Consider the following 72,089-nt stretch of genomic DNA (forward strand, 5'->3'; position numbering starts at 1 on the left):
AAATGACTTTTTATTCAATAATTATTATTAAATCTTGTGTTAAAGATTATTCTTTGAAGGATTTATTGATTTTTTTTTCTTTTGAGAACAATGAAATCATTGACTTTAGATGACCTCGCCTTTGAAAATTATGTTCAACAATGATCACTATACTTTGAAAAAGAATTCCAAACTTCTGGACTTACTTAGGGAGTGTGCCATCTTTGAAAAAAACTTTCGCATTCTTGAGTCTTACATCAAGGTTGTTAAGGCTAAGTAATCAAAATTGAGATGACAAGTGGTCATGTTTGTTTAATTCTTGTTAAACACATTATCCTTTGTTAACCACTTTTAACCTTGTAATGATTCTTTCAAATGACCCTTATTAAAGATCACTCCTTTGTTATGCATTTTAATATTTAAGGAAACATTTCACAAGCCAATGATTCCAATGATAGAAAGCCTTCTTTGGCACCTTATGTCATGTTACCCTCCACCTACACACAAAATTTGTTTTACACACCTTTTGAATCTATACACTTAAGCATTCATTTCTTCAATCTATCATCCACCAAAGTTTTGAGGCTTAGTCATATTTGCATATCATTGCATCTTGGTTTTATCATTGATCAGATCCTTAAGTTCATTTTTTTGAAAAAAAAAAAAAAGAAAAAAATTTTTGACTTAAAAGATCAACTATTCTTTTTAAAGACAAGATGCAACATATCATCTCCTAATATGCACATCGAATTAATTTAAACCTTGATATGCCTTTTCTTTTGATCATTTTATCTTAGATGGCCTAACAACTCTTATAAAGTCCTTTATGATGAATTACTTGAGTTTGTAAATTTCATTCCCACCATAAGAATGCACGTAAGACCAAGATATTTGTTAATAAATTGAGCATATAAGCATATGATCCTTGACATCAAGCCTTGTATATCCTTTTTTCTAAGCCTTAAAAACCTTTAGCACCATTACAACCACAAGAAAAGTTCTTTTAGATCAAGTAAGATTGCTTGGTCTTATCATCATTTTTAGGTCACGACATATTACAAAAAAAAAAAAAAAAAAAAAATTGCAAAAAGAAATAAAAAAAAAAAAAAACAAGCATGCTAGGTTGAAAACCCGAAAAAATGGTCTAGGAAAAAGTTAAGGCATGCTTGCTAGGTGAAAAAAAAAACAAATTAAAACTTGGAGCAATACTTTTTAATTCTTTTGAAAACATTAATTGGGGAGAAATCCATAATCAAGAAAAATAGGATCTTGAGGCCACAACTATGGAGGTAAACTTATATTTTATCTTGGGCAAAAAAATCAATTTGATTTTAGAAGAACAATTTTTAACATGAACTTAATGTTGATCATTTAAGGAAAAAGTTTCAAATCAAAAGGCTTTTCAATGCTTCAATTAGTGCCAGAATCAACCAACATTCTATCAAATGTTTGTTTACACAAGCATCACTTTTGATAGCTCTATGAAATAGAGTTATTTTAGTGCTTAAATGAGTTAATTTTGCTTTGTTATTGGTGAAATAAGGTTATTTTTAGTCCTGATGGTTTAATTTGCCGTAGACCAAGGAATCTTGAAGAAAAGATGGAATCTTGGTGAATATTGACAAATCTTGATTATTTTTGATAAATTCTTGATACATTTGGAGGAATCTTGATAGCTTCTTAGAAAGATCTTGATAAATCTTGAAGTTCTTGGTAATCTTGGAGTAAAGGTGCAAAAATATGTTTAAGACAATGATGCCACACCTTAAGTTTAAAAAGTGTATTGAATCTTGAAGTTAAATGAGTGAAATTCAAGCACAAATCAAGATTAGGGTTGTTTGGCTATGTAAAAGGCAAGATTAAAATTCCTAAGTTTGAATGCAAGTCTATGGTATTCTATATAGTGTGTAATGCATTGGATCAATATAGGATAACATAGCAACAAGTCCTATCTCATTGGCCAAGATAGATGATTTGAATGCTTATATGGCATGATGATATGTCAAGGGAGTTGAAAACCTATCTATTTGAAAAAGTCCAAAATACCCATGCAATCCTAGTCAAAAGAAGAATTCATACTTTGACTTAGTATTCTTTTATTCTTATTAGGAGTTTGCATGAAAAAAGAAGAGAGTTTAGTAAGGGAAGGCTCAAAAATGGTTTAAAGTCAAACTTTAAAAGAAGAGTTTAAGTTGAACGAGAAGTCTCCAAGAAACTTTCAAGGATAACTTCAAATAAAAAGCTTTAACTCTTGATTTTTAAGAACCCTAGCTACACCTAGCTATATGCTTTTCAGATAGTAAAATCTTCAAGAACTACTTAAGAACAACTTTCTAAAAGACATGTAGAGGAAGAATTGAATCAACCACTTATATTCACTAAAGAAGCTAGCAGCACTATCTTTCTTCCACTTAAAAGGTTCAAGTTAGCAAAAACATCTAAGAGAAGCCAAGTCAACAACTCAACACATTATCGAATCAATATTTTATTGTAATTCATTCATTTGAAAGAGTAAGCCTTATCCTAATAAAAATTCACTTCAAGAAGGCTAAGTTCACTAAACTCCAACTAAGAAGTCTTTAATTGAAGATGTTCAAGGTTGTTGCATCTATTTAGGGTATAATCTTTTCTATAAATAGCTAGGTTTTAGGTTAGGGAAAGTTCATGGTTGGGGTGACAGAAGAGCCTATAGCTTTCTAGGGTTTTCTTTATTGTTTTCTTGTTTTTTAAGTTTGTTTTATTGCTTTTTTAAGTTTGTTTTAGTTTAGGGTTTGGAGTAATAGACCAACCATTGTTCTTTTATGCTTTTTGCCCAATTTTCTTAAGTTTTCAAGTTAATAAAGTTTCTTTCAAGCTTTTAAAATTTTTCCAATTTAATTTAAGTTTTTCAAGCAATTTAAATCCTATTACATTTTAATTTAAGTTCAAAAGCTTTTCAATTTGTTTCCTTGCTATTTAATTTACTTTAATTTGCTATTTTGATTTAGTTTCTTAAGTTTTCGCTTCAATTCATATAATTTTCAATTACCACATTCTATTTTAGTCTAAATTAATGTTCTTATAATTTTATTCTCTTTTAAAGTTTAGTTTTGAGTTATGCAATTTAGTTTTTGTTTTAATTTAATTTGCAGTTTTTTATTTAGATTTAGTTGGATAAGTTTAAGATTTCTAGCTGATAGATTAGGTTTTAAAGTTTTATGTGTTTTAAGTTTAATTTAACTTAAGTTTAATTCGGTTAAAGTGCGATTTAGTTTTCATGCATTGGTTTATGTTTCAAGCATATTAGTTTAGAATTTTATTTGTTGTTTTGATTTACTAAATCATGGTTCACGTTTTAATTTCTATTATTACATATTTAATTTTAGTTTTAGGTTGTGAGTTTGTTTAATTTGGTTATTGCATAAGTTAATTTATTGTCTTGTTTAGTTAAATAATTTAATTTAGTTATTGCATAATTTGATTTTCTAAAAATTATTTAAGTTGATAAAATTTTGGGATAGAGTTACAAATTAGTTCTTTTATTTGGTTGTACCTTCTCTGTTTGGATTAAAATCAAAGAGTGATCAGATATCGATATAGTTAAGTGACTAACCTTATAATTTGGAAATAGCTCCCACCATTCTTTATTTGCCATTGTTCTATCCATTGCATTACTGTTAATCCATTTTTTTATGTTTCCATGTGTTCTTGTAAAACCTAAATCATCTAACTTGAATGCTTCTATAACTTCATGAAAAGCTTTCATCTAGTTTTTTTGTCTCAAAAAATCTTTTGACTTCTTATGTGACCCCAAGATTTCATTGAAATCTACAAAACATAGCCATGGTTTTAAAGATTATCCTACCAATTGTTTTAACAAATCTCATGAAACACTTCTTCAGTTAGTATCGATTCTCCATAAAATCTTGTAATCCTTCATGAACTAACCCCTACATTATCATCTACTTCATATCTATATGATACTTGAGTAATTATCATGATTAAGACTTCCCTCCTCATTCTATATTATTGCTAACATTCCTCTACTTTCTTCTGCACTAATTTTGAAACAAAAGCATGCATCCCATACCATTTTCTTAAATCTATCTATCTTCCTTTCATTTGGTTTGTTTAACTAAGAAAAATTACTTGGCGATCTTCTTTTCTTAGCAATTGAAAAAGTGCTTTGCTTGCTCATGGGTTCCCAATTGTTGGTGTCAAGCTTCAAGTTAAAGGTCAAATTTCTGAAATCATTACAAAAAAATAGAATAGTTAAAGGCAAAGGTAGGTAGTGTTCCTTATGTTTACGTTTTGATGCTCAAGTCAGAGGTTAGCTATAGAGATCGAAAAGATATAGTGAAAAATGGGGAAAGTAGAAAAAAATTAGATGGATAAATAGTACTTAGATGGCCTATTTATAGGCGAAAAGTGAGAGGTTTGTGTGGTAGAATAACGATGTAACGAGTTGATGTGGCACCATATATGTTAGGTTAGCTTGGCATGTCAAGTCGACCTAAAAGTCAAAAATACCCCTGACTATCTATTGATAGCCTTTACTGAGAAAAAGGACCAATTTGTGGTTTGGACCTAAAAGTACCCCTAACATGTTGTCTTCCTACCAAGTAGTCTGAGTATCAGATTGATAGGTGCTTGGTTGAATCTTTTTGGCACGTATGCTTGCTAGTCTAACCATTGCTCTTTTATGCTTTTTTTACCTAGTTTTCTTGAGTTTTCAAGTTAATAAAGTTTCTTTCAAGCTCTTTTCAATTTTTTCATTTTAAATTAAGCTTTTTCAAGCAATTTAAATCCTATTACAGTTTAATTTAAGTTCAAAAGCTTTTCAATTGGTTTCCTTGCAAATTAATTTACTTTAATTTGCTGTTTTGATTTAGTTTCTTAAGTTTTCACTTTAATTCATGCAATTTACAATTACCATATTCTATTTTAGTCTAAATTAATGTTCTTAAAATTTTGTTCTCTTTTAAAGTTTAGTTTTGAGTTAAGTTTAGTAATTATTGATTCCGTTCATGTGATTTAGCTTTTGTTTTAATTTAATTAGTGGTTCTTGATTTACATTCAGTAGGATAAGTTTAAGATTTCAAGCTGATACATTAGGGTTTAAAGTTTTACATGTTTTAAGTTTAATTTAACTTAAGTTTAATTCAGTTAAAATGCGATTTAGTTTTCATGCATTGGTTTATGTTTCAAGCATATTAGAATAAAATTTTATTTGCTATTTTGATTTGCTAAATTGTGGTTCAAGTTTCAATTTCCGTTATTGTACATTTAATTTTAATTTTAGATCCTTAGTTTGTTTAATTTGGTTATTGCACAAGTTAGTTTATTATTTTGTTTAGTTACATAATTTAATTTAGTTATTGCATAATTTGATTTTCTAAATATAATTTAAGGTGATACAATTTAGGGATAGAATTACAAATTAGTTCTTTTATTTGGTTGTAACTTCTCTATTTGGATTAAAAGTAATGAGTGATTGAATGTGGATATAGTTAAATGACTAAATTTATAATTTGAAAATAGCTCCCACCATTTTTTATTCACCATCGCTCTATCTAATACATTATTGTTAATCTGTTTTTCACATTTCCATATGTACTTGTAAAACTTAAATCATCCAACTTGAATGCTTCTAGAGCTTCATGAAATGCTTTTTCTAGTTTCCTCATCTTAAGTAATCTATTAACTTCTTATGTGACCATAAGATTTCATTGAAATCTATAAAAACATAGCCATGATTTTGAAGATTTTACTACTAATTGTTTTGGCAAATTCCATGAAGCTCTTTTTTGGTTGGTACTGGTTCTCCAAAAAATCTCATAATCCTCTATAAACTAACCACTATATTGTCATCTAACTCTATATATATATGATACTTTGAGTAACAATCATGATTAAGACTTACCTTCTAATTCCACATTATTGGTAACATTCCACTACTTTTTTTTGCACTAACTTTGAAACAAGCATGCATCCCACACCATTTTCTTTAGTTTATCTAACTCCCTTTCATTTGGTTTATTTCACTAAGAAAAATTAAACGGGGATCTTTTTCCCTTAGCAATTGCAAAAGTGCATTGCTTGCTCATGGGTTCTCAAGTGCTAGTGTCGAGGTTCGAGCTGTAGGTCAAATTCCTAAAATCACTACAGAGAAAGAGAATGGTTGAGGGTGAAGACAGGTAGTATTTTTTACATTTGCACTCCAACATTCGAGCAAGATTGGAGAAAAAATGGAAAATTAGGAAAGTAAAAAAAAATCAAATGGATAAATAGTACCTAAATGGCTCAATTTATAGACAGAAAGTGAGGGGTTTATAAGGCAAAATAATGACAAAATTAGGTTGCTGTGGCATTATACATTTAGGTTGACCTGACATATCAAGTGACCCAAAGAAAAAAATACCCTTGGTTATCTGTTAATAGCCTTTAATGAGGAAAATGACCAATTTACCTTTTAGACCTAACATAACCCTAACATTATATGCCTTTATCGAGCAATCTAATTATCAGACTAATAGGTGCTTGATTGAGCCTTTTTGGCATGTGTGCCTGCTAATCTAACCTTGAGTTTTTTTAGCGTGGGTTTTGAAAATTTATGCTGTGGACCCAACCTCATGTTGCCAAGGTAAATGTTTTAGAGGCTGATGTAAGGGTTGGAAAGGAAAGATTTATGATTGATTGTAGGTTGTTAAGTATGGCTTTGGTTGATCTGGTTTACGTTAATTTGGTATGCTTAATGGTACCGAGCTTAGCCTTGAATGTGGGTTTTGAATTTTATATGCATTATTGAAGTGGGTGGAAACATGTCATGACATATGAAAAAGATGGTTTGAACATGTTCGTTATAGCTAACTAATCCGTTCTGAGCATCTGATGTCATGTTTGACATTTATTTGTTGTGATGGTCGATATGAGACTTGTGTTTTATCTTGATGTTGAAATTTGGCTTGTTGGTTAAGCATAAGGTCAACCTTAGCTTAATCGGTTTAGTCGATTTGAGTAGGCAAAATGATCGAGTTGCCCTTTATTATCTAAAAATTACATTTAATAAGGGGAGAATAAATTGGGTAGTAAAAAGCTAGAGTTGGAAATTTGAAAGGCTATCTTCAATAACTATCTGAACACATGACACAATATGAAGCATTCATCTGGTCTTAATGTTGGCTATATAAAGGGCCTCTTAAGGCTTTCATTTTTCACTTTGTTGTCATTTTGCTCTCAAATCGATATGTTTTTACCAATTTCAAAGATTTTGTTTTCTTTCAATTGGTTAACTTTTTTTTCTACCTCGATATGTTTTTTTTCCTTTTATCTTTTATAATATCTACTAGTGTAAGTTTCGAGGGTGCAATAAGTTATAAGATGGTTCCAAAAAGAGGTTAGGTCATTAGTGGAAATGAAGATGATAAAGTCTTTTTTCTTATTATGGGAAGGGGTTACAGCAAAACAACATTTTGGCTAAACCTAGTGTTAAAAGAAGATCAGAAGAGACTCAAAGAAAGTGCTTATGCCAGGGGAAAGTGTAACTTTCATAGAGTAAGAGAATAACCTCATGATAAAATAGACAACCTATTGGCTGAGGTGGAGTTTGAACTCGAGAATCTTTTTATCTTAGCACTAAAGGTCAGTTTGACTTTTTTGTTTGACTTTCATTTTTTTTCTACCTTTCTTCTTTTTAAAATCAAACATTTTATTCATTCTTCCTTTATCCCTTCTCTTACTAAGTCGACCTCAGTTGAGTTTCCTAATTCATCTTTGCTATATAAGGAGTCTCCTTGCCATTCTTCTTTCTTTAACATCATGGTGGTCTTCACTTTGACTCTTGTTTAGAACCCTAATCTTACTCTAAAGTTTGAGTCTTCTAATAATGGAGACTCTCATGATGAAAAAGGTTTTGATGAAGTACAAGAAGATAAGATCAGCTAACCTAAGAAAGAAAGTGAGGATGAGAAAAAGTTCTCAGATTTAAAAGCTTTGGCTAAGATTATATTTTATACTCCTTGTTGTTTAGGCCTAAACCCTGTGGACGTGATAAAAAGCTTGAAGGGTAGTGCTAATCCTAAAAACTGCCCTAACATGTGCTTTGTTCATCACTTTTGATCTTTAAAGGTCAGCTTTAACCTTTCAAATGAGAGTATAGCATGCTAACTTTGAACACTGAGGATCTGTCACTTATCCCCTAAAGGGTCACCAAATTTACATTACTGGGATTCTATAGTGATCGGTCTAAGGTTCTTTTTACACCTTTTTATTAATGCATTTTTCTTTCTTATAATTTAACACTCATTTAATGCACTTTAAATTCTTTTCAATACATGGTAGCCTTTATAATTCTTTTCAAAAACTTAAACATTCTTTCTATTATCCTTCTGTTCAGGGAGTTTTTCTCAATTAAAAAACTTTCCTATGATAAAAGTTGGTTTTATATCATAGCTCACCTGGACAAAAAGATTTCAACAGATTGTTCGAGTTAAATAAAGAATTGAAAGCTACTCTTCATTTACATTGAAAAAGAGAATAAAGATAATAAGCTCAAGGTGTAGGAGATATTAAATAAGCCTAGGATTTTTAAAAATGAACTTACTCTTCTGACAATGAATGACCTCATTGCTCGAGACAAAACAAAATTTTAGGTTTCACCAAGAGGGAAGAGCTGGTTATAGATGCATATGTGTTGGCCTTTTCTCAAGTAGTGAAGGAAACTAAGTATTGTAGTAGGTTTAAGGTAACTTCGTAAGGTATTCATTTTTGTAAATTTTTTGAACACTTAGCTTATCTTGCATATATATCTAACAGCATCAGGCCTTATAAGATATTCAAGCTCTAAAAGTTTTTCCATTAGTCCGAGCTAAAAGAAAGCCAAAAGCAGCCCATATAGCTCAGGGCTCCTTCCAAAATAAGGATAAAAATAATTAACCTTCATGTTCCTTAACCATCGAGCTTTATAGCTTAAGCTCTTATTACTATTAAAGGTAAATAAAAGGTAATAGCCCTCTCCTCCTAAAAGATAAAAAATTGAAGCTTCCCTCTTCATAACAATGCCTGAGATCTAGATTTCGAAGCTTACTTTGAAATTCTTCTTTGTCAGTTTAGGGTATGACTCCAATGAAAATCCTTTAGTGGATGCTGATATGGTCAGAAAGTTCATAAAGGTCATTGTCCCTCAGTGAGGTTAGGTATCTTTTAGCTTGATTTTTATATTATTTCTTGAATTTTGCTATTCTTTTAAAGTCTAAGCTCGATTTTCTTTTTGTAGTCTTGGAAAAGGTCTTAGCCTATTCATTCGTAATAGCTAACGAAGGCTTATTCTGCATTTACCAAGCTTTGGTTTATTACCAAAAGATTGAGTAGGACCTTAAGAAGTAGGCTGAAAAAAATTGCAAGAATAATGAAATGATCGACAAGCTAAGAGCCATTTTCTCTGACCTACATAAAAAAAAAAAAAAAGAATAAAGGAAAAGGGCTAATGACTTTGTGGTTAAGCTGAAAGAGATGTAGGTTCAAATGCTTCAGCTGAATCTAAAAAAGAAGAATCCGATCTCATACTCAATGAGGCTCAAACAAAGATTATCAAGTTAAGATTAGAGCTCGAAGTAAAGTGAAAGGCCAAGAAAGAGGCTAAAGGAGAGAACAAAGAGAAAATCATTCAAGTGTATTGGCTTTTTCAGAGATTTTTCAATCTTTGGGTTGAATTTTCTCATAAAAATATCCTTGGCACCTTCGAGCTTTGTAAGGATGAGGTGCAATTCAACATTGCCAATATGAATCTTGACCTATCCAGTATCAAACTAGACAACCTTAAGACTAGGTCACCACCACTGTCTGATAAGGAAAATCAAGATGATAAGAATAAGACTAAGGATGTTGCCATGGATGCTGAACTCAATGCCACTTTTGAGCCTGTAGTCAAGATAGGGGTAGTTGTTACTACTGAGAAAGAAGAAGAATGAAAATATTTCTTTTTATTTTTGTTTTTATCATGTTTTGTTTATTTTTATTTAAGTGAGAGGAAAGGTTTTTGAAGAGACTTTAATCAGATCACTCTACAAAACTTCTATAATGTCCTAGCATTTGAAAAGGTCACTCAAGAAAACTTCTCTCTATTCATTTTTTTTGTAATCACTAAAGTGAAATTCTATCATGAAATGAATTCAACTTTGATTTTAGATTTTTACTTTACTATTTATTTCAAAGATGTAATCAGACTAGTTTTTCAAGTTTTAGTTTAAGCAAGACCATGAGATCAACCTACTAAAATTGACTTAAGGATCTATTGGATTGATTTGAGAATTCAATCTAATAAGCTGAATTTGATTATTCAAATGCCAACTCAGTTTGGAATTTAATAAATTAGATCTAATTATTCAAGTACCAAGTCGGGTAATCCATTAGCTTAGTTGATAATAGATATGGTTAATAGTTGGAACTTTTATTCAACAAGTATACTTTAAGATTACAAGTGTGAGCTCAGCCTTACATCTTTTTCTAGTAATAAACTTTAAGGTTATCTGTATTTCATGTCTTCAAAATGGGATTGTCATTCATGTTTTATAATGAAATCATTGTATTACTTATTTACTATTACTATAATCTATATTGATTTACTATATTGATTGCAATTGATTGCAACAAAATCTTTCAGGATTTGGTTTTGAGTTAGCAATTTTTATTTATTTATTTATTTTCATTCCTTTCTTATTCACTTTTAATCGAAAAAAAAAAGAGTTGGGTGAATTAGAAACTAAAAAATGGTCTATTATGCCGTCATACCATAATTACAAAAATACATTTTCTCTTATAATTATTTACTAAATAATCCCTTAAGAAATTATCAAAATACCCTTTTTTATAGAATAAAAAAATACATGTGGTCAAATTGACAATTATGCCCTTATATCATAATTACGAAAAAAAAAATTTCTTATAATTATTACTAAGTAATCCCCTATGAAATTACTAAAATACCCATTTCAATATAAGATAAAAAATTGACATGTAGACAACCTCTTTAACAATATAAGGGCCCTCCCAGTTTGAGGCCAACTTAAAGCTTTCACCTTTCTGAGTACCAAGTCACCTTTTTTATATTTTTACGTTAGACCTTTTTATTGTAGAAGTTATCTACCTTTTGTTGATAGGCTACTATTCTGGTCAACTACATCTCTTTGTTCCTTAACCAAATTCAAATTTTTCTTAAAGGCCTCTTCGTTCCCCTCTTCAAATTCAAACTCTCATAAGCTCAAAAGGACAATTTTCACAAGTACCATGGCTTTTGTTCCAAATGTTAGACGAAATGGTGTCTCCCTATAGGGACCTTGGTGGTAGTTTTGAGAGCCCATAATGCACCAAGCAACTTATTGACCTATTTACCTTTGGCTTCATCTAGCCTCTTTTTGATGCCTTTCAGTATAGTTTTGTTACCATTAGATTAAGGGTAGATGACCGAGGTGAACTTTAGATCGATGTGGAAATTATCACACCATTCTTTAAACCTCAGATTGTCGAATTGTTTCTTATTGTCTGTTATTATGAACAGAGGTAAACCAAATCTATATACTATATGTTTTCAAACAAACTTTTCAACCTAAGTTTCTGTTGTTGTAGCTAGGGCCTTAGACATGAAACTAAACAAGTTGTGCTTAGCATTATCATCAACCAGACAATTTATACTAGGGAGAGGAAAACTATCTTTTGGACAAGCTCTGTTGAGGTTGCTAAAATTAACACACATTTTCTATTTTCTACTATGTTTTTTTACCATGACTATGTTGGCTATCCAATCAGGTAATATACTTCCTTGATGAAACCTGTTTGTAGTAGTTATTGACTAATTTCTTAATAGCCTCTTGCCTTTCTAGAGCAAAGGTCCTTTTTTTTTTTTATCAAATTGGCTTCATGTTTGGGTCGATGTGTAACCTATGGACCACCACCTCGGGATTAACCTCTGGCATATTTGATGGTGTCCATGCAAACATGTCAATGTTGTTTCTTAATAGTTAAATTAATTGTTCCTTATGGTCAAGCTTAACCCCAATTTGCATATTCAATATTCTTTTCCCTGAACGATTTAGTAAAAATGTAAAACTGAATCAAAATGTAAATTTGTATTTCAAATTTTCTTATGCTCAGCTTAATAGCTTAATCATGTTAACATATGTTATTGTTGGTTTGAGACCTCGACTTCTGTAAATCTATTGAAAAGTTGTAAAAGTTTATGACTTGTATAAGTATGGACTTTTAGAGCTTTGAATAACTTAAAAGGGTGTTTTTTTCTTGTCGATTTCTTGTTACTTTTTACCAAGGTTGCTTTGCTTTACTTCTTTCACTTCCCTAATCTTTATGTCATTCACCTCTATCTTTTCTGGTTCTTCTTCCTTGGTTGAACTGTCAATTTGCTTTTCAGTCCATCTTTTTTATTATTTGTAACATAGCATTGTCACGTAGTGGACTGGTCTCCTCTGACCTCTCCAACCCTATTTGATGTTGGGAACTTAATCTTTAAATGAGGAACGAGGCCAATTAGCCATATAATAGACTGGCTAGGTCAGCCTAGAATCATGTTAAAGACTGAAAGCATATTCACCCCTATAAATTCAATAATTGAGGTGATGTTCTTTGGCTCAATGACCAATGTAATTGGTAGCTTGGTTGTCACCTTCACTAGCACTTGCTTATACCTAAAACTGATCAAAGTGTTAGTAAATAACTTCAATATTTCTTCACTTATACCCATTTTCAACATAGTGGCAGAGTACAATACGTCGATTAAACTTTTGTTATTAAACAGGATTATTCTTACCACGTGGTGGTAACTAGTATTGTATCATCATGAGGGAACTAAATCCCTTCCAAATCTTTCGAGCTAAAAGAAATCAGCTTATCTTTCAAGTATTTTTCTTTTTTGGTCAAGGACCTAATGTCCATAATCATTCCTTAATCAAACTTTCTTTTGGTCGAAGTAGAGCTCCCACTAGTTATCACATTAATAATGCCCATAATAGGTTGATTGTCTATAGGTCAAGCCTCTTTCTCCTGATCATTCCTCTAGTTTCCTCTACCTCTATTCTCATCTGATCTTTTACTTGGATTCTTGTCTATCTTTTTTTTTAATTCCTTATTTTGTAGTTTGGTGTACCTTATCCTTATTTTCATCAATCTATAAATCTACCCAGTCGACCTCTTCTTATAAGACTCTATCTCATTTTTTAAGTCGACTTATTCTTCTGAGTTGTGGCTGAAGTCCTTATGGAATGTGTATCTCTTGTTGGGTGTTCTTTCTCAATGGCTTTGGTCATCTGAGCTCAGAGTCTCTTTCTATTTGTATCAAAATTCTCTTTAGAGGTATTCACTGCTGTGTAGCTTCATTGTTTGCTTGAACTTTGGGTTTAAGGTACCCTTGCCCTTTTGGGGAAGGATTGTAGATTTCCTTTTCTCTCGATCAAAGAGAAGAGATAAGTCTCTTTCATCTCAACCGTCAAAAAAAGAAAATGAGCCTCTCTTTCTTTGATTTTTCATTATAGCTTTAGCATTGATGAATTTTTTCACAACAAGTAGCATGTTAGCTAATGTCTTTGGCCGTTTAAGAGAAAGCGTAAGCTTTAAGTGATACTTTATGTCATTGAGTCCACTAGTGATGGTAGCCATTGCAATCATTTACTCTAGGTCTTTCACTTATAAAACTTCTGTGTTAAAATGAATGATGTAGTCTTTCAAAGACTTATTTTTGCCTTGATGGATAGACATCAAACTTAGGGTGGTTTTTTTGGTTCTTTTACTGCTAACAAATCTTGACAAAAAAATGGTTGAACTCTTTAAAGGTAGTAATAGACTTCAGTTTTAAACTGCAATACTAGGATTAAGCTACTCCTTTTAGGGTTGTGGCTAGACCTGTACACATAAAAGCCTCATCTGCACCCTACATCATCATATTAGTCCAATAAAGCTTTAAATGATCAAAAGAATCAAAGGTACCATCATAAGTTTTCAATGTCAGTATCTTGAACCCTTTTGAAGGTATGGTACGATTGATTTCCTCAATAAAAGGTGATATTCTAGGAATTTTAACTTTTCTTCAAAATATACAACTTTTTCTTTTTGTTTTTTTCACAGCTTGCATCTTGACTTTTAGATCTCTGTTTGGTTAGGGTTCTACGTCAGTCTGTTTGGATTTTTGGGTGGTGGCATAGGTAGAGTTATGGCTAAGGCAATGGTGATGGTTAGTTGGAGTGGCATTTTCTTCTTCTTAAAAAGTTGAAAAAGGCCTCAACGTTATGATAGCTCAATTGTCTTTCTACTGGTTGTCTACGAGGGGTGACCAGGTCAAGTAGTTTTGAAGTTTAGGGTGGTGTTATACTTTGAAGCATTTGTTTCAGGGTTTGGATTTGTTCAGTCAAGGCTTTGAATTGTTCCATCATTGGGCCTCGGCATAGGTCGGTCCATAGGTTGGCTGTTCCAAGTTTTAGTCCCAGCTAGGGCGATTAGCTTTCTTTCCTCGGGGACTCTCTTTCTAGGTAGCATATTGTTTTGCTTGGCAAAGTACTATAAGCCCTTCCTTGGTACACTAAATATTAGTGTCGAGCTTTGAGATGAAGATCAAATTTCTAAAATCATTACAGAGAAAGAAAGTGGTTAAAGGCAAAGGTAGGGAATGTTCACTGTATTTGCATTTCGATGCTCAAGTCAGAAGTTAGCTATAAAAGGTCAAAAGGAAAGTGGAAAATGGGAAAGTAAAAAAAAAATAATTAGATGGTACATAGTACCTAGATGGCCCTATTTATGACAAAAAATAAAGGGTTGTAGGGTAGAATAATGACATAACCGAGCTAACATGACAATGTACATGTCAGGTTGGCCTAATATGTCAATTGACCCAAAAGTCAAAAATATCTCTAATTGTTTGTTAACAAACTCTAATGAGAGAAATGACCAATTTGCCCTTTGAACCTAAAAATACATATAATACCAGTCTTATGGTAGTTCCATGCTAATCACCTTATAACACTCGATAGCATTGGAAGCCTATCTCTGCCACTATATCAGCAAAGGTTTCAAATAGCATCTGAATTGTAGTGTAACGACCTCTATTTAGTAGTAGCATCTTCTGCCATTGCCATTTACCCGCAATAGGGGTGTGAATAGCATTCATTCTCATTATGGTAATTTTTTGACCACAAATAAGGTGCAATAGCCAACAACAACTGCAATGGGGTGTTAAAAGCCATTATTTATTTTTAAATCAAGTCAAACAATTTAACTCAAGCAAACTATAAAAGAAAACCCACCCATTTTTCAAACAATTAAGTCAAAATCCAACAAATTTAAATCTCAATCAAAATACAAAGTGAAATTAATCCACAGTAAGAAATAATTAAATGAATATCATTTTTAAAAATCTGAGTTCTGGATGGTTTAGGGAGGGAGCTCTCTTATAGCCTCCATGCTCGTTGGCTTCGAGGTGTGTGCTATGTGTTGTCTTCTCCAATTTTGACTCTTAAAAAATAGACAAGACATGTTAAAGGAGAAGTCGAAAGGATTTAGGCACAACAAAGTGATTGGTTGTGTTAGGCCATTGCAGCTCTGTTACAAGATGGGGAAGAAAAGTGGAGACGAAAGAGGAACAAGAAATAAAGGAAAATGGAATTGGTTATTTGAAGACAAAAGACACTACTTTGCTAATGGTGAGCTGATCTTCAAACAAGAAGAGAAGAGAAAAAAAATGGGTTTCAATATGGAATTTGAAGAGAAATTAGTGAAGTTAATGGAAAACCTAAAAGAAATGAAAAATGGGTTTCAAGAAGGCTGGTGTCACAAGTCCTTTAAAATTCAAAACTAATTTTTTTTTGTTAGAGATGAATTTTTTTTTTTTAGAAAAGGGTAAATATTGGTGTGATACTTGAGATTTTTTTTAATGATTAAATGAAAGTTTTAAAAGGATGTTAGCTCTTAATTAGTAAATTTATTTTTTTATATAATTAATGCATGTACAATCATTTACTTTAAAAAATTAATTTTATTACATAATTTTTATATTTTAATGATATCATTAATTGAATTCTTTTTTGTGAATTTGATTATGATTATATTGATAATTATTATATTATTTTTAATTAATTATTTGAAATGTGGAACTTGTGTATTTGATTAAATAGCAAAATACATGTACCTTTGCTTAAAGAATTAAATTTTCAAATCTCTATGCTCAAGGAATTAAATTCTAATCCCCTTGCCCAAATAATTGTATCTTGTAAAAGAAAATTTAAATGTTGATCTTTCTTCTCCCTAATTAGACTAAATATGTATTTCAACATTTATGTTTATAAAATTCATAAATATATTAAAGAACATATTAGACATGCATATTGATTTATGAGTGATAGCTAAAAAAATTATTTAAACAAAAATTAAATTATCATAAATTGCTTTAAATATCATAAATAAGTGTTACTAATATTAGAATTATTATGTACTTCATTTTATGATAAGTTGTGCATATGATCGTAATAGGTGCGATTACCACCATTTTGTTTATTATGTCTATAACCATAATAAACACAGCATAATCGAAATGTGGCCACGATCGTAATGTAGATCCCGATGAGTATAACACTTAGCAGCTTGTTATCCATTCTTGAGATTTTTGATAGGTTCATATACTTCCTTATCCTCTGTAGTAACATCCCTTTCACACATCTTTCTCTTCCTAAGTTCAATTTTTAACTACTACTAAAATTATAGCTTGCATTTCGCTTGCGGCAGATTTTTTAGTACATTTATCAATTTTTCATTATTTTTATCAAATGATTGATAGAAAATAAAATTTGTACTTTTTAACTATGTACTAATCTATACTTTAAGTAAATTATATTATTATTAAGTATCAAATTTTATAATGTTCTTTTTTGGTTGAGGAAATCAAATGTAGCTATGTAAAAGGATCAATTTATACTTAAGGCAAATTATATTTTTGTAAATCTCAAATTTCATAGTTTTATTCCCTAATTGAGGCAATCAAATATAGGTATGCAAAAAGAAAAAAAAATCAAGTATTGGCAAAAGAAAAAAAATGGCAATTAGCTTGAACAAATGAGAAATTCCTTGTCATGCTTGAAAAGAATTTATCTATAATACAAAAATAAAAACAAAATAAAACAATTTAAATACAAAAAATGTTAAATATATAAACTAAAGAATACATATAAATCATGTATAACCAAAAGGCATTGAATTATGAAAACAAATATGCCTGCATATTATTTGGTGATCTAAATAGTAGAAAATGTTAAAGACAACATAAATTTAAACTTAAAACAATTAGGAATGAAAATCTTAAAAGATAAAGCATACATACCAAGAAAAATCTAAGTTGCATTTTTAGTTAAGTCTTCAAAAAAGATTTTCTTATTGTGATATCCAATTTTTATGTTATTCCCTTTTGTTTTGAATGATTTCAAACATATGAAAGTATCTATTAAACGTGTATGGAATTTCATTAAACAATTTGAAAAGTAATTGCCATTGAAAAAGTATATGCAACATACTTAATAACAAAGAAGCAACCTCAAAGTAAGAAACTAACATTGCTTATGTTTAACCAATTACAAAAAAAAAAATTGTCATCCTCAATTATCCAAAAAAAAAAAAAAAAGGAATTACTATCATAATAAAAGTGCAGTGAAGCCTATTAGACAAAACATGTAGCTCAAATTAATAAGAATTTACGCAACTACTATAACTTAATAAAATTAATATTAAAATTTACTTGAATAATATAAAAATAATATATAATATTTTATTCTTAAACCAAAGCTAATATTAAATAGTTAGAAAGAATCGAGTACTTAAACATTTTTAAATTAGATACTAAATTTATCAACCGATCTAAAAAATACCAAAAGGCATGAGTAGAAGGTGCAATATTATAATGATAGACCAAAAGTAATGTTACAACTTTTGTTGTTTTCACAATTAAAACATGTGAAAATGTCTTGCTAAGCATAAAAATTAAGAGGATAAATATTGAGCATAATAGAATAAAATTAAGTTTGGTGTTTTCACCCAACCAACTGATTATTTAGAAACAATTAATGTAAATAATGTTTGAAAAGTTCTACCAATACATATTGAGTTTATATTTGATACATATTGAGGTTATAGATTCTACACATACAATATTAGTGAATCAGATTATGACACTTCATTAATAATTAAATATCAATCCTTAAAAATAAATGTACACAAGTTAAAATTTTTTTAAAAATTTACTCATTAATAAGGTATTATAATCTGATTCACCTTATTAATAAGTTGTCATCATCTGATTCATTGACAATATATAGAATCTATGCACTAACAGTGTATTAAATATAAACTCATAAATATTTGGAAGAATACATATGGCATATTTTAGAAAAAAAATTGAAGACTTATAGTCATTTTTTTTTTTAAATGGAGAGGCCCATTTAAAAGGTCAAAATTTCTAAACACGTGTTCCATGAACATCAACTATTTGAAGTGTTAGTTTTGATTTTCTTAAGTGGGGGTTATGTCTCTTCTAATTTATAGCTTCTTTAGAAAGAAAGCTGTAACATCCTTGTATGCAATACGCATTAACCTTCTGTCTTTTAATTGAAAAAAAAAATTGACTGAATTTACCTTGGTCTAAGAAAATAGATTAAAAGGTAATTGATAGCTGAGAATGAAAAAGGCACAAGTAGAGAAATGTTAATATGAAGTGATTAATTCAACTAAACTTATTAACAATATTTCCAGTTTAATCAAAAGGAAAAGAAGAAAGACAAACTTGTTTTGAAAAAAAATCCAGTTAAAGTAGAGTATTCAAAGCCACCAATCAAGTAAAGTGTAAGGGGATCCTGGATAGGTTTTCCTTTTTATTCAATGAACAAGTAGAAAAGCTTGGATTCATTCACTCTAATGTACCTGAAATTGAAAACCACCAATGTTCAATAACATTTCCAATCATTTCTTGATTTATAAATGTAGTCTAAATTTTAAGATTTATTAAAATATACAATTTTATATTTTAATTAAATTGTTAGAATTTGTGAGCTTTTGGTCCTTGGAATCTTTAACTATTACCAACAGTTTTGACTAGAGTAATAAATCATTGTTGAAGCATTAAGTCCTTAAAATTTCAAAATCTTATAGTTTTAATTCTTTCTTAAGTGAAGAGTTGAAGTTGGTTACAAAGTTCACATCCATCTGTCAAATATAGAAAGCTAAGGTAGCTAGCAATTATAAAGTTTGCACAACCAAACTCAATTGCCACTTTCCCACTGTAGAATCAATTTTTTTCCCTATCTCTCTCACACCAAATTCTGTTATCAAAATAACAAATCCCACAATTATCAGAAAGTTATTGAGAAAAAGAAAGCAATACCATACCCCACATATTTCTTTCATAGAACTAAACTAAACCAATTGGCAAATGTATATACATATATAAAGAGTATGTCCGGTTGCCAATAAAAACAATTAAAGAGTAGATACGAATTTCAAAGAAAAAGTTATAAAGAAGTGATGCTTACTATATAGTTGTTATATTCTTCTTTAACTTTCAACTGGATATTTTTATGAGATGCACGCATATTGATAGGTCCAAGAAACATTTTCAAAAATTTTTTTGCCATTCCTAATTACAAATCAATTAACTAATATCATGAAAATTAAAAAAAAAAAAAAGAAGAAATTATATACCCTAAGCTTTAGCAAGAAGAAAAGTAATGGCATTTGTGTCGATTATAATACATCCAACTCTCTATAAATCCTCTTCGAGCTATTTCATGAAATGAGGACCTATCATGAGCAAAACTAAAAAAAAAAAAACAAGAATAATATAGTGTTATAAACAGATATGAAATCGACACCCAGCGAAAACAACACTGTAAACCTTGCTTCCACTTGCAAGATCTTCGTAACACTTATATAAGCCTTCCATGCAAGGATAATATGAAGCACTATAAATAGTCTTAAATCACTTTTTGATATCAAACTGCCTCAAATCATAGAAACAAAACCACAATAAGGATCCATAAGTAAAAATTTCCACAAAATAAGATAGCAGAGCAAGCAATAAAAATCACCTTTATTGAAATAATTAAAGAAAAAAAAGAAAAAAAGAACACGTAAGGTAAAGAAACTTGCCTTTTCAGCAAGCTTAGGATCCAAAAGCTTTTGAGAGAGAAAATTGATCAAGAACCGCAGGCAACGAATGAAGGATTCTAGGGAATTAGCTTTTTGGTGGATAAATTGATTAAGTAGTTGCTGGTGATGTCTAAGATGGGATTAGATTAAAAGGGAAAAAATAAAGAGAAAATGGAAAAAAGAAAGGGAAAGGGAAATAGATATAAATAGGCGGAGGATGCTAGTTTGGATTCCTTTTCCTTCATCACTTCCTCTTTCTTCTATCCTTAAAAATACCCTTTAAATTTTGTTTTTGTTTTTGACATCATTGATATGTCCCTACAATATCTTATAGATTTGTTAATGTCTAACCACATGCCTATTTTCCAATTCTTTCTATTTCCTTGTTTCAACCTTTGCCCTGAACTTCTAGCTTGATCTTTCTCACTTTTGTTACATCACATGTTTTTTTGCCCTGAAACCTTTTCGTTGGAAATCTTTGATACCCCATCAATTCTAGGTCCCTCAACATTAATTGGCTCTGATTTGTTGCCTTGCATAATACTCTCTGTAATGACCTCCAACTGATCATTTTTAACATTAACGACATCTGTATCTGCTAGGACCGTGATTGTTACCAATTTAACTACTTTTTCATCTTTGTCTGTACTTTTTTCTCTTGAGTCAAATCCCAAGATCATGAATTTTTTTTCTTTACACTTATCTCCTTTTTGATTCATTCCTTGATTTTTACACCTTTGCAAATCCAAACTTATGGTTGATTGGTGATTCAATTATTGCCGCCACTCTTTTGTCCTCTATTCTTACTGCACCACCAGTTTTAAAATCATAAGAGTTCCTTGGCTCATTTGCTTGCTATCTTTTTTCAATGACCCTATATAAGCCAAATACCCTTTTTTTGCTAGAGAGGCATGTAACCAATCTTTATATTGTTTTTTATATTTTTTATGTTCCCTTTATTGTTTCTCATTACACATTCCTCTTCCCTGTGACATATTCTCCCAAAGCCATAACAGAAAGTGGGTAATCTTTTATATTCGAGCCTTTTCCATATATTATCTCCTTTATATTTTTTATTACAACAAACCACTTTAGAGGTTTTGTAAGACAGAAGTTTGCTTTGTCAAAGACATAATCTTCAGGTTTCATACCATCATAGTTGTTGAAAACTAAAAGGTTTTTTTGAAAGAAAAAAAAAACCTATGGACACCTATCTAACACCTTTTGCTTATCTTTTGTTGTACCAAAATAGTGACTTTTATCTCTTTGACCAAAATCCATATCACTTTGAAAGTCCTTGTGTGGAGACCCATACTCAACTTGCAAGATATTGTTCACTTTGACCCAAAAGTCTCACAGTTTTATCTCACAAAAGGTACCTCACAAGTTTGAGTTTAAACTTATATTTATATCATAGCAGATCCTTAAAATCTCTCAATACGAAATTAAGGTGTCACAAACTCTTCCCATTAAAACTTGACATCTCCATCAAGTCCAACACCGAGCACATAGATCTATAAAAGCACAATAAACATTGGGTAAGCCTAACACCAAGTACATACAAATCATTTGATCACACCAGACATTCAAATTCCAAAGGTAACTCCTACCATGTATCACTTAGTTCCCATAGGATTTTAAAGGTGGCTCCCACGATGTATGATTTAGCTTTCGTTTGATTGGTAATTATTTTGATACCATTTATGGAGATTCACACTCAACCCATGAGGTAAAGTCTATTTTGAGCTAAAAGCCTCACAGTTTTGTCTCATAAAAGACACCTCACAAATTTAGGTTCAAGTCCCTATTTATATATCATAGCAGATCCTCAAAATCTCTTAATATGAGATTGGGGTATCACACATTATCATGAAATCTATGTTGAATGGACGTTTGGTAAACAGTTTTCCCAACAACCAAGTTTCTCTTTCTTTAAACCCTATTTTAATGGTTGTTTCCCTTGACTTAATACTTTCCTTCTCTTCTTTTGTAAGGGTTAGGTTTTGCCATGGTCCCTTTAATTCCTTAGCCATTCTTGCCACTACTCTTAAGCTACTACTCTCTCCATACTAAACTCTTTATGAAAAGAAGAAACTCTAAACAAATTATTAAACTAACATTCTATAGAAGAAGTTACTTGAAAACTAATTAAAACTAAGTTACTTAATTTTTTTATATAATATGAAATCATTAAAATAAATTAATTGAAAAGAAAAAAATAAGTGTGCAAAAAAAATAATTTTTAATATTATTATTATTAAATAGGAATGAGTGGGTATAAAAAGTGAAAAAAAAAATAGTTGAAATTTTTACTTATGTAAAAATATAATCAACAAGCTTAAATTAAGTCTAAAATGATGAAATTCATACAATAAAAACTAGGATAATTCTATAAAATTTATAATTATCACATGATTGTTAACTTTGTTAACGTGGCGTTAACTTTGATAGCATGGAGTTAACTTTGATAACATGGTAACATGGATAAATGAAATCATTTGTCAAATTATGCAAATAATCATTGTACTTACAAAAAATTTAAAGTTTAGTCCCTCAAGTATAATTCATACAAATCTCATCCTCATACAAGTAAAATTTGATACTTTTAGTTCAATTACTAATAAAAATCAATTTTTTTGACATATGAAAATATAAATTTTTATTTTTAAAAAAATCAATATTTCCAATTGTCTTAGCATTCTCCATATTTTTAAAATATTAAAAATATTAAATTTAATATTTTTAAATATTTTAATTTTTTAAAAATCATTTTTAAAAAATTTTTAAATCCAATTTTATTTTTCTTTAAAAATTTACATTTTCAAATTTTAAAAATTTTATTATTTTTTAAATATTACATTTATTTTTTATATATTTTAAAATTTAACATTTTTAGAATCTTTATAAAATTTTCTATATTTTTTAATTTTGTGTTTTTTTAGAAAATTTATACTATTTTGAATAAATTGTTAAAATTTCAAAAATACAAAACTTTCAAAAAATGAAATTTTTAAAAAATTAAAATGTTGAAAAAATATATTTATTATTTTTAAAAATCTAGAAAATTCCTAAAAATAAATATTGATTTTTTTAAAAAAGCAAAATTTGATTTTAAAATAATTAAATAGGATTTTTAAAAATTAAAATATTTAGAAAATATAAAATTTAACATATTGCAAATATGAAAAAATTATAAAAAAATTTTTTAAATATTAATTTTTAAAAAATTTTAAAATATGTTTTTTTTTAATTTAAAAAAGATGTATATGATTGTTATTAGTAATTGGATCATTATTATCAAATTTGACTTAATTGAAAATGAGATTTTAATAAATTATAATGGAGATATTAAAGTTCAAATTTCGTGTGAGTATAAGGACTAGTTGTCTAATTTGACAACTAATTTCTTGCAAGTTGCCATGTCATCAATATTAATGCCACATTAGCAAAGTCAAAATCTACATCATCAAGTCAACGATCATGTCATTTCCATCCATGAATGCATGATGGCTTTAACAAAAGGAAATTTTGACTTACAATAATTTTATTTCAAAAACTAAAATATAATTATTTTAAATATAATGATAGACATTGTAAACATAAAAAGAACTAAAATCAAAAGCCTTAAGAAACATGAAAAAAATCCTGAAAAACCTAAGAAATAAATCTAATGTATCTTTCTTTTCGACTAATAACTATTTTGATATCATTTATGAAAATTTACACCTAACTTATGAGACATTGTTTATTTATGAAAATTTACACCCAACCTACGAGACATTATCTATTTTAATCTGAAAATCTTAGATTTTATCTCATAAAAAACGTCTCATAAGTTTTAATTTTTCAATATGAGATTGACGTGATACCTATCTTTAAAATCTCCTATTATGGGATTGGGGTATCACGCCTTATCATAACATCAATGGACGCTTGGTAAACAGTTTTCCCAACAACAAAGTTTCTCCTTCCTCAAGCCCTATTTTAGTGGTTGTTTCCCATGATTCAATACTTTCCTTCTCTTCTTCCGTGAGGGTAAGGGTCTGGTTTATTCTTGCCACTACTCTCAAGCTACTACTCTCCCCGTACTAAACTCCCTGTGAAAAGAAGAAACTCTAAACAAATTGTTAAACTAACACTCAAGAAGTTGCTTGAAAACTAATTAAAACTAAGTTACTTAATTTTTTATGTAATATGAAATCATTAAAATAAATTAATAGAAAAAAATCAAGTGTGCAAAAAACAAACAATTATTATTATTATTATTATTAAATAGGAATGAAATGGTATGAAAAGAAAAAAAAAAATAGTTGGAATTTCTACTTATGTAAAAATATGATAAAAGTATTTGTAAAAAATTAAAGGCAACAAATGGTTCAATTACAAAAACTGCAAGGCTTTTTCATATTTTTAGGTTTCAGTAGTGAGCATGATTCCAACAAAAAAGAGAAGAGAAAGAGGGAAGAAAAGGGCCCATACCAAATGAAACTTTGGTTTGCAATAATTTTATTACAGAAACTCCAAAATATAATTATTTTAGATAACAATAAGAAGTTGTGAACGCCAAAAGAACTAAAAACAAAAACACTAAGAAACATAAAAAAACCTGAAAAACCTACGAAATAAACCTAAGCTTTCTTTCTTTGAAGCATCTGCCTGAACCAATATGCTGACATCTTTGGGTATCTCTTGAGATCATTGTAATCAACATAAATCAAGCCAAATCTTGAGGTATAACCTAACAACCATTCAAAGTTGTCAAGCATTGACCAAGCAAAGTAGCCAGTGACATTGGCTCCATCATCCATAGCTCTCTTCAATTCCTTCAAGTAGGTTGTATAATAGTTCACTCTAGTTGTATCAAACAATGCTTCAGGAAATGGGACATCGCCAGGGTCATCCATTCCTGCAATTAACCAAACAAATGAATAACCTTGCATGGTTTACAAAGATGACACGAGGAAAAATAAAACTTCAATTTTACCATTTTCTGAGAGAATTATTTCGGGGTTTCCATAACGCTCTTTGACGTATGTGACAGCTTTGTAAATGCCCCATGGAACTTGATAAATCCATTGAGAGTGAGCCTGCAATTTTTTTATGCATTCGTATTAACACGTGCTAGAATTGGCTAGAGAATTTAAGACAAAGTGGAAAGCACAAAGATTACCTGACGACCGATTGGCACTCCATTACGTTCAACTGTGAGAGGGAACAAAAACAGGAATGTTTACATCATCAAAACAATAGAAAATTTTTTATTCAATGAAATATGAAAGATAGATGACTTACAAGCAAACCCAACATTCCAATCCTGTTGGTAACCAGTCACATTGGGCTTAGGCTGATGTGGGTCATACATGTAGTAAGAAGTATAGTGGTTGAGACCAAGAACATCAAAGGAGTTTTTAACAATCTCCACTTCATTTTTGCTGAACTTTGGAAGCCTTTCTCCTACGATTTTTTGCATTGTTCTTGGATATTCTCCATACACAAAAGGGTGCAAAAACCTGCAAAAGAAATTTCAAAATAAGTCCCTCCTTAAACGACTTGGTTATATATATATATATATATATATATCTATGTATATAAATATATGTCAATTTTTTAATGTTTTTTTATATATTCCAATGACTGGAATTTCATAAGGACGAATCCTTCGAAGAAAATGAAATCCAAGCAACATAGCACAGCTTGCTATTTTGGAGCTCTGGATACCTAATATTTGATTTATTCTATTTAATTGAACAATTAGAACATAAATGACTACATTTACAGTACGTATTCAGAGATTATACCATCCAATATGGAAGTCTCTTGCCCTTTGTGCTGCATAGTTGTCAGCCTTTGATTTTGTAAGAGGTTCATACCAAACAAAGTCCGTGAAGATACCAATTCTTCCCTTCTGTTTTGGCTGAAAAGGCACATCAAAATCATTCAAATAAGATATTAGATTATATATCAAGAAGATAGATTAAAAATCAATTGATTTAGATGATCTCAAAATAATCATTACTTTATATTTTTCACGGTATCTTTTGGAAGCTTCGGCATGACTTAAAATCAAATGATGTGCTGCAATATAAGGCTCGGTTGCAGAGTTTCCTTCAGTACAATTTCCAAATTCCTTTGAACATCTATTTGGAGGATTAATGCCATTGTCAAATCCAAGAGAAGCAATCACTTTTGGTTCATTGAACGTCCACCAATTCTTTACTCTATCACCAAATGTCTTGAAACAGAATTCTGCATAATCAGCATAATCTTTGCTGCAAGATTCATATCATTGTAAATTAATTTTACGATTTAGACAATTTTCTAAGTTGATGGTTTCTTCCACTGAAAAGAGAGGTTGTCTCTCAACTTACACAATTTGCCTACTCAGGAAACCTCCATATCTTTCCTGAAGTGCAAGTGGCAGATCGTAGTGATACAAATTCGCATGTGGGGTGATTCCTACATGGATAACAAAGGTTACATATTTCTTCCAGATTACAAAATTATAGCTAGAATTCTGCAATGTGTCATACATCAGATCCAAATGTTCAATATTTCTCTCATTAAGCCTTTAACATCTGCTGCATTCTAGACAGCAAACCAACAATTTCCAAAAGATTTCAATGAGATTATTCAGTTATACTCAACAATATGGTTCATAATATTGAAATTAATTTATATACCTTTCTCAAGCATGCTGTTTATCAATCTATTGTAGTAGGCAACTCCTTTCCAATTCACCTCTTCGGTGCCATCTACATAAAGATATGAATGTAACCATTAATTAGTCAAAAAGTGAAATGCGTATGCCAATTTTATAATTAACATAGATGGTATATGTACTTGGAAAAATTCTCGGCCATGAGATAGAAAACCGGTAGGCATCAAAGTTCATCATTTGCATCAGATTAACATCTTCCTGCCAATGGAAATAGTGAAAAAAATGAGCCTGACCAAATTAAATCAAATTACTTGTCTTAATAAAAAATAAAAATGAAAAAAAAAAATCAGACCTTATAACAATTATACTGATCAATAGAAACTTCACCAGTAGCATTATTTTTAATATTTCCTGTTGCATATATCATATAATTTACCTCTTTTAGCATTAAAAATTAAAAAAAAAATAACATTTAAAAAACTAAAAATTAAAATAGAAATTAAAATCATTTCGTTTAACCTGAAACTTTTACAAAAACATCCCATATGCTAGGTCCTCTACCCTCTTTACTAGCCATTCCTTCAACTTGATATGCCGATGCTGCCGTTCCAAACACAAAACCTTTTGGAAAACTAGCTCTACTTAAGCCTCCAGTGTCAAAATTCGGCTGCCATGCATTGGCATTTACATGCCATATAAACGAGACTGACAACAACAATAAAATTACAAAGTTTTTCATAATGACTTTGAATGAAAACAAATTTGCTTTTGACGTCTATTTATAGGGATGTGGAAGGATTTTATTTGCATTTAAACAACTAATTTTAATTGAATTTGAGTGTTTGCTTTTTGATAAGATATAATTCTTATTTTAAATGTTCGGATAAAGGGATATCGAAAAATTAAATCAAATCTAAAAGAATATTTTAATTAACTTGTATCTTTGAATATTTCTCTAATTTTATAAAAAATCTTTTAGAAATCTACTTGAGAAAATAAAAATATCACGTTTTCTGTACAAATATAAATCTCTTTTTAGATATGATGAAATTAAAACAAAAAAATGACAATTCCAAAAAAATTCCCAAAAAGATGATAGTAACCTTATCTCAATTGGATAGAAACAGAATTTTACCAAACCAACAAATTAAGTTAAAATTTGTTTTTACATGAAATAATAAAAAATATAATAAAAAAAGTAAAAATTTAAAATAAATAATTTTTCGAATCGATCAACATTTTAAGTTATCAAACAATATATTTATATTTAATATTTAATTTTCAATATATTTATATTCAACATTTTATTTTCAATAAAAATACCAAATAGTTTTATAATTCAAATTCAATATTAAAAAGTTATCACTTAATTTTTTCCAATTAATCAAACAACATCTTAATTTCAACTTATCTTTTTTATTTATTTTGATACATCAGGGAAAAGATTCTGCATGCTATTAGTTTGTCCTTCCTATTGACTTGTTCCAAATATCACTCTAATCAAAACTGAACAAAAATTTTACCAAGAAACAGTTAAAGTTTAACAAGGTCAATATTATTAGAGATATTATCAGATACGTTCTTACTAAAACTTTTTAATTTCACAATTGGGATTAATAGAGCAATACATGTTTTTTGTGCATATTTAGAAAAAAAAAAAACTAATTTAATACCCTTAAACAAAATCATTATTTACTAGTGTTTGTCAATATCAAGCCTAAAGTTTGCTTGGACTGCATTTCACTAGTTTTAGCACCTATGCCTTTTAATAGCAGTTTTGATTGGCAGCTGGCTAGTATGTGAACAAGATTCCCTTACAATCCAGTACAAAAAAATTGACATTATCACAAAAACATATCAGCATAGACCATGAAACCAAGAAACAACTCAAATGCTTCTAAACAAATATATGGCAGCAGGCTTGCCGTGAACAGTGAACCAGGCCAAAACTCACGAGAAAATGGTGCATATGGACTGTGCCTGTTGCTGTCATAGGTGTCAATTCTGCATGAGCTAAGTCAAATCACATACTTTTTAGACCTAACCACTCTTTTCTCTGTTGTGGTCCTTGCTCCCTCACAGTCACACAGTATTTGCTTCTGTTCAATATCTTTATAAGCAAAACAGAGTTGCTGAATGTTAAGAACAAGAACATACAAAATTAGCATTTTTATTCCATAACAAACATTGTTTAAAAATGTTAAGAACTGGTCTGGAGATCGAAAAGATTGAGGTTTCTTCCCATTTCAAATTTTTCTTTTTTTTTTTTCTTTATTATTACCTTCATGATGGCCATTCACTAAAGCGTTTACCTCTTTTTCTGTCAGACATATATGCTCAAAGTAAACATTAATTGTGAAGGGTGCAAGCAGAGAGTTAAGAAACTTCTTCGGGGAATTGAAGGTTTTATTACATTTAGTCTGATTTTTTTCATAATGTTATTCACCGTGCTTTTAGAAACTTTAGTATTGTTATTAATCAATTGTTGCTAATTTGTTTGATGAGATTTCTTTCGGTCTTGCTTCTGGATTCAGGGGTCTTTTCAGTTCACATAGATGAAGAACACCAAGTGGTTAAAGTAACAGGAAAAGTAGATCCAACTAAATTAATCAAGAAGTTGATAAAATCTGGAAAACATGCAGAGTTTTGGTTTCCAAATAATCACTTCAAATTCATAAAAGGTGACAAGAAAAAGAATAATGGGATTGATGAAGTGAAGCATGGAAGTACTTTTGGTTATGAGGTTGAAGATGATGTGGGAAACTATTTCAACTATAATATTAGCAATAACTCCATAACAGGTGAACCTGATAGAAATTTGATAGAGGAAACAAACTTGCACAGCATGCATATGGGACAGGAAGATGAAGACACATTTGCATATAAGATGTCCATGTTGCTACCTGCAGACTTTGGAGGCAATCGTTCTGGTTTTGTTGGCTTGCAAGAACAAGAATTCGGTATGTTTCATGAGTTTCCATCCAGATTGTCAACTTATGACTGTAATCATCTAAATTTGTCATCCATGATCTAAACCAACTTGGAGCATGAATATCACCATAATAATCCATGAGTACAGGACAAGCACAGCAATAACTATATACATCACTATATTTGTCTACTCTATTTTCTTGTATTAGTTCTTCCTATTAGTTGTTATTGACCAAAAACTATATGAAAAGAGAAAAAGAATTTAAAAACTTGCAATATGCTTCTAATATGAGAGGAGGCTAATCTTATGTCTTTAATCAACCGTTTTTCAGGAACAGATAATTAGCTTGTATTCTCTTTATATTGTAGATGTGTTTTCCAATTATATGAAAGAAAAACAAGAACAGTGGTTATAAAATAGCATAATTATATTTATTTATATTTTATATATGCTACTGCCTATAAAAAATTAATTTTAAATATATTAATAATATTAAGTGTATTTGCATTTTAGGATTTTAAAATTTTAAAATTAATTTTTTTATTAGGCGTCTCTGCATGCTTCTTATAGCATTTATATTGTGCATCAAATATAAACTCTAATTATATTAGCAGGTTACAAGGACAATGAGGGAAGTACAAACCTTGCTTGTGACTCAACTCAATTTTTTTTTGGTTTGATTCTTGATTAACTCAGTGGAGCATTATTTAAAGGTTTATTAGTTTTAAACAGAAAGAAAAACTGAGATAGATGAAGATACAAAACCAGAGTTTGCTTCAAAAGGTGCAAAAATGACAATAACTATATACGCTTTACATGATTAAGAATGTAAGGCTTTAATCAAAAGTAACTTACATTTGCTGAATTTATTTCTCTTCAATAGCATGATAATAACAATAATTTGACAACTAAATGCAGTATGGTTCCCTCGTAAAATCATAGATTCAATTGTGAGAACTATAGTGTGTTTACCTCGTATTTGTGCCTTTATATCCTTCAAACCCTGTCAAACCTCCTTAACTCGCTCTCAATCTCCTGATCTGCCTTTGAAGATGACTGACTGACCTGTGGCTATGATCATTTTAAGAATCAATTTCTTTTTCAAAATCACTTTCATCTGCTGAATCAGTCTGTAGACAGTTATTTTAATCCATCTATGTCAACTGCATGCCTTCCTGAAATCCTCATCAGCTAGTGTTCTGCTCCCAAGGAGGACAAAAGGCTCTGCCTCCATGAGCACATGATTTCAACACCAGAAAACATTCAACATACACCAGATGCATTTAGCTCAAGGAGGTATGTTGAAATGGAGTTGCTACAACAACTAAATCCATGATTCCATGTTGCTATATGAGCACAACAGGTTTCAAGCACAACCGTTGGAAATAAAGTTGCACGTAAATCTAATAAATCAAAAACTTTCCTTTTGAATTTAACATAAACCAGATAAATCAAGATTCAACTCTTATGAAATTTTTCTGTAGTTCATTAAGACCAAATAGTAAAACATTACACTGTTTGCCAACGGCCATTTGGTCTATAGTAGCGTGTTGAACTCTTTGTTCTAGTAATCAGAGTTCAAATCTTAGTAGCCTTGAGTATTAAAAAAAAAAAAATGGCACTATTTGTTGAATTCAAATATCACTACCTTTTTTTTTTTTTTTTTTTTTTGGGTTTGAAATGTCAGTCCAACTGCCCAAGGAATAATAACAACTTGCTTAACAATCAAGTTCAAAGGTAACTTTATAGCATAATTAATTGATCCAATTAAAATACAGTAATACTCAAAACATTAGAACATAAAAAAGGATAAATTGTAAGTTTTTTCCACCTTGTGCTATATCATATCAGCATCCCATCAATTTACCATTTTCATATCCTAATGACAAACATGCAATGTCTCCATCGTATGAAAACCTAATTATTTCAACATTTTCCCTTTTTTTCCCTCAAAAGAAGCTCAAGTATTGTCGATATCTTAAGAAGGGTAAGTTGCAAATCATCAGTTTAGATCTTCTAAGAGTACTTTTTAAAATGCATTCACTACATCATAGTTTAGACAAGCCATTAATGGCTTGTGGGCATATATTTGGAAGTTATGAATTTCATCAAATGGCAATAAGAAATAAATGACGTTTTACTTGCATAAGGAAGAAGAAAATGGGAATCTAACCTTTGAAAATTTGTGCCAAACCAGACAATAATATGAGCTGTGGTAGTGCTCAACAATGAAGCGGAAAGAGAATCTGGCCAACAAAGCAAAGATGCCAAAAGGGATTCCTTAAGTTTTTGAACCTCTAGGAGAGTAGAAAGTGGGAACACAGCCTGGGGTCATCCTTTGACATTTGACCAAAATCTTGCATTTAGAATAAGAAGTCTATAATATTAAATAAAAATGAATTAAGAATTCTGGTGAAAATAATAAAAATAATTATGAAAGCTTGTTCTTCTTGAACACTTTTAAATTGCCTGAAAAAAAATATATATGAAAATTAGATCTCTCTATGTTGCAATTAAAGAACATTTTTAACCACTAGTAGCACAACTGGTTGGGAATTGATGATGTCTTAGAAAACTTTCCACTTTTATAATTGTTGTTTCAATCCATTCTCCCTTAATTCCATTATGGTTACATGGTTGTCTCCTTTTGATTTCAATTCAATCACACAATTAGAATTTTTCCCTTTTTGATTCCAATTGCATCTTTGGGTAAAATTTTCTTGCAACAAATAATGCTTCGACTTGGTGGTTGTAGGTTGTGACAATCCTTAATAGGATTAAAGTTCAAAATTCAAATCCCTTCTCTTCAGACTTCCCCACTTGATTATTAAATAATTTTTTTCAAATATACAACTTTATTTTTAAAAAATAGGGAAACAGAACAATATATATAATCCAGAATGTACGTTTGCAGTCCCTCCCCAATCATAAATCAAACCAAAAAAAAAACACAAGGAACATTGAATCAGATTATTGTGAAGCTAGTAAGCATGGACTTTCCCACTTCCCTAGTACAAGAAAAGCTAAAGAAAAAATAGTAAAAAAAAAAAAGGAAAAAAAGAAAAAGAAGAAGTGGATTCTCTTTTTAACAAAAACATGTTGAATCAAAGCCATCATTATTTGTCACATGAGAGAGTTGCTGTCACTGAATTCACCTTGAACATCTCTGCTAATGTATTGTGGAGTCCATCCTGATGAGATAGGAGTGATATCAGCAGTTTTAGTCACGCTGCAGGAGGTGATGCTGAAACTGCCAGGTCCAGGCATAGAAGACCAAACAAAAGCTGGCTTGAACGGTGGAACATGCGGCACAGCCATGGACCCTGATAAAATCTGGAAGATTGCCTGAGTTTTAGGCCGTTCACTAGCAATAGGATGTGAACATGCTAGACCAAGTAACAACAATCTCTCAGCTTCTTCAACAACATAGTCATTACCTAACCTCTCATCCACTGCCTCAAGTATCCTCCCTTCTCTATGTAGCCACCAAACCCAATCTACCAACAGCAGGAATTCACCTATTTTAGTCCATGGACGTTGCCCACAAACCACTTCTAGCAACACTGCCCCAAAGCCATAAACATCAGACTCCCTGGTAGCCTTGGCAGTGTGAAAACATTCTGGGGCAATATATCCCATGGTGCCAGGCACTCCCTCCAGCTCTGCATAAGAAGTTTTCTCATTTTCCAAGGCCCGAGCCAATCCGAAATCGCCTAACCGGGCATTGAAGTCGGAGTCCAGCATGATGTTGCTAGCCTTAAGGTCGCGGTGCACCACTTTTTGGTCATATTCATTGTGAAGATAGTGTAGAGCTGATGCTACTCCTGATATAATTTTGTACCTTAAATTCCAATTAAGTGTTGTATTCTCCGGCCCACAAAATATATGAGTATCTAAGCTCCCATTTGGCATGTAATCGTACACTAAAAGCAGCAGACCATTCTTGTGACACCATCCTGGTGAATTTAAAAATTGCAAGAAAACATGTGATGAAGCAGCTATAACAAACTTTATATACTGATTGAAGATAACTGCTATGAATAAACTAATGTCTTTGGATTCTTAAAACTGTAACTCTTGCACGTTGTCATGTGATGTTTCATTGGGCAAGACCAATTCAAAGAAATTTCAAACAGACTGATGTTTCTAATGTTTAGAAACAAGAGTTGTTTTTGAGTTCTAACCCAAAACATACCCTGAGTAACCCAAAAAGGTATGCTTTATGTATCAAGTCATGAAGAATAATAATTTTTATTGTAAATAAAAAATCTAATAAACTCCAAAATCTAATTCAGATCTGATCGATTTTTCATTTTATTAAAAAACCCATCTTCCCTTCATCTCATTTTTCAGTATGACAGATACACTGCAAAATTAGATGTCTTGTACTTTCAAGAAACAGAAGGAGGAAGCTTTCAAGACCAAAATTAATTATGAGAATAAATGTCAATGTCTAAATCTTAATGATAGTAACTGAGAGTATAGGGTACCTAGCAAGCGGACAAGATGCTTGTGGCGCAAGCGGTTGATGATAGTAAGCTCAGCCAAGAAATCATCTTTACCCTTAATGTCCCTGGAAAACTTCTTCACTGCAATTTCCAGATTCTCCTTCTGCAGCAGCCCTTTATAGACCACCCCAAATCCACCCTGACCCAGCTTATGCTTGTCATCAAAATTATTGGTAGCCTTTTTCAGATCTTTAAACCGGAACTCCCTGGGAGTCCCCGGAAGACTCTTGAGTGCTCCTAATATGTTAGGGTCAGATCTGGCCCTCCATTTCTTGTACCAATAATAAGTCAACCCTCCAATTCCAAGCAGGAAAAGTGCCACTGCTGGAACTCCAATTGCCAATCCAATCTTGAACCAATTTTTTACTTTGTTCCCACCAGGAAGCACTTCCATAGTCAAGTTCCATCTGAGCACACAGTTGAGCTGAACATGGCTCCCTGTTGATGCCGAAAAACCCAAATAAGAGTTCTGTTTGACAAAGCTGCTGAGATCAAGATCAGCACTGAGGACAGGAGTGGAGGGTTTGGAAGGTGTTGGCGAAGACAACTGCTCCTGCTCTGCCATGTAAACTTTTATTGACTTGTTTTTACCATCATATTCGATCCACACGACGTAAAACTTGGTACCATTTGGAGCAATTTGGATGTCAAATTCGTACAAAGACACAGTCTTGTTAGAATGAACACTGTTGATGTTTAGACCAATATGGTTGTCATCTGGATCAAAATCCTGTTTATAGGTGTCGAGTTCGATGGCTACAAAATTGTTGGAAGAAAGGCCATCGGTGGATGAGTTTGTCAATCCTAGATATTGGCCAGAACTACCAGGAGGAAGGATGAGATCAGGGGCGATCAGGAAAGTAAGACCTTCTCCAGGAACAGAGTCATTAACTCGAAAAACATTGATAAGAAAAGAAGTATTAAATGAAGCCACCCTGGAAACTGCTGTTTCCTTGGGATCTCCATCCCAGAGCTTGAAAGTTTGATTGAGGAAGATTCTGCCAGACCTGTCGCTGAGACTGAAATTACCAATGGAATCAGGGGTGACTTGAAGGGCATCGTTGCTGATTGTAGCTGGCTTTAGAACTGCCAATCTGTTGTAGTAGGAACTGTCAAATGGCCCAAACTGGTAGTTTGATATTTTCAGCATCTGGGTTTCTGCCATAGCAGCCATTAAAATCATGACCCCAAAAAGCCATGACAATTGACCCTTCATTTTCTAAACTACAGCTACCGAAGATGAACTGCCAAACGCAATGCAATGTAGAAGTAAGAAGGAAGATGCTGCAAAAATCAACCATAAATCTTTCGACTATGTTTCTTTGAATCCCTCTCCCATTATTTTTTTTTTTTTTTTTTCATATATTAATGCTCCATCCAAGAGAGAGATGATTTTGACAGGGTTTTGGTCTTATCGTTTGCAACTTTCCAATAAAATATTGTCATTGGGAATCATTTAATTTTCCTTCATAATTTCAATGCTTTGCTTTTTTAGAAAAACTTAGTATTTCCTTGCTTTATTCTTGTTACCTTGGGATTTTTTTTTTACTTTTTCCTTTTAAGTTCCTTTCCCATTTGATTGACATATTCAAAGCTTGACTCACATGGACATTCCACCAATGAAAGTAAAAGAATTGCCCTATATCCAATATATTTTTAAAATTAATAAATTAATATAAAAATAAACTATTTAACAAATTTATTTACCGTAAAATTATTTAAATTCAACTAATCAAATTTAATTGATTTCAATCGATAAAATCGATTAAAACTCGTCCGTTTCAAATAATAGAACATGTTTAAATATTTTGATCACATTAATAAAATTTTAATAGTTTTTTGTATGGATACATGGCATCATACTAATACTATTATGCTTTAGTATTCTAATAACTTGTGAAAAAAGATAGAAAGAAGGATTTGCTATTTTTTTTTCTAGGAAAATGACTCTTTGGACCTTTTCTCCATCACGCAAGCATCCCACACTAGATTGATGTCATGACAAAAAAATTACTGTCTATGCATTTTTTTTATTATTTTTAATTAGACATCTCTTTAGTCTTTGCAGATAATTAATCAAAATTTTAACGCTATTGGCGTTGGCTTTAAGAAAAGCAAAGCTATGAGAATAAACAACATTACTAACATTTTTGTTTATTAAAGTACAAAAATCCTTTCAATAATTAATTTTGAATATGTTATCTGAATTATTTTACAATACGTACTTTTTTTTCCAGACAATAATACATATGCTTTTTGTTGTTCCAAAAAATTTTACTAAATGTTTTTAAAGGTTTTGACATTTAAATTCAGTGTGGTCAGACCTTATAGAGACAAATGAAATGTTATAACAAAGTACACGTTTTATTTTTAGTAAAGGTACACATATAAGTATTCCTCCCTTTGCTCCGTTTTTTATACTTGTTATTAATTTTTTTTGTTAAATGAACTTAATTTTGATTATTATTTTTAAAATATTATATTAAATTAAAATTTTTACAAATATATTTTCAAATTTTATTAATTTTTTAAAATTTTTAAATTTTATGATTTTAGTAAAAATGATGGTCAAAATTTACTTCATTTGACAAAAGAATTAATAAGGGACATATAAAATAAGATAGAGGTTCATAGTCCTACACTTTAAACTCAAGAATATAACAGCTCGAGACGAAAGAAATGGGATTTATGAAATAGAATTTATAAGATGAGATAGTTATTTTTTATTATGAAAGAAAAAAATGAATTTTAATTTTAAAATAATTATAATTTTTACAACTATGTTACAAGTATAGCATAGCAGCCTGTTACCTGCCAACACGTGAGCCCAAGAATGGGCCTCCTTGCAATTGTTTTCGTATAGAAGAAGCCTTTGTTTGAGAAGACACAATGTTGGGTCATTCTTCCGGCTAATTAGATACCTTTTATTTTTCATTTTAGTGCAATTGTCAAGTTATAATTTTTGTTGGTCAACATTTTTAAATTTTAACATCATATTATTGTATATCTATCATTGATAAAAAAAATATATATATATTTTTGAATATGCTGAATGAAACACTTTTCAAATTTAAATGATTAAGATGATGAAAGTCAAAATTTGGAAATTTTGATTAAAAATCAACTATAACAATTTAACTAAGACAAAGAGAGTAGTTTGAACTGTTACTAGTGTCAGTTTGTTGTGGGTTAGAAAAATAGAAACAAAATAAATTTTACAAACATCCACATTTCTTTCTTTGAAATAAGAAACCTTAAATAAATAACATATATAGTTCATGCTCGATATTGTTTCCTTCTTTCTTTTTTTTTTTTTAAATAGGCAAAATTTGAAGTGTTTTGCTTTTCAACAAACTCCAATTCCTTACAAAAAAATGAATCTTTTGGCTTTCGTGAACTTCGGCAAATTTTACACTTAACTTTGGTAATTAGTTACACATTTGGAACCTCTCCGACAAACTTTTGCTGAGTTGGCTGCTGACTTGGACAAAAGGAGGGAGGCCATTGGTTTTTGACACCTCAAAGCTTTCTATAAATACCCCATTCAGCTGCCAATTGAAAGTGTAGAGTAGATTAGGAGCAGTGGTAAACGGTTTTCTTTGAGTTTCTTAGATGCCAAACAGCTTTGCCGCTTCTCCATGAAGTTTTGGCTGTTTGGTTGGCATTTTTCAATATACTTCCTTTAAGCTTTCAATTAGATTTTTTAGTTGTAAATTCAATTTACTTGCATTTCTTTTAAGTATTTAATTCAATTTGAGCTTCCAATTTCAAGTTGATTCAATTCTGTTTTTCAGATTTTCAAATTTAATTTTAGCTACGGTTTTGAAGAATTTTCACTTGCATTTTTATTTCAACTGTGCTTGAGCTTTTCTTTGTATGTTCATTTAGTTGTTAACCAGCTTTATTAAAAATTTGAGCAAACACCATGAAAATAGATTGAAAACCTTACGTTGATTGGAAGTATTTTAATTTCTTAATGCATGTTACACCTGTTTATAAATTGGATCTAGTCTAAATAAGATACTAACAAGTTTCAAACTTGTTTAGCCCGATTTGATCATTTTGCTTTTAAAAATTACTCTCTAAACTCGCCCATGTTTTAATTGTTTAAATAAAAATATTTATAATAAATATTAATTATGATATAATCAATAATCAATAAAATAAAATTTAAAAAAATATATTTTTCTTTATAAATGTGTTAGGGTATATAATGATAAAAAAGTTATAGTGATATTTTTCTCTCTTAAAGTCTTCAATAAATAATCAAGCTATTTTGATCATTTATACAAATTTAATATGTCAAATCGATCTAATATGATCAATGACATTTCAATTCAATCATGTCTTAATTGTCTCTTTTTTATCCTCTCAATTTATTTATAAATATAAAAATTATAAATATGAAGACTCGTAAAGATTATAAATATAAAAACTCAGTATGAAGCTAGATTCATCTCATTCTTTTTTCTTTTTTTTTCTCATGCACAGACGCATAGAATGCCTTTTATTTTTATCTCTAACCATTCTTTCTTTCTACACTTACAGGAACACTCTTAAGTTGAAGTTTAACACCAATAATATACATTATAAAATTTTAAAAATTGGTGTTTGTTTTAAATTAACTATTTTGTCACTTAAATAAATCTCTAGTACCATTAAAAAACTTCAAATATGTGAAAAAGACGTACATGTATATCTAAATGCCGTTGAGATTTTTCAATAAGTTTAAAAAAATCGATAAAAGCATTGATATTGAAATTAAATGATTCATCGAAATTAAATTTAAGTATTATTTTTTTATTATTCAATCACACTGAAATCTATTTTTGATAAGAGTTACTAGTACTTCCATGGTCATACTGCCACATGTTTTATGAAATTTACCCTCTTAAAGGATGTTCCATCAGCTGCTACTCTGTCTAACCATATGTTTTTGAGGTGAATTGTAAGGAATTGTTTGGAGCGATCATATCTATGAAGCAAAAAGATTTGGTTAGAAGAGAAGCCAATATAGCTGCTGAGTGGGCTGCTGCTCATGTCCAACAGGGAATGCGCCGTGGGAAAAAAATTCCCGTTCCCTTTGGTCATCTCATCCTATCCCAACCGTGGGCCGAGGAGTGTTTCTTAGACGGCACCAAATGCACGTGGCATAGTGCTAAGTAAAGCTGTGCAAAGTTCTCAGAACCATTTAAAAAGGTGCTTATTGCTTGAACCGAATAATATAATACAACATGAAAAAGACACGATATCCAGAATAGATGTACGATCAAAATAAATTTTCCGGCTTGCAAGATAGATTTAATAATTTCAGACACATTACAATAATATTATATAAAAATAATATGAAAATTTTATATATATATATATATATATATCTTTTTTTAAAAAAAATATGTTTTATATTTATTTATATAGATACGAATTTTGATACGATATAATTTTTATCATATATATATTGAATTATCTAAACATGAATAATATATTTAATTTAATATTATTATATAAGTACATATTAACATATTTTTATATTTATTTTAATTTAATATAAACATATAAAATTTATTTTAATTTTTAATTTTTTAATTATGATAATTAATTATTTAATATCATATAAAAATTATTTTAAATATATAATTATGATACTCATTTGATAATTATTATAAAATTATTTTTTTATATTAATAATATAAATATAATATAAATATTAATATTAGTCCTATATATTATTATTTTATTCTTTAATTTTGAGTAATTTATTATTTTGAATTTGATATTAAAAATTAATATAGTTATATAATATAAATTTAAATTTAAATATATATATTAAATGAGTATTACTTTTTTCTTAGTTTTTAATATGTAAGTTTTTTTATATTATTAATATGTCAAATTTATTAAGTTATAAATGATAAATAATCTATAATTATTTATTATTTTAATCATATTTTTATATATATATTCATATTAATCATATCTATTCATATATATCTATTTTAATTATATTCATTTATATATATTTATATTATTCGTAATTTTTTTATCGTATTTAAATAAATTTATTATTCGTATTAATCATATCCTATCATGCATAACTCATATATTAAATATATTATATTTGTATTTAAAATTTAAATACATGTTTTAATTTATATTGTGTTATATTTTAATAATTTGTATCATTATACATCAAACACGGTATGAAACACAAATTAATAAATTTAATCCCGGCTTCCACAATCTAACAATGAATCTCTTAACAACTTTACAGCTCAAGAGACTAATTGGGTTCACGGAGGTCAAATAGTTATTCAGCAAAGATGAAAAATACATGTACTATAACATACAAACAATATGGTTGAAGAAGCCAGTCCAGCATTGAATATGCACTGGTCATTGCTACATCAAATCATCCAGGACAGTACTACAAAAGAATACAAAAAGCACAAGATCCTGAACCCTAAAAAAACAAAAAAGTGAAGAAAACCCAATCTCCCTCCAGAATTAATATTTTCTGGTTATAACTACATTTAAATTGTTAATACACAATACTAGATCAAGGTGTTCCAACCAACAAACCTAAAAAAAGCTGATACAATCAAAGATCTCACTGATATTTGCCAAACTAGGAATAAGATTCGGACCATTAAGTGGTGAAAAAATTCCAAAGCTTCTTTCCCATCGAGACTTCACCAGGATGCTCAAGATCATCCTCTTCATCATCCTCACCCTCACCCTCAACCTCAACCTCATCTTTAAGCCCTTCACTGTTCAAGTCACCCTTGTAGTCATTTCCATCACTGTACTCGCCAACCACTTCAGTTGTGCCATTCACCTCCTCACTTAATCCCGTATTCACATCTAATTTTTTCGTTGTACCAGCATCACCGCCCTTCGTGTCCAAAGCTGTTTCACACTGCCATAAAATATATTGAAAAGGATTATTTAACATGATGAACTGATAAAGACAAGTTGTATAAATCATCAAGCCATAGAGGTTAACTGTCTGGAGTTAATATAGAAATTCAAATTGCAATATTTCATTCATTGCCTTCATTTTAGTTAAAATACTAGTGCATTTTTTTCATTTTTCATTTTCCCCAGCCTCCTCCCTCATCGTTAGCCTCCCTACTCTCTCAGCCCTGTCCATTTTTTGTTTTACAGAAGACAATTGATGAAATTCCTACCTTGTCTTCTCTTATACATGTCAAGCAAAGTTGGGGCAGCTTGTGAACAATAGCCTTGTAGCTCATTTTATATACATGATGACAATATCATGTCATGAACTTTTCAGAAAATAGACAAAACCAACTACACCACTACCATGCATAGATAATTTACTCAATTATGTAGAGCATTAACATAATGCGTCAAAACATTCTATCAAGTCACAACTGACAATTTAAATAGCAAAATTGGTTTACTCTATTTCTTGTAGATGTTGGTTTGTAGCAGAGATCATCAATTATGCATATGACACAGAGTACAAAAAATAATAATAATAATAATCAAATTTCCAAGATCCTTACCTGCTGCAGAAAGTCTGTGCCACAATTCTCACTTGCATCTCCATTTTCACTCACAGGCATGGGAGCTTTGGAGTTGTTAACTTGATCCCCTGCATCTTTAGCAACTGTGACCCCACTGCATTAAGCAGAATTCCCACGTTAGTTACTTCAAAAAGATTGACAAGGTATTTTTAAGCATCCACCGAAGTTTTGTATACTGGAAATTTGTTTTCCGACAAAATAACATTGTCCATGTGTTTCACACAGTCAATTAAATTGCAATCTAATCCAATTTCTTGCAAACAGAACATATTTAAAATGATTTAACTATTTAAGGAATCTGCCATGAAGTTATTTTACAAATGCCACAAAAAAACATTTTTTATCTCTTGCTTCTTGCTAGCCCCTCCCTTATTAAGTGAACCCACAAGGATATAAATGATTAATTGAATTATGATAAGCTTACAAAAACAAAAAGCCAATAAGCAAAGACACATTGTGACTCATCCAAAATTTTGAACAAGAGGCAGTTGCTTCAGCACTATTACAGAGCAACCATCAAACTACATAACCTCAACGACTGTGGATGCAGACATGATGCAAGAGATGATAAAATCTACCATCTGAATAGTAACTTACATTTTGGGCCGTCGGAGATTATATCTTTTCTCGCCAGGAGTAGGCATAGCCAGAACAAATTTTTGACGCCTCTTTCTTTGCTGGCCTCCCATGATACTATCAGAATGTCCTTCACTACCTTGCTCACTGTCTGCTATTTGAGATGTTTGAGCACGGTTCCGCTTCCGTATATTACTAGATGTTCCTCCATCAACAAGACCAGATTCACCCCTGCTTTCAGCATTAGCATGACCAGAATTAATATTCCCATTTGGATGCTCAAGCTCATTTGATTCTAAAGCTTTCCCAAGAATAGCTTCAGCATCTTTGACAACTGCCTTCACAGTGCGTGTTCTTTTAGCTCTAAAACCGCCTTTCTTGCGAACCTGCTTTCCATGATTCAAATCAGAATTCCGAGAATCTACCAGCAGTTCCAGTTCCTTACTATCCATGTTGCTCTGATTATCAACTGACAGGTCGTAACCAACATCCCCATCTCTTCGGCTGGTGTCTGAGTGGACCCCATGAATCTCCAAAGATTCGGTTGCAGCAGCAAAAGAGAGTTCTGGCTCATGTTCAATTTTTGACGTGCCTTCCAAATTAATTTGTTGACCAGAGAGTGGGGACTCCATATTCAATTTTGTTAAAGCATGAGGCTCAATCTCTTTAGCTGGAGAGAATTTGAATATTTTTGAGGTGCATTTACGAAGCCATGACATGGTTCCACCAGAAGTTGGAGATCCTAAACCTACAGGTGCAGACATCTCATCCTTCTGTCTCTTAGATGCAGCCAAATTTCCATAAACATTTCCACTGATATAATCATCCGCCAAAGTAGGAAGAGGAAAGACTTCCTCATTCTCTATTTCCTGTAGAGATTGTAGATCAGAGAGCATAAACTCAGACGTAATTTCACCACAATTCTTGCAACCCTTATGTTTCTCAACAAATGAAATAAAGCGGTTTCTCTCTTTGATAAATTGTTCTCGTTGGTCCTTCAACTTCTTGCTAAGATCCACAAGATCATCAATGTCTTTTCGTATTTCAATTTGTTGTCCTTCAAGATGCATCTTACTAGCATTAACTTCTTGCCTTTCTTTTTCTATCTTAAGTCTGTCCTGTTTTAACTCTTCCATTTCTCTCCTAGCAACCTCTCTTAAATAGTTAATATTGTCTAGTTCTCTCTCTTTTTCTTCCTCAAATGACTTTTTTCTCTCTCCTAATTCCTTCTCCATCTCCTCTAATCTATTCTGCATATCACTCTCAAGTTTTCCTCTAAGCAGCTCAAGGTCATGATGCATTTGGATTCTCTCACTTTCAGCTTTCTCAGCTATCACTGACCGCTCATGATCCATGGTGGCAGCAAATGTTTCTTTGGCAACTTCAAGAGCTTCCAGCTCCCTTTTTATATAGTCTTCAGAGACTTGCTTCTCGTTCTTTAACCTTTCCTCTTCAGCAAGGTTTTGCTTTTCAAATTTCTCCTTCTGTTGACTTATATTCAGCAACTCTTTCTCAATTTCTATTCTTTTCTCATCTAGCTCTTCCCACTCTTTTTCAAAATTCTCCTTTTGCCGTTTCAAATCCTCAGCTTCCTTCAAAAGCAGTTCTTCTTGAAGCCTGCATTTCTCTATTTCTTCCTTTAATTCCGATTGCAAGTGAAGATACTCAGACCTCTCTTCTTCAGTTACCTTCAGCCTATCTTTCTCCTCTTGCATCTTTAATAGTTGTTCTTCATTTGCAACCCTTATCTTCTCAACTTCAGCCTTAAGGCTCAAAAGTTCTTCCTTGTCTGCAACCATCTGCTTCTTCTCATTCTCTAAATTCTTTTCCTCAGATCTGATGGTCTTCTCCCTTTCCTTATGGATTTTCACTTTTAATTCAAATTCCTTTTCTTTCTCTTTGAATTTATCCAATTTCTTATCTAATGCCTGCTCTCGTTTAGAAACCTTCTCTTCCATGTGTTTGACTTCAGCTTCTTTCTTCTCCACTTCAATCACCTTGCTTTTCAGATCTGTGTCTACGGATTTTCTCTTTCCATCAATTTCCAACTCAAATTCACGCTTCTTCTCATCCAGAATGGCATTATGTTCATCCAGGAGCTTTTGAATCTCAGCCTGCCAATAAATGCAAAAGAGAAAAAAAAAATCAAACACATGATCCTAAATAATACCCAGCCCTCAATGAGAACTACATATAACTCTTGAGAAATATGTAAGTAAAAGAAAAAAATGGAGAAAAAAATTTATGAACATAAATTACAAAAATAAAGCTACAACACAAATTTTATGCAAAACAAAAGAAAATCTTGCAAAACCTTACCTTCTCTCTAGCATTTAACTTTTCTTCAATAATGAGTAACTCTTTCTCTTTCATCTCTAACTTATCTTTCACGACATCCCATTCCTGCATCCAAAAGATAACGATAAATAAAATAATATTAATTCATATACACAATTGCTCAACATGAAAAATATATTACCTTTTCTTTCAAAGTTAGATTTGTTAGCCTGCTGTTTATATCATCTTCTTTCTCCTTCAAAGTTTGGTTGGCTGCATCAATTTTCTTTTGTGACTCTTCAAGGCCCTTCTCCTTTTGCTTAAAAAGTCTATCATTCTCATTTGCTCTCTCCTCTCTTTGGTTGACATATCTTTGGCCTTTGGCCAACCTCTCTTCTGCATCTTGCAATTTTTTTTCCCATTCACACAAGTCTTCCCTCTGTTTGGACAATGTAGTCTCATGTGCTTCTTGCCTGATAGAATGGAAAAAACATAATAATAAACTTTGAACATAAGTTGAAGCAAAAACTCTTGGATTAAAAAAAAAAAAAAGAATTCTGAAAAAGTATATATTCACTGAGGATAGTATGAACACAATATTCACACCAAGGCCCCCACCAAAGAGAAAAAGGCACCACTAGGAGAAAAATAAGAAAGAAAGGTAGGCTGGTGCATACTCTGAAATTAAGGAAAGACGTTCTCTCCGAAGTGCATTTTCACGGGATTCTACCTCTTGTGACTTCCTTTCAATCTCTGACTTCTTTCTACTCACCTCAGCAAGCTTTGCATCAGCTGCTCGCAATTTCGTTTCCACCTCCAAAGATTTCTCTTCAACACTAGCAATCAAAGCATTTGCTTCAGAAAGCTTTGAATCAGCAGTAAATTTGATTTCTGCATTTTCTGAACGCATGTCTCGTAAAGCTTTCTCAAGCTGTAGCAAAAACCCATTATCTAAACATTAGAAAATATTACCCATATAATGTACATGAAGAAATCAGTTAGTATGCAAGCCTTTAAGTCCCAAAGGTATAGAATTGGATAATTATCTTCTACTTTATACTGAATCATACAAAGAGATTAGCTAATATCCCATGAAAATAAGTCAAGAAATATCTTGCCTCCACTTTGTGATATAATGAGAAAAATACAAAGCAAAAGCCTAAATTTACATGGATAAAACCAAAACAATGCAATTGCAATCTTTCAATGTTGTAGGGGAAAGATTAAAACAGGATATTAGACCCTCACATCAAGCACACACTGCTTCTCAACCCCAAGGGCCTTCCTCAAATTCTCTTCACGCTTCTCAACATCAGTTATTGCGATTAAATGTGCTGCTTGTTCCCGTTTGAGATCATCCTTTGCTTCTATCAATGCTTGATTGAGTTCTTCGTACTTAGATGTCCACTCCTTTTTCTCAATCAAGAGAAGCCCCATATTGTATTGGTATTCAAAAAGCTGGGACAAGATATGGATCATTCAAATGAGATAGTGCAACATAGAACTATGAAATAAGATAAACCCATCAAATTGATCAGATAACTTCCGAATACATCAACACAATAATTATCAAATTATAAAGCTAAAACGACATAAAACTTCAAACTTTTCTAGTTGATACAAATGAAGGATACAGTAGCAAGCTATTCTATATATACGCATGGTGTAATAAGCAATGTTAAAACATTCAATTTTCCCATTATAGCCTTTGGCAGTCCAAACTTGTCAACATGACACTTTTGACAAAATGGTGACAATATTATGGACCCAATTTTCACTTAGAAACAAATGACAAAAAGAAATTAGAAAGATGCTATTGGCACTTGTAAATGTGAAATAAAGTTATCTTGGTGTGTACTTTAGATTGAATAAGCACATTCATCTTTTGATTGGTCATAAGATTTGCAATTTTGTGGCTCATGTTTACTAAATTTCTTTCTCCTAATTATTACTACATTTTATTCTTCATGTTATTGGACAATCACCAGTCTGCAAATATCTTCCAAGCATCGCAAGTAACAAAAATTAAGATGTTAACAAGAATGTGTGGGCTTCAGAACCAGTTATTTCCGACATGCTACATTTGCACATGTGGACATTTTTCACAACAGATAAAAGCAATTGAACACTTCTGACCTACAGCAAGATTGTGGAGGTAGATACAGTACTAAAAGCTGAGGAATGCCACTTACTTATAAAGAGGGAACCGCAGAGACAAACTTAAGTGACTTATTCAGATCCCTTAGTCCATATAGGAAAAGGTGAAAACAAATTCTAATACGAAAAGGACAACTATATAACATCAACACTCTACTCTTTAACAGTTACATTAGACTAGCACTACAAATTTCAGTGATTTTCCTTTTAGGGTGTGCTTGAATGCAGGGCCAACACATCTAGCCTAACCTAAGAGACTAAGCAACCAATCTATCCTGAATTATCAAATTCAGTGATTTATTACAATTATTAATTGTATAACCAAACATAATCACAAATAACAAAATGATGATTCCATATGGTGTTTACCTAAACAAAACTTTAAAACTAATTAGGAAAATTAGGAAAATGACATATTCAATTCAGTAAATCGTGCTTTAGATTTGAAACAGTAACAAAATTTGTGGCCACAACAAATAAATTTCCTCATGCCGTGAATATAAATTTTAGTTTCTCAGCTAAACCCATCGAAATGAAGATTAAACAAGAAACCCATAGTTAAGCTTCCTGAACCCAAATAAAGTGCTTACTGAACCCAAATAACCTAACTCACGCATTTCAACTTTAAACAAGTAATTTGATGGAACTTTTTAATCATATCAATTTCTCACCTAAACCTATCAAAAAAAATTATAACATAAACAAATTTAAAGTACCCAAAATGACAAATTAGGAGATACATACATACATACATACATATATATATATATATAACAAATAACCTCATTTTCGAGTCTTAAAACTTTGTCGGGCGCCCCTTCCTGGTCCTCTGACCCGACGCCGTTCCCAATAGGAGTCACAGGCTCAGGAAAAGCCGCTCCTTTCCCTTTCCCTACAACAACCCCGTTGAAGTTCGGATCCGAACCCGACCCGTCCACTTTCTTCCCGGGCGTCAACGACCAACCCGACCAAACCTTCCTCTGCGGCGTAAACATTTTGCGAATTCCCCAATTGGTACCTCAAATTATCTTGAAATTCAACCACATAACCGGAACGAAAAAAAAAAATCCTAATTTCACAATTCCCAAATTTTATGGAAAAAGAGAAACCCTAATCTTTTCCTCTGTTTCTTGTTTGTTTCTCTATGTGCGAGAATTTGAAAAAAAGGAAAATAGAAAACCTAACGCCGGACTTGAAATGGAATCCTAAATTCCGGCGAAGGGTGGAGTTTGAAATCCGAGAATGTCTCGAGACAGAGTACTTTTCTCTCTCTCTCCCTCTACTTTCAGCCCACCTTTGTTTTGCGCGGATCCCTCACGTTCTTTCTTTTTTAATTGATGGGCCCGCCCCCTTTGTTCTATAAGGAAATGCCTATTTTACCCTATAGATTATGCTTCATCTTAGGGTATTTTGGGGAAATTGAATATGCTCTCAACGTGCGTGTCCAAAGGTGTCCTTTTGTGAGGACGGAATTGCCTATGGTAGAAAGTAACGGTTTAGAGATGGGTAGGGGGTAAATAAGGTGGTGATGAAGGGTGTTTTAGGAATTATGTTTCCCTTTTTTTTTTGGGAATAATGGAATATAAAATATACTTGCTATGGAAATGCCACGTTGTCGTTTGCAATCTTGAAGATAAGCATCTGTTTTGTTCCCACGTGGATTCACGGCCATCATAATAGACTCTTCCTTTTTGTTTTAAATATTAGAAGAGAAAGGGGTTTTGAAATTTGAAATTTTTGAATCATGTCTTAATGACTTAATGCCACTATTATAGACACTTTTTATAATCTTATAAAATTAAGTAGCAATAAATTTACCAACAAAAATTAACTCACACAATATATTTTCTCTAATTGACTTTTATTTAGTTATGAAACATAAAAAATATTAAGTGTTTAAAAAATAAATAATTTTTGAAAAAAAAGAAATGGACTAAAAAGTGGGATAGAAGAAATATTTTTGGATTCCAAATTGTTACATCTCATTTTGAAAGGTTGGAAATTCAAATAGGAGAAATAAAAATAATGAAAATTTATGTATATAATTTACATTTCAAAAATAAAAATTTTATATCTCTTATTTGAATTATAGTTATACTAATCATCATATTTTCAAACTCATTGTTATTTCTCCTTTTAAAATATGGTACATATTTTCCAAAGAAATGAGCAACCTATATCTAAATATTACTACACAAATCTTGTTAAATACTCTTTAAGATGCTATTTGTAGTACATAATATGTTTCTATTAAATAAAATAAATTATTAATAATTATTAATGCATCAAGTAAAAAAAATATTATTTTAAATAATTAATAATTTAAAAAATACTATTTAGACAATTACTAAATAAAAAATGTTAGCAATTGTTTATTAATATTAATTAAGATGTTATTCATAAAAAAAAAAAAAAAGAATGATCCATTAAAAAATTATAAAAATAATATTTTAAATTATTTTTAATTTAATTTGGATATATAAACACTTCCTTGAAAATATATGATATTATGGACCTATAAAAGGTAAAAAAAGAACGAATGTTGGGTTTGTCCAATGGGTAGTGAGAGAGGGTAAATAGGTCAATGACACGGTAAGCATCTAGACGAAGAGCAGGCACATGGAATTGAGTGTCGGAGGGCCCACAAAGTTGAGTATTGTACTTTACCTGAATGATGGCTAAAGTGGCGAAAAGGAATTTGTATGCCACTTTATACAAATTTAGATGTTTTCTTTTGTGAAAGAGAGGATAACACAATGCACCTAAAAATAATAATAATAAAAATATAAGATATGCTAACAGGAGTACGGAAGATAAAAAAAATCGAAAAATTAAAAATAGATTTAAAATTATAGTTTTTGGAATTTATTTAAATTTTTTTATTTAATTCTTTTTAAGTTTATATATTACTTTTTTTATTTAGTTTGATTCAATTTTTAATTAAAAATGAATAATTGACAATACTGAAATTTATTTTTATTAATTTTATATATTTTTTAAATTTTTATAAAATAAAATAATTATTTTATTTCTAAATTTATTTAAATATATTAAAAATTATATTAAAATAATAACAAACAAGTAAAAATAATTTTTAAAATTTGATTAAAATTTATATTAAAATAATAATAATAATTTTTAAAATTCGATCAACTAGACCAAAAAATTCAATTTAGATCAAATTAAATTTTTAAAAATTCAATTTTAAAATTTAAATTTTATAATACTATACATTAATCAAATCAAAATTGAATCAAACCATTATCACCTCTAAAGAGAAAAAATTTTGTGTTGGTCTATGTGTAAGACAATTTGGTGAACATGTGTTAAATCATGTTTTAAAATTTTCAATTGTTGTTTGATGCTTTTTTTTAAGTAATGGTGTTAGCGACGTTGATTGCGAGTTATTTTTTATTATATTCATAATCAAAAGAAATGATTGTATAAAGGAATTACACCATATTAACATATATTTTTTTATTTAAATCATACCACATAATCATATTATTAAAAAAAAGTAGTTATACAAGGTAAAATCCCATGTTGTTTCAGGTGTTTATTTTCTTTTTTCAAATTATTTTAACAAATCAAAATGTAAGAGAATCGATTAAAATACAACAACAAAATAAAACAAAATAACAATATTCTCAACTCTTTGATAAAAAGTAAGACATAGAAATAAGCATAAGCAAAATAACAGTAATCTTAACTCTTTGATAAAAAGTTAAGAGATAGAAATAAGTACAGGATTAACAATTCAAATAATTTTGAACAAAGTTTATACTCAACATCAATCTTAAACTTTCAATAATTTCATTTTAAGCTAACTGTATCTAATATATACTATTACAAGAGAATCAATAAAGGTTTTCAAAAGCCACATCTCTTTTTTAGGACGTGATAAGAATTATATAAGTATCAAATGATATCTGTTTCATTGTATCACGGAAAAACATGTGTGAAAGATTGGCAGACAACAAACAACAATGGCATACAATGCATTACCATGTTTTTAAGCCCTTAACCCTTAACTTTACTCTATCTCTAACATTGCTTGTGAAAAGAAAAAGATAACTTAGATTATTAATAATTTTTTTTTTTTAAGATCTTTTACTAAAAGACATATCTCTAATTTGATGTCACAAATGAAAAGGAAATGAAATGGTCGACATGGAATAATATGACACAAAGGAATAAAAAAATCTAATAAATCTATATCTTATGGTTAAGATTTACTATGGAAAATAATTTAGCCATCTTATCTATATGTTATGGCAGCTATAATATAAACACTTTTCTTATTTGGTTTCACTCAATTGAATGTAAAAAAAATAACAGATCGACAACATGCCAATTGTCTACTTTACCTTAATTGAATAAAGGAAATCATATCAAACAATTAATTTCAACAAGCCAACATACAATCTATATTTTGAACAATTCATTATCCCAAGGTGAAATTTTTGAACATACGATTAATTTTTGGAATAAATACTAATTATCCAAAGGTGAAATTTTTAGAAATTACAAAGGTTAAATTTTATAAAATTCCTAAGTGAGAAATTTTATCTAAATTTGTACCAAATTGTGAAATAATTTAAATAAAGTTTCAATAATAACAATTAATATTTATTTTCAATTAAAAAATGAAAAATAAAAAATGTTAATAAAAATTTTGGAATTAAATACTAATTATCTAAGGATGGGATTATTAAAAATTTCAAATGGTAAATTTCTATAAAATCTCTAGGTGAAGAATTTATTTAAATTTGTCCTAAATGGTGGATAATTTAGATGAAATTTCAATAAAATTTAAATGAAATTTCAATAAAAGTAATTGCATTCTTTTCCAAATAAAAAATTTTGGTTAAAAATATTTGACAATTATCCGATGATGAGATTCTTAGAAATTTCAAATAGTAAATTTTTTAAGAAATCTCTAGGTGACAAATTTCTTTAAATTTGTCCCAAATTGTGGAAGAATTTAAATAAAACTTCAAAAAATAATTGTCATATTATTTTTTTTCAAAGATAAAAAAATATAATTTCTAAATAGACCCAAATAATAGGAAATTTGGAAATAAAACTTATAAAAAGAATTTTTAAATTGGCTCAAATGGTGAAAAATTTAGAAATAAAAATAAATTATAAAAATAAATTTCGATGATGAAACTCTTAGTAATCGCAAATGATTGATTATCTAAGATATTTCTAGATGAGAAAACATTTCTAATTTAGTCCAAATGGTGGAATAATTAGATATATTTTCAACAAAAAATAAGAAATAACAAAAAAACCTAAAATAAAAAAATGATTAAACTTTTTTTTTTTACAGAGCCTCTTCAATAAAATAAATGAAATTCTTGCATGCTCTTGAGGTGAGAAAATATTTTTAAGAATTTTGTTAGAATGATGAAAAAATCTTAAGAATTATTTTCAATATTAAATTTAAGACCATTAGCATCAAGACCTTAGGATAATTTAAAATAAAATGGTACTATCATTTGGATGGGCATATGAGGTGCTATAACCTTTTTCATATGTAACTGAACTCCCGAACGTTTTTTTGATTAGTAAACAAAAATTTATTGTTTTAGGAACCCTTAGTTAACCTTAGGAGCTCCTTATTTATTTATTTATTTTATTTATTTTTAAAGTATTTTTTCATGATTAAATTTTAAGAAAAAATATAAATATAAAAAAAAACTAATAATTTTTTTGGAATAAATACTAATTATCCAAAGGTGAAATTTTTAAAAATTACAAAGGTTAATTTTTATAAAATTCCTAGGTGAGAAATTTTATCTAAATTTGTACCAAATGGTGGAATAATTTAAATAAAGTTTCAATAATAATATTTAATATTTATTTTCAATTAAAAAATGAAAAATAAAAAAATGTTAATAAAAATTTTTAAATTAAATACTAATTATCCAAGGATGGTGTTGGCCTTGAATTGATTAAGAGTTTTGATTTGACAAAACAAAAATTTGCCTAACTTGAATCAATCTTTTTTAAGCTTAAATTGAACATTTTTCCACCTTTTTATCTTGCCAAAATTTATTTAAGAACAAAAAAAAGTCAAATTCTCGGAACAAAACCTGATTAGTGCAAGTTTTGATAAAAGGGATTGATCCCCTAAGGGAAGGGATCGATCCTCTTCTTACCAGATCGATCTTCTAGTAAAAGGGATCGATCATGTTTTCTTCTAGAACTAAAATTCTTTAAGTTTTGGCAAAAACCAATCGATCCCTTCCCTGCATGGATCAATTTGTTAGGGTTTCAAGCTGACTAGATCAATCTCCTCATTCAAGGAATCGATCATTTTTTCATACAAAAATTTTTCATCGTGTAATTTTTCAAAAAAAAGATCAATCCCCTTGCATAAGGGATCGATCACCTAAGGTAAGGGATCGATCCCCTCTTAAAAGGATCGATCGATTGCTCAAATAGAATACTCCCCAAGTTTGAAAATCTAAAAAAGGGATCGATCCCCCTACATAAGGGATCGATCACTTAAAAAATGAATCGATAAGGTAGATTACCTGATCGATTGGGTAAGGCAATTTAGGTGCAAAATTATGCTTTCTCCAACATGAACCATTCGATCCCCTAAAGGCTAAAAACTCTTAACGGCTATTTTTGTCTAAAATTTTTGCAAGTTTGAAGCATTAAATGCAATCCAATGGCTCTCAGCTTCTTCTTACCTATAAATAAAGTATTCAACTACATATCAAGGGTAACAAGAGCCAAGAAAACTTATTGCTATTCACCTATCAATTTGTTCAAGCATTCAAAGCTGTTCCAAGTAAGAAAAATGTAGAATTCATATAAGTTTTTCTCTATTTTTGTCTAAACTATTATGTATTTCAAATTAGCAAACACCTAACCTTTGAGAGGTTCTTAGAGTTTGCAAAACACTTCAAAAAATTTGTATTGTGAGTTTGTAAGCTTAAGGGGGAGGATAACTCTTAAGAGTATGTAGTGTTGAGTTTGTAAAGCTTTAAGAAGCTTTTTGTAATCTTCAAATCATAGTGGATTGAACTTCTTGGCAAGAAAGGCTAAGAAAGATGACTAAGTGCCTGAGAAAGGATCGAACCTCTATAAATCTTGGTGTCAAATTCTCTAACCCTATCTCTTATTTACTTTCAATTATTGTGCTTATTTGCTTAAATATTTGTTTGGCTAAATTTGTGTTTATTGAATATTATTTTTCAAAAATTTATTAAAACCAATTCACCCCCTTTTGGTTTATTCCAAATCTTTGAGGTAACAATTGGTATCAGAGCTAGTACTCTTTTTTGTAAGTTTAACAACCCAAGAGTGATCTTGAAAATGACTCAAAGAAATATGGTAATCAATGTGGAATAACCATCTTCAAGCTACAACAATTATAGTGGCCAACAAGAGGTGTGTCTTATGACAAATGAAACAGTTACAACATCTCTTGAAAGTGAAGAGCATTTAATTGTAAGACCTTCTTTCTTTGTTAGTGACAACTACTCCTATTGGAAGATTAGGATGAGATTATTCATTCAAGTTAATGATTATGAAGTTTGGAAGGTCATTATAAATGGTCATTAAATTCCAATAAAGATGGTAGATGGTAGAGAGGTGATCAAGCTATAGAGTGAATATGATGTCAATGATATAAAGTTGGCTTAACTTAATGTCAAAGTAATGCATACACTCCTTTATGCATTGGGGTCAAGTGAGTACAATAGAGTTTTCTTGTGTGAAAATGCAAAAAAAATTTAGGATAAGTTGGTTGTTACTCATAAAGGTACAAATCAAGTGAAAAAGACAAAAATTGACATACTTACTCATGATTATAAGCTATTCAAGATGAAATCAGATGAAACCATTATGAGATGTCAAACCACTTCATCGACATCATTAATGGTTTAAAGGCTCTTGTGAAGACTTACTTAAATATGGAGATGGTGAAAAAAATTTTAATAGTCTACTAAAAAGCAAGAAAGTCAAAGTGACAACAATTGAAGAGTCCAAAGATCCTCACACACTCTCTTTGGATAAACTAATGGGCTCTATTTTCATCTATGAAATGAAGATTAAAAGGGGATAAGAACCCATTAAGAAATGTGGCATTGTTTTTAAATCTATCTTTCAAAAAGATAAAAAAAATTTTAGACAAAAAAAAGATGATGAAGATGAAGAGATGGTCATGTTTACAAAGAGATTCAAAAAGTTCATGAGGATAAACAAGTTCTCAAGTAGAAGAAGACCACAAAGAGATATGACTAAATGAGAATAAAGTAGAAGAGAAAGAGATCAAATTATTTGTTATGAATATTGTAGACACCCAATCAGGTCCGGGCCCGGATCAATTGGGCCTGACCCGGATCAATTGGGCCTGACCCAGATCATTTGGGCCTGCCCCAAATGGGCAAGGCCCAATTGAATTTTTACTCGTATTTTTTATTTTTTATTTTTATTTTATTTTATTTTTTTTCTCTCTTGTGTATTTTATTATTTATTATTATGTATTAATATATGTATATATATATATATTTTTTTTTTCATTAGAATAGATTTATATGTATATAGTTATATATTTATTATTATTATATTATTATTCTTATCTTTTTTTTTTTTAATTATCTGTTCTGATTTTTTCTGATTTTCAGATATTATTTGAAAATTTTTTATCTTTTGATTTATCTTTCCAATTATCTAGATTTTTTTTTTAATTTTATTTTAATTTTTATTTTGGAGGGCTAGGATTCAAAGTTGAAGACTCCCACTCTGAAGGGGAATTCAATCAGAAGAGTCCAATTGGATTCAAAGACTGAATTCCCGTCCAAAGAGGAATTGGGATTGATCAGAAACTCCTGATCAATCCCTATAAAAGGGACCCCCCTGGAACAGTCAAGAACACAGAGAAAACAGAAGCAAAAGCTACTGATTGAGAGAATAGGGGTGTTTAGAGAGCTAAGGAAAAGTTTAGGAGTGTTCTGGCAGTGAGAAAAATTTTTTAGAAAAATTTGGCGAAAAAATTTTCTGAAAATTTCTGGGAAATTTCCAGATTCCGGCGAAAATTCCGGCGACTTTTGAATTTTTCGGCGACAATTCCGGCGAACTTTGAAGTTTCCGGCGACAGACCCAGTTTCCGGCGGAGAATCCCAGAAACCGGCGACCATCCGGCCAACTTCCGGCCAATTTCCGGCGAAATTCCCAGATTCCGGCGAATTTTCCAGAATCCGGCACCGGCGTTCTTCAAATTCTAGAGAGAAGGCAGAGAAGAAGGGAAGAAGAGAGAGAGAGGGGAGGAACGGTCTGCTGAAAAACGGAGGAAGGTGCCTTTTATACCCTCCCAAAACGACGTCGTTTTGGCTTTAAGTTAATAAGAGGATCCGCGCGTTTTGCCGAACCCGACCCGACCCGAAGCGTCGACCCGTTTTCTGACCCGCGCGTTTCAGCCCCTCCGAGCCGAGCCGAGCCGAGCCGAGCCACACCAAGCCGAGCCGCGATCCGAGCCGCTCCAGGTTTTTTTTTTTTTTTTTTGAATTTTTTTGAATTTTTTTTTATTTGACTTTGATTTTGATCTTGATTTTTTTTTTCTTTATTCTTTAATTAATCCAACGACGGAGCCTCTACAAGTAAAAACAGTAGTTTTTCTTGCATACTCCTGAGGTGAGGGAATTTTCTCAATTTTCTGCTAAAAGTATTAGAGTCAATTGAGAATAATTTCCGATAATTAATTACTTGGCTGATTTTGATTTTTTTTTCTTTAATTAATCCGACGATGGAGCCTCTGCAAGTGAAACAGTAGTTTTTCTTGCATACTCCTGAGGTGAGGGAATTTTCTCAATTTTCTGCTAAAAGTATTAGAGTCAATTGAGAATAATTTTCGATAATTAATTAATTGGTTGATCTTGATTTTTCTTTAATTAATCCGACGACGGAGCCTCTGCAAGTGAAACAGTAGTTTTTCTTGCATACTCCTGAGGTGAGGGAATTTTCTCAATTTTCTGCTAAAAGTATTAGAGTCAATTGAGAATAATTTTCGATAATTAATTAATTGGTTGATCTTGATTTTTCTTTAAATAATCCGACGACGGAGCCTCTGCAAGTGAAACAGTAGTTTTTCTTGCATACTCTTGAGGTGAGGGAATTTTCTCAATTTTCTGCTAAAAGTATTAGAGTCAATTGAGAATAATTTTCAACAACTAACTACTTGGTAAAATTTTAAGGCTTTTGGATAACACAAATTCAAGCTGGTACCATCTTTTGATGGGCGTTGTGAGGGTGCTATAACCTTCCTCACACGTAACCGAACTCTCGAACTCTGTTCTGGTTAAGCAGACCCGAACCTATTCTTTTAGGGACCCTTAAGCTTAGGTGTTCCCTAAAAGGGCAGATTCCTTAGGTGGCCAATCACACCTGGATAAAAAAAGATTGGTGGCGACTCCCTTAAGTCAATGTCTAGCGATAGATCCCCGGATCTAGACGTTACGACAGCTTGGCGACTCTGCTGGGGACTTTGAGAGTCAGGCCAGCAAATAATTTGTGTTATCCAAAAGCTAAATAAAATTGAACCCTTCTTGTATATATGTGTTATTATTCATTTATGTGTATTTGCTTGGTTAATTATGTCATTCATGTGCATATGCATAACATGAGCTCTACACCCGAGCTCCGTCCCTCTAGGAGGGAGTAAAGTACCTATTGCTTTCGTGAGGTCTAATGCCTCCGCAGTGGCTAGCGAAATACTCCCACTCAAATTGAACCTTTTCCGTTTGTAGCCTGTAATGGGTGAGGATTAGGGTGCCTTACTAGTCTGTAATGGACAGGGATGTAAGGAGCAATTTGAGGACCTTTAGACTCTGACCTTAAAATCGCATGTAGTGAACTTTAAGAGTGCCTACACTTAGGATAGAGCTCTTTCTGCCCAATGATAGATATACCCTGCAATTAGGACACAAAAAATGGTGGTTATCTAATCATTTTGATTGTTTAACTTTGTGTATTATTTTTATCATATGTAATATTATGCATCAGCATCACTTTCATCTCATCCATGGAACTAACTATGTTGTTTGTCTGATTGTATGCATCTGTATTCTTTTCATGATCATGTTTCAACACAATCATTTGCATTCATTTCATACTAGATTTCATTCAAAAAATGTACATTTCATTTGTGTGTCAAAGCATCATACATAAGGCACAGCATAACATTTCTAATCATAAGTATGGTACTCAAGGTCCGAGGATAGCTCCATCTAGCGAAAACCCTGCTCATCCATACAACACAAGATCCAGAGCAAGGCAAATGGAAGAAGAAAGTTCTCATAGATTTGAAAAGCTAGAAAAAGCTCAGGAGAAGATTGAAAATGAACTTAGCAAAATTCTGGAGGCCCTCAATAACATGAATAAGGGGAAAGGGGTTGAAGGAAATACAAGCCAACAAGTTCCCCATTTACAAGAAGTAGCTGACCCTTTGTACCCTCCAGGTTTTGGCCCATCTCAAGCCCAGTCTGCCCAAGAGGTCCCGCCACAACATTTCGCCTATCCTGGAATGCCATCAGCTTTCAACCCAGGGCAGTATAACAGCTATATAAATCCTGTCTTCACTGAAAAGGCAGCAGAACCAATTCCTGATCTAGATGATTTAAAAGAGAAGGAGAAGGAAAAGATGAGAGTAGAGGCTGAGGAAAGTTCCAAGATTAGCATGCTAGAGCAGAGGCTAAGGGCTGTGGAAGGATTTAGCTGTTATGGGTCAGTAGATGCTGCTGGGCTCTGCCTAGTCCCTGATGTGGTTATCCCCTATAAGTTCAAAGTACCGAAGTTTGAAAAATATGACGGTATAAAGTGTCCCAAAACCCACATCACCATGTATTTCAGAAAGATGGCAGCTCATGCACATGATGAAAAACTCTTGATGCATGTTTTTCAGGACAGTCTTACTGGCTCTGCCGCCAGATGGTATGTTCAGTTGGATAGGACTCGTATTCGCTCTTGGAGTGATATGGCACATGACTTCATCAGTCAATATCGACACATTATCGATTTGGCTCCTGATCGTTTGTCTTTGCAGAATCTGGAGAAGAAGTCAAACGAGTCTTTTAAAGAGTACGCCCAAAGATGGAGAGATATAGCTTCACAGGTACAACCTCCACTGACAGAGAAAGAGACCACAGTGCTGTTTGTTAGCACTTTAAAACCTCCCTATTATGAAAAGATGATAGGGAATGCAACAAAGAATTTTACTGACATGGTAATCTCTGGAGAAATTATTGAAAGTGCCATAAAAAATGGCAAGTTGAGAGGAGGAGAAACCAAGAAGACATCAGAAAAGAAAGAAGCTGAAGCTCAAGCTGTGAGCTCTGATAGACAACAATTCGGGGGTTATCAACCCTATCCATCTCAAGGTTACTCTCCATACTATCCCGCTGTGAATAATGCCTCATCCTACCCATACCAGCTAGCTCCCCAACCATCTTATTCATCCACTTATCGCCTTAACATTCAAGCTCCTGTAAGAACCCAAATCCGCCCTACTAACCCAGCCAGTGGCTCGCGAGAACAACGGACTACTCGAGAAAAACCTGTATTTGATCCAATCCCTATGACTTATACAGAGTTATATCGAGAGCTTTATAATAGCCATTTGATTGCCCCCAGCCATGTGGAACCACTTAAACCACCCTATCCAAAGTGGTATGATCCTACAGCCCGTTGTGACTATCATTATGGAATTACTGGCCATTCTACTGAAAATTGCACTGCTTTAAAGTATAAGGTGCAACGGTTGATCAATGATGGAATGGTAAGTTTTGATCAAAGAAAAGCAACAGCACCTAATGTTAGTGTACTGAGCGAAAGTCAAGAACAGAAAGGATCCGGAGATTCACAATGAATTGAGGGGCAAGATGTCAATGGAGATAAGGCTGGTTGAAGGTTTCTTCTGTCATTTTGGGATTTCTTTTCAAAAATGTTAGATTTTTTTTTTAATATGACTTCACTTGTTATCATTTTAATAAAGGCAAGTCAATGCATTTCATTACATTTTTCTCTTTCACTTTACCATTATTCCATGCCTTGTTACCTTCCATAACTTCACACTCCCATTCTTAAATTTCAGATGATGAATATTTAGACAATGATAACAATAATTCTGGAATTTAATTTTGAGAACTCATTCACAGAGGAGATGATTTGAGTGAAAATAAAGAGGGTAAGCCATCACCAGAGATGAAAGAGATATATCTTGAAGGTGTGCAATATTTTATACAAGTTCATGAGCTCTGTTCAATAGATGATGTTCAAGAAAGATATTCACAATTGAGATGAAAGATGGCCATCTTTCTTTTACCATTTGAAAAACCATTTATTGTTACCCCCTTGAGCTTATCATTTTTTTTAGAACCCCAACCAAGGATCACCCTCTACACTGGAGGGTAATTTAAAAAAAAAAAAAAAAAAAAAAAAACCACAAAAGGTCTCAAAGATGAAAAGAGAAAGAAAAGCAAAAGAAAAAAATAAATGCCACACATGACTTGGGGCAAAGTAATGAGAATCCTTTGTGTGAGGAAAGAAAAAATAGTGAAACGATGTGGGGCAAAATGCCAAGCTGCATCAAATGATCCTTCGGTCTTGAACCTTTTTAATACATGTTTTGAGCCTATTATATCCATTTTTTTTTATGACCCTTCACCTTAGCCTACATTACAACCTTGGAAAGTCCATTTGGATCAAGTGTGAATACCCAACTTGAATGATCATATGTTGAGCGAAGGCATGCTCATGATGAAGCAATGGAATCATGCTACATTACCTTAAAAGTTTGATGTATGAAGGATGTCAATAATAGGTGAAGAATGAAAAAAAAGATGATGAAAAAAAAAAAAAAAGAAGAAAAAATGAGAAAATGAAAAAATGAAAAAATGAAAAAAGAGATCCAAATTGAAAACCTGAAAGGGTGATTTTGGTACCCAAAAAAAAAAAAGATTCAGGTCAAATGGCTCACATGAATGAAAGATCAAAGACATCTGAAGATCCCTTAAAGACTGGGGCAGAGTTCGCCAAGCCCAAGATGACTTCAACAGTAAATGAATGAGCTTTTGAAAAAGAATCCTAGATTAATGTTGAAAATTGTCTAAATATTCATCATTTGGACATACCATTTACCTCAATGACATCCAATTTATTTCCTTTCCCATTTATTTTCTACCAAAATAGATCTCCATTGATTATCTTTACCATAATTCACTTTCTGTCCTCTTATTGTTACACCCTTAGAATGAATTGAGAAAATGCTTGATTGCATTGTATTTGTCAAAATTTGAAATGATAATGAATGAATGAACATATACTTAAAAGAATCTTACATTCATTTGAAAAGAAATCTAAGATGATGAAGAAATGGTAGAAACCTAAAAGAGATGATGGGGCAAATCTGGAAAAGTGATGAATTGATCGATATGACTTGCAAGTTATGATTAAATGATGAAGACAATCAGTGGACAGAGTTTGTTTTTGAATGGTTAATGCTGAGACAGAGTAATGACCCAATGATGGTGGATGAAACTTGTTTTGAAAATTTGTTATTGCTGAGAAATTCATTGAATGATGGTCAAGTGATGATCGATTGATGAAACTTATTCCAAAGTATTGAAAAATAGAACAAGGAAGAATCTGAGTGGAAGAGACAATTAAGAGCTACACTGGTTCGATCTTAGAAGAGCAGTGCAATTGGATCCTTGAGGAATCAAAGGGCTTGATGCCCAAGAAAAGAGCTTGAGAAACTTGAGTACCATACATTGAACAGGAATTAATTGGCCAACATTTGCATAGCATGCATTGAAAATCATGCACATTGCATAGCATACACTACTTTCAGAAAAGTATAGTGTACAAATTCAAGAAGCAAGGGTGTTCCAACATCCCACATGAAAAAGACAGATATGAAAAGACTTTGCAAGTTTGAGAAGAAACTTGTCAGGTAAGTTCCTAATCCTTGAAATAGGATGTCTCTTGGTATCAGGGTTGATTTATAAGACCTTTGGGCATAATCTCCTGAAATCCCTTCAAACACAACTTTCAACTCCTTCGGACATGATTGTCTAGGAGTATTTACTTTTCCAAGTTCGTTGCCTCTGTTTAGAGGAGCAATTTATTTTTCAAAGTTCCGTTGCCTCTGTTTAGAGGAGCAATTTACTTTTCAAAAGTCGTGGTGCCTCTGTTTAGAGGAGCAATTTACTTTTCAAAAGTCGTGGTGCCTCTGTTTAGAGGAGCAATTTACTTTTCCAAGTTCGTTGCCTCTGTTTAGAGGAGCAATTTATTTTTTTAAAGTCGTGGTGCCTCTGTTTAGAGGAGCAATTTACTTTTCAAAGTTCGTTGCCTCTGTTTAGAGGAGCAATTTACTTTTCAAAGTCGTGGTGCCTCTGTTGAGAGGAGCAATTTATTTTTCCAAAGTCGTGGTGCCTCTGTTGAGAGGAGCAATTTATTTTTCCAAAGTCGTGGTGCCTCTGTTGAGAGGAGCAATTTACTTTCCAAAGTCCGTTGCCTCTGTTTAGAGGAGCAATTTACTTTCAAAAGTCGTTGAGTCTCTGTTTAGAGGAGCTTCGGCCAAAAAAAAAACAAAAAAACAAAAAAACAAAAAAACAAAAAAACAAAAAAATCAAAAAAATCAAAAAAAAAATCAAAAAAAATAAAAACAAAAATAAAAAAAAAAATCAAAAATGAAAATGTCGAGTCGGGTCTTGACTGGGTGTCTACGTCTTTGCGCAATTTCTGTCTCACAGAAAATACGCAAAGAGGGGCAGCTGTAGACACCCAATCAGGTTCGGGCCCGGATCAATTGGGCCTGACCCGGATCAATTGGGCCTGACCCAGATCATTTGGGCCTGCCCCAAATGGGCAAGGCCCAATTGAATTTTTACTCGTATTTTTTATTTTTATTTTATTTTATTTTTTTTCTCTCTTGTGTATTTTATTATTTATTATTATGTATTAATATATGTATATATATATATATATATTTTTTTTTTCATTAGAATAGATTTATATGTATATAGTTATATATTTATTATTATTATATTATTATTCTTATCTTTTTTTTTTTTAATTATCTGTTCTGATTTTTTCTGATTTTCAGATATTATTTGAAAATTTTTTATCTTTTGATTTATCTTTCCAATTATCTAGATTTTTTTTTAATTTTATTTTAATTTTTATTTTGGAGGGCTAGGATTCAAAGTTGAAGACTCCCACTCTGAAGGGGAATTTAATCAGAAGAGTCCAATTGGATTCAAAGACTGAATTCCCGTCCAAAGAGGAATTGGGATTGATCAGAAACTCCTGATCAATCCCTATAAAAGGGACCCCCCTGGAACAGTCAAGAACACAGAGAAAACAGAAGCAAAAGCTACTGATTGAGAGAATAGGGGTGTTTAGAGAGCTAAGGAAAAGTTTAGGAGTGTTCTGGCAGTGAGAAAAATTTTTTAGAAAAATTTGGCGAAAAAATTTTCTGAAAATTTTTGGGAAATTTCCAGATTCCGGCGAAAATTCCGGCGACTTTTGAATTTTCTGGCGACAATTCCGGCGAACTTTGAAGTTTCCGGCGACAGACCCAGTTTCCGGCGGAGAATCCCAGAAACCGGCGACCATCCGGCCAACTTCCGGCCAATTTCCGGCGAAATTCCCAGATTCCGGCGAATTTTCCAGAATCCGGCACCGGCGTTCTTCAAATTCTAGAGAGAAGGCAGAGAAGAAGGGAAGAAGAGAGAGAGAGGGGAGGAACGGTCTGCTGAAAAACGGAGGAAGGTGCCTTTTATACCCTCCCAAAACGACGTCGTTTTGGCTTTAAGTTAATAAGAGGATCCGCGCGTTTTGCCGAACCCGACCCGACCCGAAGCGTCGACCCGCTTTCTGACCCGCGCGTTTCAGCCCCTCCGAGCCGAGCCGAGCCGCACCAAGCCGAGCCGCGATCCGAGCCGCTCCAGGTTTTTTTTTTTTTTTTTTTTTTTTTTGAATTTTTGACTTTGATTTTGATCTTGATTTTTTTTTTCTTTATTCTTTAATTAATCCGACGACGGAGCCTCTACAAGTAAAAACAGTAGTTTTTCTTGCATACTCCTGAGGTGAGGGAATTTTCTCAATTTTCTGCTAAAAGTATTAGAGTCAATTGAGAATAATTTCCGATAATTAATTACTTGGCTGATTTTGATTTTTTTTTCTTTAATTAATCCGACGACGGAGCCTCTGCAAGTGAAACAGTAGTTTTTCTTGCATACTCCTGAGGTGAGGGAATTTTTTCAATTTTCTGCTAAAAGTATTAGAGTCAATTGAGAATAATTTTCGATAATTAATTAATTGGTTGATCTTGATTTTTCTTTAATTAATCCGACGACGGAGCCTCTGCAAGTGAAACAGTAGTTTTTCTTGCATACTCCTGAGGTGAGGGAATTTTCTCAATTTTCTGCTAAAAGTATTAGAGTCAATTGAGAATAATTTTCGATAATTAATTAATTGGTTGATCTTGATTTTTCTTTAAATAATCCGACGACGGAGCCTCTGCAAGTGAAACAGTAGTTTTTCTTGCATACTCTTGAGGTGAGGGAATTTTCTCAATTTTCTGCTAAAAGTATTAGAGTCAATTGAGAATAATTTTCAACAACTAACTACTTGGTAAAATTTTAAGGCTTTTGGATAACACAAATTCAAGCTGGTACCATCTTTTGATGGGCGTTGTGAGGGTGCTATAACCTTCCTCACACGTAATCGAACTCCCGAACTCTGTTCTGGTTAAGCAGACCCGAACCTATTCTTTTAGGGACCCTTAAGCTTAGGTGTTCCCTAAAAGGGCAGATTCCTTAGGTGGCCAATCACACCTGGATAAAAAAAGATTGGTGGCGACTCCCTTAAGTCAATGTCTAGCGATAGATCCCCGGATCTAGACGTTATGACAAATATAACAAATTAAGTCATATTAAACTTGATTATCTTTTGTAAAAAAAGTAAAACATGATAAAGCCAAAGAAGAAAGCTATGGTAGCAACATGGAGTGATAGTGACTTCTTCGATGATGAATCAAATGAGAAAAAAGTAGCCAATCTATGTATTATAGCTCTTGATGAGTCCAAGGTAACCTTTAATCCATGTGATTTAAATTCATACACATTTGATAAACTACAAGATGCCTATAATGAATTAGCCATAGAATTTGAAAACATGAGCATGAAATATAGAAAAATGATCTCTAAATTGAAATTAGAAAATGAATCATTGACTAAAGCAAAAGAAGACTTAAAAAAGAAAGTTGAGCTCTTAAAATTGAATGTCAATGACTTGACTAAGAAAAATAAAAATTTGTATAATTCATTTTTTAGATTTTATATGGGACATTAAAAGCTCAATGACATGCTTGAAACAAAAAGAGCTTTCTTTGATAAAGATGGACTAGGTTATAATGGTGGCAACAAATAAACTCATTTAAAGAATTTCCTTGTTAAGTCAAATGATTCATCTAGCATATGTGTACATTGTCATAAATTGGTCATTATATACAATATTGCTCTTTGAAGAAAGTCACTTATAAAGGTAAGCTCATTAGGAGAGTGTGGATTCCAAAAAGAGTTAGCACATGACAAGATGAGATTACTAAAATGAAGTGGATTTCAAAGGTATAAAAATTGTTAGTACTAACACTCAATAACCCAAAAAAATTTAAGTACCCAAAATAAAATTTTAATTATGTTTTTATATGTGGATGAGCATTGCTACAAAGCCAATTTAAGCAAAAACAATCTATGGTATCTTGATAGTGGATGTTCAAAATACATGATTGGGGATAAAACTCTTTTTAAGGACTTAAAAGCTAAAAGTGGATGAGATGTTACATTTGGTGACAACTCTAAAAGTTAAATTGAAGGGATTGGCTCTATTGGTAACAATTTTTCTACTACTATTGAAAATGTTTTACTTGTAAAAAGTCTTAAACATAACCTATTAAGTAGTAGTCAATTATGTGATAAAGGACTTAGAGTTGTGTTTGAATCCATGTGCTATCAAGTGATTGATATCAAAACTAACAAACTTATTTTTGTTAGACATCATTAAGAAAATATTTATGTAGTGCATCTAGATGACCTATCCTTTAAAAATGTTTGTTTTATGGCTCAAAAAGAAAATAAGAGCTAGATTTGGCATAGAAGGCTTAGACATGTAAGTATGCATGTAACTTCAAAACTTTTTCAAAATGATTTGGTTATTGGTTTGCCAAATTTGAAATATGAAAATGATAAGGTTTGTGATGCATGTGCTCAAGAAAAACATAAAAGAATTTCTTTCAAACCTAAAAATTGCATTTCAACTACTTCATATTGATATTTTTGGCCCTAGTAGAATAATGAGTCTTAGTGGAAAACAATATGGCTTTTGTTATTGTTGATGATTTTACTAGATTCACATGGGTGTTCTTTTTGCATTTAAAGAATGAGGCTTTGAAAAAATTCATCATTTTTAGCAAATAAATACAAAATGAAAAAGGTTATTCAATTACTAGTATTAAAAGTGATCATGAAAAAAAATTTGAAAATCTTGACTTTAATGTATTTTGTAGTGAAAATGGTATTAGCCATAATTTTTTTGCTTTTAGAACTCTTCAATAAAATAGGGTAGTAGAAATGAGAAACAGAACTTTAAAAAAAATGGCTAGAACTATGCTTTGTGAAAAATAATTTACCTAGATATTTTTGGGTAGAAGCCATAAATACTTCTTGTTATATTATAAATAGAGCTATGATTAGGCCAATTTTGAAGAAAACTCCTTATGAGCTTTTTAAAGGAAAAAAGCCTAACATAAGTTATCTGCACCCTTTTAGTTACAAATGTTTTATTTTGAACAATGGAAAATATGATCTTAGTAAATTTGATGCAAAAAGTGATGAAAAGATTTTCCTAGGATATTCTTTGAATTCAAAAGCTTATAGAGTTTTTAACAAAAGAACATTAGTGGTTGAAGAATTTATACATATTATTTTTATGAGTCTAAGCCATTTCCAAGAAAGGTGCTTCTTGGTGATGATGATGTAGGTATACTTCAAGAATAGATCAATGATGCACCTCATGATATTGAGAAGAATAATCAAAAGGAAGATGATAAGTTTTTAGAGGAGCCACAACACATAAAGAGATAGCCAAATCATCCTAGAGAAAAAGAGGTATGTCAAAGATAATAAAATTATTGGTGATCCAACTCAAGGGGTAAAAATTAGATCTTCTTATAATGTATATAATTATGTTGCTTTCCTATCTCATTTTGAACCAAAAAATATAAATGAAGCCTTAGGAGATGATTATTGGATATTGGCCATTCAAGAGGAATTAAACCAATTTGAAAGAAACTAAGTATGAAATCTTATACTTAGGCCTAGTGATCATCCTATTATAGGCACAAAATGGGTTTTTAAGAATAAAATGGATGAGCATGGGAGTATTATTAGAAATAAAGCTAGATTGGTAGCTTAAAGATACAGTCAAGATGAAAGAATTAATGATGAAACCTATGCCCTGGTTACAAAGTTAGAGGCCATAAGAATGTTGCTTGCATTTACATGTTTTAAAATTTTCAAGCTTTTTCAAATGGATGTCAAGAGTGTATTTCTTAATGGCTTTATAAACGAATAAGTGTATGTAGAGCAACCTCTTGGTTTTGAAAATCCAAAATTTCTAAATCATGTTTATAAATTGGCAAAAGCATTATATGGTTTAAAACAAGCTCCTAGAGTTTGGTATGAAAGATTGTCAAATTTTTTGGTAGAAAATAGTTTTAATAGAGAGAAGGTTGATACTACACTTTTTATTAAAATAAAAGGAAATGACACTCTCATAGTACAAATTTATATTGATGATATTATATTCGGTGCTACTAATGAAATTATTTGTCAAGAATTTGCTAAGATTATGCAAGGTGAATTTGAAATGAACATGATGGGAGAACTCACATTATTCTTGGGACTACAAGTAAAGCAAACAAAAGATGGCACATTCATCAATCAAGCAAAATACATCAAGAATTTGCTCATAAGATTTGGATTGAAAGAATTAAAGCCTTGCTTAACACCAATGAGCACTTCAACAAAACTTGACAATGATGAAGGAGGTAAATGTGTTGACTTTAAAAGATACAGGTCTATGATTGGTTCATTACTATATCTTACTATAAGTAGACTCGATATTATGTTTAGTGCATGTTTATGTGCTAGATTTCAATCTTCACCTAGATAATCGCATTTATCTGCTGTCAAAAAAATTTTTAGGTACCTTAAGGACACCCTTATTTAGGATTATGGTATCTAAAATGTTTATCTTTTACTTTACATGCCTATTTCGATACAAATTTTAGTGGGTGTAAAATTGATAAAAAAAAATACTTTCGATACTTATCAATTGTTTGAAAATATACTCATATCATGGTTTTTCAAGAAATAAAATAGTGTTGCTCAATCTACAACTGAAGCTGAATATGTGGTAGTCGAAAGTTGTTGTGTTCAAGTTTTATGGATTAAGCAACAATTGGAGGATTTTGAAATAACCATGGATCATATTCCCATTAAATGTGACAATACTAGTGCCATCAATCTCACTAAAAATCCAATTTAACATTCTAGAACCAAACATATTGAAATTAGGCATCATTTTATTACAGATCAGGTTCAAAAGGGTGATATTGTGCTTGAATATGTTGATACCTTGCATCAACTAGCTGATATCTTCATAAAACCTTTTGATAATGATATAAATAATGGATTATCACTCAAAAAAAAAAAAAACTTGGGCCTTTTAAATGGGCTTTCTAACTTGAAAAGAAACTTGGACTATCAACTTTGAGTTGGGTGGGACATAATCAAATAGTTTTTAAAATTTTTTTGACAACAATAATATATAATTTAAAAATACAAATGATTTGAAAAGCCTTATGCATGTTATTTTATGAAAATTTACATTGTATTTATACTTTTATCTTATTATTTATATAAACATAACATATTAACAATAATTTATATATATATACGCACTTGCATATGTAATATATATAGTACTCGTTTATCTTGTATTGTTTGATTATTTTTTATAAAAAAGTGATATACTTATATATGTAATATATAGTGAAATCATATTAATCTAAATATATTCACTATTTGATTTTAAAATAATGTAAAAATAGATATAATTGTTTAAAAATAGACAAATATTTAAAATGTGACAAATTATAACATAATTACTAGTATATATGCAAATTATAACATTACTAACATGAACTATCTAAAATGAAGTAAATAAATATATTATGTAAAAAAGCATTGATTTTTTTCTTTTTTACTAATAAATTCATGAAAAACACACTTGCTCGTCACTATTTGAATTAAAATTAAAGTAAAAATAAATATTATAATTGACTAAAAATAAATAAATACTTAAAATATATAAATAAAGTTTATTTGCTTTGTAATTTATTAAAAGGGCATTGTCGCTTAAAAAAGCAAATTCTATTCACAACCTTTTCTTTTTTTTTTTGCTTTTCATTGTCTAATGCTCAATACAACCAAATTTCAAATACACTTTAAAAAAAATTACTTAAGACAATCAATATAATATTGGCATTTACATTTTTAATCTTTTTGAAATTGGATATTCAAAATGTTTTTAACCTTTTCGAAAATACATATTCTAAAAGGCTAAAACTTTTCAAAAATGCAAATTTAGTAAATTAAATATACATTTTGAAAAGATTAAAATTTCCCAAATATGCATTTTCGTATGCCAAATAAATAGTACTTATAAATGTGGATTTTAGTAAATTATCTATACATACAGAATTTTTGTTTTCAAAAGTTACCTTAAGTATCGAAAAATACATATCCAAATACATATCCAAAATGTGTAATTTTTTTCTAAAATTCCACATAATCGTGACTCAAAATGCTTACTTGATCGTTTTACCTATAGTTTTCATTGCGAAATGTTTTATTTTCGCATTTCACCTCCATTTTTAGCATTTGATAACTCTATAAAATAAAGTTATTTTTAGTCATCAAATAAGTGAATTTTGCTTTGTTCCTAGTAAAATGAGGTTGTTTTACTCCAAATGTGCTTAATTTGCCTTTGTGTAGGAAATTTTAAAGAAAAAATTGAATTTTTATAATTCTTGATAAATCTTGAAAAATCTTGATCAATCTTTATAAGAGTTTGGTACATTTAAAGGAATTTTGATAGCTTCTTGATAAGTTTTTGATGAATCTTGAAGTGAAAATGTTAAATTTATTCAATATTTGGTACGCCATGTCTAAAGATTAAGAAGGTAATGACTCTTGAAGATTCATGAAATTGATGCAAGAAACAAGAAAAGAAAATTTTGATTACATAAAGGGTAGATTTGAATTTTCAAAATGTAAGTGCAAGTCTATCACATTCTATGTAGACACTTGTATTGGATCATTACAAGGTGACATGGTAGCAAGTCTAATCTTATTGGTCAAGAAAGTTGACTTGGATGTTGATGTGGCATGATGACATGGTAAAGGAGTGTAAAATATGTTGCAAAGTCTAAACCATTTTTAACCTAGTTAAAGAGGGAATTCCTACTACAACATAGATTTCTTATATTCCTATTTAAGGTAGGATTTGGTCTAAAAAGAGTTTAAAGATTGCATAAAAACTTTTTAAATTAAAGGATGGCATAAAAGAGTTTCAATAATTATTTTCTTTAAGAAACTGAATCAAAAAAGAGTTTAAGTCCAAGAAAGCATATAAAACATTGCCAAATTCATAATAGTTGGCAGAGCTCAAGTCGCACCATGCAAGAAGTCTCCAACAGAGTTTTAACTTCAAAATTTTTTAAAGAGATTGCAAAGTAAGATTAAACCAAACCAAAATTTTGCAAGAAGAAAAGATTTCAAACAAGAAAGTCTTTAAACAGCTAAATTTTTTAAAGTTTTAAGCTACTTGAAAAGAGCTTAATTATGTCATAACGTTTAGGTTTGTAAACCTACCCATTAGACACAAAAAAATATGGAGTCGCTATCAATCTTTTTTAACTAGGTGTGATTGGCTACCTATGTGAATCTATCCTTTTTAAGGTTATCTTAAGTGTAAACTAAGGGTATTTAAAAAGAATAGGCTCTAATCTATGTTAACAGAAATAGGGTTCAGAAGTTGATTACATGTAGATAAGATATTAACACCCTTTTACGCCTAAAATTAGTATCAAATCAATTATGTGTTATCTTGCCTATGCCTTATCAAAGGTAATTTTTTATCATGCAAATTATCAATTCCAATCCCTTTTATTTATTACACAATATTGTCATACAAAAATTCTATAAAAGATTAACATGCAATCATGCAATAATAAGACATATAATGCCAAAAATTTTATGCAATAAATATAAAATCACACAATGCAATAAATTATGCAATAAATAAAAAATCATACCCTGTAATAAATTATGCAATAAAGTATCATGCAAACAAAAATCATGTCAGGATTACACCAAAATATCAATGCAAAAATTCATGCAAAATATTAATTATTATGCAAATAAATTAACTATGCAAATATATTATTCATCATGCAAATATATTATTAATCATACAAATATAAATCACACATAAAATATTAGGTAATCATGCAAATAATAATATATAATGTGAATAAATATGTTCATGCAAATAATAAATAGTAATCATGCACTTAAATATGCAAACAAATTGAATTTATGAAATAAAGTATAAAATATTACCAATTTTTTTCTTATTAGAATTAAATAACAATTAAATTATAAAAAATAAAAAATAAAACAAAAAATAAAAATAAAATAAAAATTAGAAACGTAAATAAAAAGAAAAAGAAATACCAAAACCTGTGACCGAATCAGGTTCCAACCAGGTCAACACTTAGATCTCGTATAGGTCAATGTGCAGATCTTAGAAAACAAAAATGGCATCATTTCATGCCACTATAAAAGCCAAGAAACTTTGTTTTTTACTCAGATGAACCTTTCCCTTTCGTTCTCTAAGCTTTTTTCTTTTTATCTTTCTTCTAAAAGTTCAACCAATTCTAATTTTCGACCACAAATTCCAAAAACCGATGTCAAAGAATTCAAACGGTGTTAGGAACTTCCAACTTTTCTAAGAAATAGCCCTAAATTTCCAGAATCCGATCACCTTAATGAAGGGAATTAAGTATCATTATCAGAGTTAAAATAGCAAAATTTAAAAAAACAATTAATTCCCTAAAACCAAGATCAATCAATAAGATTATACAA

The 72,089-nt window shown here is 30.9% G+C and overlaps 3 protein-coding genes across 3 annotated transcripts; all 3 read right to left on the reverse strand.

The window, feature by feature from the left end:
• Positions 1 to 24,614: 24,614 nt before the first annotated feature.
• On the reverse strand, positions 24,615 to 27,540 carry LOC111305728 (beta-glucosidase 44-like). The gene is made up of 11 exons (XM_022903486.2): positions 27,314 to 27,540; positions 27,147 to 27,205; positions 26,977 to 27,052; positions 26,817 to 26,888; positions 26,505 to 26,592; positions 26,153 to 26,405; positions 25,935 to 26,050; positions 25,429 to 25,646; positions 25,307 to 25,338; positions 25,121 to 25,223; positions 24,615 to 25,042 (listed from the first exon to the last, which is right to left on the reverse strand). Exons 1-11 carry the CDS (start codon positions 27,531 to 27,533, stop codon positions 24,765 to 24,767), a joined length of 1,515 nt encoding a protein of 504 aa, XP_022759221.2. The 5' UTR covers positions 27,534 to 27,540; the 3' UTR covers positions 24,615 to 24,764.
• Positions 27,541 to 32,671: 5,131 nt separating this feature from the next.
• LOC111305727 (putative L-type lectin-domain containing receptor kinase S.5) lies at positions 32,672 to 35,571 on the reverse strand. Its single transcript, XM_022903485.2, has 2 exons — positions 34,217 to 35,571; positions 32,672 to 33,682 (listed from the first exon to the last, which is right to left on the reverse strand). The coding sequence occupies exons 1-2, from the start codon at positions 35,448 to 35,450 to the stop codon at positions 32,850 to 32,852; spliced, it is 2,067 nt and encodes a 688-aa protein (XP_022759220.2). The 5' UTR covers positions 35,451 to 35,571; the 3' UTR covers positions 32,672 to 32,849.
• A 4,984-nt stretch (positions 35,572 to 40,555) lies between these two features.
• LINC1 (little nuclei1) lies at positions 40,556 to 48,097 on the reverse strand. The gene is made up of 8 exons (XM_022903487.2): positions 47,577 to 48,097; positions 45,886 to 46,095; positions 45,315 to 45,568; positions 44,840 to 45,110; positions 44,680 to 44,763; positions 42,382 to 44,474; positions 41,764 to 41,878; positions 40,556 to 41,150 (listed from the first exon to the last, which is right to left on the reverse strand). The coding sequence occupies exons 1-8, from the start codon at positions 47,787 to 47,789 to the stop codon at positions 40,881 to 40,883; spliced, it is 3,510 nt and encodes a 1,169-aa protein (XP_022759222.2). The 5' UTR covers positions 47,790 to 48,097; the 3' UTR covers positions 40,556 to 40,880.
• Positions 48,098 to 72,089: the final 23,992 nt, after the last annotated feature.

The sequence above is a fragment of the Durio zibethinus genome, chromosome 21 (genome assembly GCF_047325235.1).
Source record: "Durio zibethinus cultivar Kanyao isolate XHJ-2024 chromosome 21, ASM4732523v1, whole genome shotgun sequence".
NCBI classification, from domain to species: Eukaryota; Viridiplantae; Streptophyta; class Magnoliopsida; order Malvales; family Malvaceae; genus Durio; species Durio zibethinus.

Bases quoted from the DNA above. Each gene is read 5' to 3' on its own strand.
- LOC111305728 (XM_022903486.2), bottom strand. From the start codon at position 27,533: ATGAAAAACTTTGTAATTTTATTGTTGTTGTCAGTCTCGTTTATATGG. The intron at 26,889-26,976 runs GTACATATACCA...ATCTTTATGTAG, and splicing joins ATGGCCGAGAATTTTTCCAA to ATGGCACCGAAGAGGTGAAT. The intron at 25,224-25,306 runs GTAATCTTTGTG...AAAAAATTGCAG, and splicing joins GAGTGCCAATCGGTCGTCAG to GCTCACTCTCAATGGATTTA.
- LOC111305727 (XM_022903485.2), bottom strand. From the start codon at position 35,450: ATGAAGGGTCAATTGTCATGGCTTTTTGGGGTCATGATTTTAATGGCT. The intron at 33,683-34,216 runs GTACCCTATACT...TAAATTCACCAG, and splicing joins GCATCTTGTCCGCTTGCTAG to GATGGTGTCACAAGAATGGT.
- LINC1 (XM_022903487.2), bottom strand. From the start codon at position 47,789: ATGTTTACGCCGCAGAGGAAGGTTTGGTCGGGTTGGTCGTTGACGCCC. The intron at 46,096-47,576 runs GTTATTTGTTAT...ATCTTGTCCCAG, and splicing joins TTTTAAGACTCGAAAATGAG to CTTTTTGAATACCAATACAA. The intron at 44,475-44,679 runs GTAAGGTTTTGC...ATTTATTGGCAG, and splicing joins AGTTAAATGCTAGAGAGAAG to GCTGAGATTCAAAAGCTCCT.